The following is a 72,089-nucleotide window of genomic DNA, read 5'->3' as shown; positions in this document are numbered from 1 at the left end:
AGTCCAACATCATATAGACTTTCATCCAGGGTCAGTGTTACCACATGCCCCACATTATCGCATGAGTCCTACGGAGTATGAAGAACTTTGTAGACAAGTTGAGGAATTATTGACTAAAGGTCACATTTGTGAGAGTCTTAGTCCCTATACAGTTCCTGCTCTTCTTGTGCCAAAGAAGAATGGGACATGGCGAATGTGCATTGATAGCCGAGCTATCAACAAAATAACCATCAAGTATAGGTTCCCCATCCCAAGATTGGATGATTTGTTGAACCAACTGACTGGTTCAAAAATATTCTCTAAATTAGATTTGCATAAAAGATATCATCAAATACGAGTTAGATCTAGAGATGAATGAAAAACCGCATTCAAAACTCATGATGGTCTCTATGAATGACTCATGATGCCATTTGAATTATTCAATGCTCCATCTACCTTCATGAGAATCATGAATCAAATTTTTTAACCATACATCGGCAAATTCTTGGTCGTTTATTTTGATGATATTCTCATCTACAGTCGAACTGAGGCTGAACATCTAAAACACTTATGTTTAGTGTTTGATATCCTTAAAGAGGAACAATTTTATGCATCAATCGATAAGTGTGTCTTCTGGGACACTGAAGTTTTGTTTCTTGGTTACGTGGTATCGACATCAGGTATATCTGTTGACCCTTTGAAGGTCGAGTCGATTCGAGATTGGCCTGTGCCAACTTCTATCATTGTCGTTCGCAGTTTCCATGGATTAGCTTTCTTCTATAGTAGGTTTATTCTGCATGTTAGCAGCATAGCCGCTCCATTGATTGATTGTATTAAAGGAAAGACCTTTAAATGGAATCCGGAAGCTCAACAATCTTTTGAGCATTTAAAATCCTATCTTTGTTCGACGTCCATGTTGGTCTTACCCATTTTTGAATTAACATGTGACGCGTCTGGAGTAGGTATAGGTGTTGTTTTGAGTCAGGAAGATAAGCCTGTTGCTTACTTTAGTGAAAAGTTGAATGAAGCTAAATTGAAACATAGCACCTACGATAAGGAATTTTATGCGATCGTAAGAGCATTAATGCATTGTAGGCATTACTTGATTCATCGAGAATTTATCCTCCATACTGACTATGAAGCTCTCAAATACGGCAATGGTCAGCATAAATTGAATGCTCGTAGAGCCAAATGGGTCAAATATCGGCAAGAGTTTACATTCGTTCTGAAGCATAAAGAAGAAAAATATAATGTTGTGGCGGATGCCTTAAGCAGAAAAATCATTCTTCTGTCTACCATAAAATTATTTGTTTGGGGTTTTGAAGAGTTCGCTTCGTTATATGAGTCAGATAGTTATTTTTTGAAAATTGTTAATGAAGTGAATAATCATTCTCATGACAATTTCTCTCTAGTTGATGGGTTTTTATTTAAAGGTAATTTGCTTTGTATCCCAGACTGCTCCCTGAGACAACGTTTAATTTCTAAGATACATAATGAGGGATATTTTGGTCGTGATAAAACTATGTAGTTGGTTTCTTCAACCTACTTTTGGCCCCACATTTGAAAATATGTGAATAAATTTATAGAAAAATGTTATGTGTGTCATATCGCTAAAGGAAATGTCACCAATGCAGGGTTATATTTGTCTTTGTCTATTCCTGAGAAACCTTGGCAAGATATAACCATGGATTTTGTTTTAGGGTTGCCTGACCACTCATGGTCTTGATTTTATTTTTTGTGGTCCTCGATCGATATACAAAAATTGCCCAATTTATTTTGTGTTCAAAAACCATGGATGCATCTCACATTGCAGATTTATTTTTCAAAGAAATTAATAAATTAAATGGCATTCTGAAAACTATCACTTCTGATAGAGATGTTAAATTTGTAGGATATTTTTGGCGACAATTATGGAAAAAGTTAGGAACCAACCTCCAATTTTGCACTATGCATCATCCTCAGACCGACGGTCAAACGGAAGTTGTTAACTAGTCTCTAGGAAACCTATTGTGAGTTTTAATTAATAATAAACCAAAATCATGGTCTCAAATACTTGCACAAGCTGAATTTGCTTTCAATAAGTTTGTGAATCGTTCTACTGGATTTAGCCCTTTTATTGTTCTTTATGGTTTAAATCCATCTTCTCCTGTTGATTTAGCTCATATTCTTGTTGTTGGTCCTGTTTTAAATTATGTTCAAGATCGTGTTTCTTTGCTATAAGATATTCATGAACAGGTACATCTGAAACTTCAAGACAACATAAGTATAAATCAATTTATGACAAGAAGCATCGACAAGTATTGTTTGAAATTGGAGATCTGGTATGGTAACTCTTACTAAAGAACTTTTGCCTCCTGATTTACATGATAAGTTGGTTCCTAAGCGCACTAGTCTTATGCAGTTACTGATGTCATTAATTCTAATGCTTACAGGGTTTAGTTTCCACCTCAATTCAAGACTTTAAACGTGTTCAACGTCAAACACTTGGAGTGGTACCATGGTGATGCCGAGGGCGAGGAGCCGACTTCGAGGACAAAGCCTTTTTAACATGGGGGTGATGATGCAGAGCATCTGGAGGTTTAGAGTTTGGACGCAGAGTTGGATCCCAATCCAACTCTATAGACTCGATCTGGGCATCACTACCCGAGGTGATCCACCCACTTACAAGATGTCTCTTGTCTTAGTGGATCCACAATTTAGTCGATGCTCGCATTGATCCTTCGCTTGATTTCATTACGCTCTTCATGGAATCATATTTTGGATATTTTATCGTCAACCTTTACTTTATGTAATTTTTTTTAGGTGCCAAATTCTACAGATTCGGATAGTTCTAGTGCCCTGTAGAATTGTTTTGCGGCACTAGAGGGTGTATGAGGTAATCAGGGTAGTTTTCTTTTTTTTCCAATTTAGAAACCCAATATCATGAAGGGTTTTCAGAGCAAAAGCTTCATTTGGATCTTGAATCTTATCCAAGATCCAATTCAACCCCAAGCCATAGTTGGCGCCACTTTGGGTTGGACATCAAAAACCCTTCTTTGAATCTAGTTTGACCATAGAAGGTCAAAAGGGCTATTGGGCAAGTGGGTGGCACCTTGGAGAAGCCCACCCCCCTTTTGGAGTGATTGGAGCTGGGGGGGTGGCATCATCATTCCATCCTCCAACAAGGCTTAAGAGCCTCATGGTGGTCGACCATGGGGCTAGAGGTTGTTTTGTTTGAGAAAAAAAAAGAAGCTACAAGTTTTTTGGGGAGAGAAAAAAAAATCGAGTTTGGTTGAATCCCCTTGTTGGTGTGAAGTTCGTCTAGTGGCTGGTTGTGACTGCACTAGCTTGAGGGTGTTGGAGTCTGGAAGGGAGACAATGGTCTGTTGCGCAAGAGCATGAGACAGTGGCTGTTGTCCAGCAACACTCCCTTTTGATCTATCCAAATATTGTGTTTGGTTTTCCTCACTACTCGTTTTTGTTGTTGATTGGTAAGATCATTGTTTTTCAATTGCAAACTGCAAAACAAATTGATTGTTGTCAATGTACTGAGTGTTTATAAGCCTTTTATGATATTGAATGTGATTTCCAGCTATATTTTGATTCTGAGCATAGTGTTTTATCAATTTCATTTTTTGTCAAAAAAATTAGAATCCCAATTCCAGAGTTGTCTAAGACAACTTCAAAAAATCGACTGTATCTGCTAAGATACTGGTCCAATTTTGGTGTTCTTGGAATTCCTGGAAAGCCAAGATACAGACCTTTAACATTGTTGTTGAAGTCGCAGCCTAATTTGGCCGGTAGGGTCCCAAAAATTCCCTGTCAAGCCATCGGTCAGACGGAGTCTATCAGCTCCTATCCCGTCCAGAACACTATGAACAATGTTCCATATTTTGGGGATTTATCATGATTCTCTCCATAAAAAATTGATTTGTTTGATTCTATGGAAATCTAAGACATAACTTTAAAACTTTCATGTTCATCATCATGGATGAATCTTCGACTAAAGATCTCAAAATTATCCATCTTTCTATTGCTGTCAAAAAGTTGGGAATTTAAAATATTTGTTAATATCCTTATTTAGATTTTTTAGTTTCTCAATTTTCTGATATTTCTTGCATGACTTGCGAATCTGAGACTAGAATTAATTAGCTGAAATCCTGTTGAACTGAGTTACTATTGTGAGTTTTCTCTGATTCGTATGTTTGCAAGTCTGAAATTCATGTTGATGTGAATGCATGTTACGAACCCTAGATTACAATTTATAACCAGTATCACATACTGTTTTGAAAGTTCAAAAATCCATAGAGGATTGTAGAAAAGTAAAAAAATTATGTATCATAGCTCGTTGGAAAGGCCTGGATCAAACCTACGATATATCTGTTGGGGGTTTCCACAAACTCTACCATCTAAGAGGTCGAAAACCCCGTCGAACAGACTGCTCATGGATTCTGAAAGTCTGTTGTAGACTTGTCTATCAGCCTCAGTTTCAAGTCTATGGAACATACACCTCGGATTCAAATCTAGTGATTTTGGATTCGTTGGAAAGGTGTGCGAGTCACGCACAAGTTTCGTTTAGACTGCACCTGTCGAAACAGAGCGCATGAGTCTCAAAAACTCTATTTCCCAGAGTCCTGTTTGGACTCACTCCCGTGAAACACTTCCATGCGTATCAAGATGCATTTGGATCTTGGATTGGTGTTTACCAAGTTCACATCACTATATCAATAAATCATCGGTGGCTTACGCTTATGATGGCTCTCACTCTGATAGCTATCAGGTAGCCATTTCCATCTGTCACCTCTTACGGGATTTATGGGGTTAAGTCTAACATGCTAAGTTGACTTAAACTTCTAGTAACTTAACTAAAAGAAGGAACTCTAAGGACTTTACTCAAGTACTCAATTATGCTCTCGTGCATACATTACCAATGCTTTTTGACATACAATTTATATCAAGAACTTATGAATACATGAAATCATTTTAGAATTACGCAAACTCATATGCATTCACAAAAAACTCATATGCATTCATTTTATCTTTCATATATCATAAAACACATTTCTAAAATGCAACTATATCAAATACAAGATACAACTATGTTCTCAAACTTGCATAATTTCATATAAGTAAAGAACATATTATGTATTATTAACTAAACATCCTTATAATATCCCTTAGGATGCAAGTACTGAACTTCTAACCTGTAGTCGAGTTACTTGTTGAGGTATTGGGATTTGTTCAACATATAAAACTTAATTGCTAAACTGACATTTCTCATACTTCATAAAATTACCAAACTACCATTCTCAAGAATGATTTACCGATACTCATTTTTCTGCAGTGTGTGTTTGACTATGGAATCATGACAGTTAGATCCCTCTCTCTGTCTCAAATCCAACACACCAAAATTCATTCAATTTCGAGCTCAGAGCGAAGAGTTATCCCCGTTTTATCGAAGTCGGTAGAATAAGGGAAAAATGATTATTTCACTTCTCAAACGGGTATAGATCCTCCAAATCTTAAACTTCTCACTGACCTAATCCAGCACTAGTCTGGTATAGGTTTAATCTGAACTGAACCTTCTTGATTCAGTTTCGGATTCCTCAACTTGGATTCATATCCAACTCCATTTTACTTCGGATCCCAAACTTAATATAGATTCAGTCTCTGTTTCATATGTTGGATCTAGATCTAGTACGATCGATCTGAACCCTTTTTCACTTCAGGTTTGGTACAAAAATGGAATCAATCTGAACTACATTGGGTTTGGGTCTGAATTAGATCCAAACCTGATCCATTCAGGTTTGATCCTACTGGATTCAAATATGATAATTGGATCTAAACCTGACCCAATCTCGATTTGGTCTAATAGTATCCAAACTTAATCTGGTCTGACTTGGTCCTACTGGATCCAATTTATGTTGGAAAATCCAGACAATCACGGTCTCAGTTTCCCCCCAAACTGCCTATATATATATATATATATATATATATATATATATATATATATATATATATATTGAAACTATGAATGGTCCAAAAATTCACCCAGACCGAGTTGATCTATATATATATATATATATATATATACATATATATATTATATTGAAACTATGAATGGTCCAAAAATTCACCCAGACCGAGTTGATCTGGGTGTGGACTCACTTGATCTGGTCTGGTTGCACCCAGGTCGAGGTCCTTGCTCACTCTATCCGATCAAACCCGAACCGAGTTGGTCCTAAAGCCCAAAAGAACCGAGACAGAGCCACACTCATATATGTATATATATCGTAACAGGTAAGTGCATGATCACTTTTGAATATGACCAAAACGAACTCATGCAAAGCATCCATTGCACACGTAATGGACGCTCCACGTTTGTTTCTGCCGAAGAAGAGCTTTAGCGGCGACAAAAGTCTCCACTAAAGGTCTCAAACGTTTCGCAGCGACTTTTGTCGATGCTAAATGTCTCGTACAAGTCCATCACATGCGCGATGGACGCTCCACACAAGCTCATTTTGGTCATGTTCGAAAGTGATCATGCACCTATTTGTTTTTAATATACATATATATCCTACTTAGAATCACGGTTTGACAATAGAGCTCATTCCTTTGATCAGCATTATTGTAGTGTCGGATTGGCCAAAAATCTTGTAGGGTGGCAATCTATTGGTAGCGGATCAATCTGACATTGAACAACATCAAGGATGGTCACAATCCTCGATCTTTATAGAATATTGGTGAGGAAAAATCTAGCTTTCAAATCTCTGGAAAATATCTGTATATATGCTGTATATAAACATATTAATAAAAATATACATACTATATAAGTAAAAAAAAGTGTTTTTATCGTGTTAATATTGTGGATAAAAACACAATATATTTAAAATTTGGTGATGTGAAAATGTTGCACTTTTAGTATAACTTGCACGTATGCCCAACCACATAAACATGTTTTGGATCAAGCCTTATGGACATTGTTTAGATGTTTTATTTACTCATAAATATGTTTAGATGGTCTAGGTTCAAATCCCAGGGTGCCTAAGCGTGACAACTCCCTTATAAAAAGGGGTAAGTCCATGGAGTTTTACGTTTGTTAGGACAACGGCTGATTTTGGGGTGGTTTCTCCATGTAAATATAAAAAAAAAAAATTTGCTTGATGTGACAAGTAAACAAGATTTTAAAAGCTTTAGAAGTCGACAGTCTACAATCTATTAAAATTTCATGCTTAAAAGAACATAATTTACGCATAAAGCATTTTATCCAATGCGCGAAACTTAATAAAGATGCCATTCTAAACACATATGGACTCAGATTGATTAGATAAAGTTTGCAACCATGACTTTACCAAATGTTCTTGGAGGATAACAACCATGATGAATGGGTAAAATTTGTTTTATTGAAGTTCATTTTTTAATGCATTTTAAAAGGTTAACTACCACAAAAGAAACAATACAAAATCCAACAACATTAATTAAATTTGAAAATTTGTATACAAAGCTATTCTACATATCATAGTTGAGAATCTAAAAAATGTGATTATTCGTTCCAAGGTCAGCCTTGTGATAAACTTTTATAGGGAAGAAGTTGTAATACCTGACCTAGTCAGTTAAGTGGGGTCGAGCTCACCTGGTTTGGCTAGGTCAATAAGGGTGCCTTTCCCTCTCCCACGTAACTGTGTAGAGACAAGACAGAGAGCTTTCGCTCTCTATTTCGCTTCCATCAGACCTGACTCAGCCTGAACAAAAGCCCATATTGAGCTGATCGTCTGTGCAAGACAAGACAGAGAGTCGGGCTCCCTGTCTCAGTCTGATGCATCGGTTGCCTCAGTCTGGATCTTTTCAGACCGAGTCAGGTCAATTATTGACAAGACAGAGAGCATTTGCTTTGTGTCTTAGCGTTATTCTAAATTGACTCGGTCTAGGCTTTTGTTCAAACCAAGTCAAGTCTGAGGGAAGCGAAACAGAGAGTGAAAGCTCTCTGTCCTGGTATGTAAATAAGACCAACTTGGTTCGGGATCACCTAGACCGAGCCTGGTCACAAGAGAGATGGGAAATAAAGCCAAGCTCTTTGTCTCTGGTAGTTATACAGACTGATTTGGTCTGAGTGTAACCCAGACCAAGTTTGGTCAGCAGAACAAACGAGATAGAGCGTGACTCTATCTTGGTTTTGGGCCTTAGGACCAACTCGGTTCGGGTTTTGTTATCATTGCAAAATTTTACTTTTGCAAGTCAAACTAACCTTTGAAAAAGTTTTTGAAAATAACTCGCCTCCGTTTTAAAATGCGGGATAATTTCAAAGAATGGAACTCGCCTGTCGATACAAGGTTCAACCATTTCTGGCACCTTTATCAGGGGTAATTGAACCAAAGATCAATCCGGTGCTTTGCTTTGCTTTGCTCAATTTGTCTAAATTGTGTTCTATTTTCTAAATGCACAAAGAATCAGACATGTGCAATGACTTAGAGAAGTTTTTGATTGAAAAACATGATGTATGCTTCAGAGATTTAAAATATTTAAGAAATCCTTGAAAAAGATAACACTTTGAAAATCGTGTGCCTTGTTGAGAGAATATTTCTGAAGAAAAAGAAGATTGATTTATGAAGAAATCTTGAAGTTTTGAAGAAAATTGATTTCTCAAAATGACTTAGAGAAAGTTGATTTATCTGAATTTAAACTTTGAAAATGAGAATATAACTTGGAAATTTTTGAATTGAGCTTGGGAAATACATGAGAAATACTTGAAAAACCAAAGGGGTTTTTGAGAAAATCGATTTTGAGGAAGATCTAGTAATTTTTAGAAAAATAATTTTATGAGATGGAATTTGGAAAATACATCAAAAGGATGGGTGTGTGGCCCTATAAAATATGTTCATGATACAATCTAAACCTAGATGATGCATGAATGCAATTTGTCAAAGATATTTTCTGAAGAATTTTTGAGAAATCATTGATAAAACAATTTTTTGTGCCTTGTAGAACTTAGATGAAATATATTCTTTACATATCCCTGACTATGGCTACGAATACGTATTAAATATATATTATTTAATTCTAAAAGAAGAAAATATTTAAAAAACTTTGAAATATGCAATGATTTTTTTTTAAAATAGCCTAAGAGTGTAGGTTGTTTGTAGCTTAAAAGAAGATGATAAATCTAGATTTTATTTGTATTCTGACTATGGCCATAAATAAATACTCGATTGAGTTTACCAACTCTCTAGAAACTAGTGCACATGTCATTCGTGTAGACCATGGTGAGTTTGAATATGCATGAATCATCATTCATCACACATTGACATTATTATTAAACTATATGCACATGAAAACCCTAATCTAAACAGAAATTTAAATTCTTATTCCAAATTTATTTATAATTTACATCACTAATTGAATTTAAATAAAAAAAACAAAAATAAATACAACCTTCAATATCTCTACAAAACTAGAAAACTTGTTCGTGAAGATATGTTGGCTTTTTTAGATTCATCCAGTAATATCTAGAAATTACTAGATTTATCTAGATATAGGCCTTTTTTCATGTTTTCCCAAGATAAACATAATAAAATATGATGTAAAATTAAAGAAATAATAAAAATAAATAACTTTAAAGTTCAAAATTTATGGAAAAATGACAAAAATACCCCTAAAAACAAGACTATGGCCTTGAAATCAGGGTTTTCAGAAAATATTTTGGTAAAACTTTAGATTTAGGGTTTAAAAAGACTCAAATCAAAGCCAAATCGAATATGCAATGTCCTAACATGATTCTAAATATGTACAACCCCTAAAAACATAAACTTTTATGAAGAAAAATAAAAATAAAACAAAAAACAAGATTTTGCCAGTGTTTCAGGATCCTACGGGCACCCTGTTTTGCAATATAATCAATTCGAGCATCAAATGAGTTTCAAAATTAATAAAAATCAACACCTGCATTGATGATAACTTTAAAATTAAACTTGAATCATAAAAATTTATTTTTGACATTATTTCAATTCAAAAATTGCACAAAAACCTTAAAATATGCTATTTTTACTCTCGAACACGTACTTATCACAGTTTTAGACCCAAATCGGGAACAAATCACCATGGAAATTCATAAAATTTTATAGAGGAATGCTAGACAAAAAATTAGAGATTCTCCCTCTTACAGATCAGAAAAATCATCTTCGGTTAGGGAGATATTGTTCTGGCAATCTATGCTTAAATTTAACGAATATAAAATATACTAAAACAAGTGCTTCCGGTTTCGGATACAAAGAAAAATAGCAAACTTCATTCAAAAAATCTAAAATTTTATAAGTGAATATCAAATTCTTTTATCCCTGGTGATGGGATATTTTCTTCAAATTGTCAACCTAATTTCAAATTCTTCATCCATTGTTCTCCTTCTATCCTATTTCTCCAAAGTCATTGCCTTCAAGAATTTTTCCATCACTCTGATCATCCTTTTGTCCTAAAGAGAATTTTGGCATTGTGGAATAGTTTAGACCAGATCAGGGAAGAAGACAATGTTGCCTCAATACCCTAGCATTGGCAACGGGCAAGAAATGGATTCGCCATGATCTGCCAGAAAACAGAATCAACAAGTCAATGATGATGTAGATCCACAAATGTACTTGTTATTTTAGAAAATGATGAGTAAGATGATGATAGAGTAAGCAGGGGCCAGTTCCAGCAAGATTCCCACCAAGAAAAAGATTAAGGGCCGTGTTCTGAAAAAGCACCCAAAAATTTCAAAGAAAAGAATTTAGCAGGAGGATATTTCAGAAGAAACTGAGTCAGAAGGCGATACCAATGAAAAGTGTGAAGCTCAGCAAACTTTTCAAAAGATGACTCAGGGGCAAAGGTCAGCCAATCAGTCCAAGGATCACTCTGTTAATGACCCTGACTAGTCACAACTCAGAGACATGCTCAAAATGGTCAAAGATCTGCAAGCCTGCGATAAAGGCAAAAAGGTCTTCACAAGTGAGGATTTCTATGATGGTTTAGACAGGGATGGCAGCCTAGAGAATCTCCCTCACAAATTTGTCAAATTTGATGGGACTGGCAATCCCAAGGCCCACCTGACTATGTTCTTTACGGAATGCAATAGATTCAAGAAAGACAATCGTGCTTTGTTTAGATGTTTTCCTCGCAGTTTGAAGGGCACCGCCACCAAATGGTATTCAGAGCACATCAATCTCATCGAACTGAAGGAATTCGACAAGGTGGTTAATTTTTTTATTGAGCAATTTTTGTTCAACACAGAGGTGCTACCAACCCTAAATCACCTCTATAATCTGAAGCAGAAGGACACTGAAAAGGCCAGAGACTTTATCCACAGATAGAAATCCACTTGCAATCAAATAAAGGATCTGATATCAAAAGGGCATGCGTTGTCGGTCATCCTGAATAATTTCTCCCAACCTTTAAGAGGCCTAATCTCTACTTCCCTGGCACAATCTTTCATTGAATTGATAGAACGAGCTAAATGACTCGAAATGGGGATAGAGAATAGAGTATATAAGAGACTCACACTCTCAAAGAGCAGCTCCGATACAAAGAAGAAGTCATGCGTCACCTTCTCTGTAAATACCACCGGCAACAACAATGGCAAAAGCAAATGGGGTAGTAGAAAAAACCACACCGGCGGATCAGGGAACCTGATTCCTAGCAGAGATGACCACACAGGTCAAAAGGACAGAATCAGCAAATAGAATGACAGTCCTTCCGCGAGCATCCAATTAGAATTAAAATCCCAAGGGAGACCAAAGCATGATGGTTGGGGATATGACCGCGAGTTTACTCCCTTAGAACAACCACTTGAGCAAGTTCTTGAGTATATGATAACCAAGGGGATGGTTAAGCTTTCTAAGATGGCATATCCCCTTGTGACTATAGGAAGTTTAAAAATCAGTTCTGCAAGTTTCATTGGACGATGAGGCACGACACCGAGCATTGTTTTATTTTCAAGAACATCGTTCAAGATTGAATTGAGAAGAATCTTCGTGTTCAGGATGAAGAAGATACCAATCAATCATCCTAACCTAGCTTTTCCTCAATCATTCAAGAAGCTGACAACACCAGTGATTTTCCATTTCTCATCTTGCTTTTGTTATTTTAAAGGGATGATGTAATCCCGTTTATCTTTCCTTGATTTATCATTTTTCCTTCAATGCATCAATAACATTGTCAATTTTTCTCACAAGTTTGATGCCACCTTTTGTTCTCCTTCTCTGCAAAATGTCCTTTCATTAAGAATGACCCCCTTTAGAGTCCCTCCTAAATCAATCAAAAGTCAGTTGCTTTGTCACCTTCAGAGAGCATTCTTCAAACATCAATTATCTTCCTCTTATCCAAAATTTGTTTTCCCTATTACACTGGGGCATTATTTTGAAAATTGTCTTCAAAATGTCCTGTATGCAGACAGGATCACACAAATCTCTCATTTTGCATGCATGTGCACCCATTTACATCATTTTGCATTCATTTGCATGCATTTGCATTCATTTGCATGCATTTGCATTCATTTGCATGCATTCATATGCATCAAACTCACTTCCCTGATCAGGATAAATGGTAAATCCTGAAAATCAGACCACATACAGCTAACCATGATGGTCCATTTAAATACTAAATTAAGAATCTTTCATCAAGAATTTCCCTTTCAAATTCAAACCTCATGTTGTTTCTCTTCAAATTGAGTTTCCCCTTTAGATTAAGGGATAAACCTGAACTTCCCATTTCAGGATAAGGGATGAATCCTGAGACCATTCATAGAAGTAACACAGTTCTCTATAATGGTTCAATCTCATGCTTAAAGCCAAATTTCTACAAACAGACCTCCGGGTCGGCCAATCGTGTCAAACCCTTCAGGTTACAATCTTACCAATATCAGTCATTTTTCCGCCTTCAGGTTACAACTTTACCAATGTCTATCATGTTCAAACCTTCGGGTTACAGCATTATCAATGTCAAATCATTTTCAAGCCTTTGGGTTACAATCCTATCAATATCAGTCATTTTTCAGTCTTCGGGTCACAACTTTATCAATATCAATCATTTTCAACCATCAAATTCAATCTTTCAATCAAATTTTGCTTTTGAGCTGGTTGGTCAACCAAATCCTACTTTCGAGTTGGTCAGTCAAACCAAATCCTACTTTCGAGTTGGTCGGTCAACCAAAATCCTGCTTCTGAGCTGGTCGGTCAACAAATCCTGCTTTCGAGCTGGTCGGTCAACCAAAATCCTGCTTTCGAGCTGGTCGGTCAACCAAATCCTGCTTTTGAGCTGGTCGGTCAAACCAAATCCTGCTTTCGAGTTGGTCGGTCAACAAATCCTGCTTTCAAGCTAGTCGATCAACAAATCCTGCTTTCGAGCTAGTCGGTCAATAAATCCTACTTTCGAGCTGGTCAGTCAATAAATTCTGCTTTAGAGCTGGTCGATCAACAAATCATGCTTTTGAGCTGATCGGTTAACCAAAATCCTGCTTTTGAGCTGGTCGGTCAACAAATCCTGCTTTCGAGCTTGTCGATCAAAAAAATCCTACTTTCGAGCTGGTAAGTCAAAAAAAAATTCTGCTTTCGAGCTCGTAAGTCAAAACAAAAATCCTACTTTCAAGCTGGTAAGTCAAAACAAAAATCCTGCTTTCGAGCTGGTCCGTCAAAATGAAAACCAGTCTACCCACTGGTCAAACTTTAAGGTCCAAACTTTAGCCATGAATTTATCAATCCGACATCAAGCAATCTCTTTCACCAAGGATTTCAAGAACATTTGGTCAATTTGTCGTCAGATACTTGTTGATTTCAAAAACCTTTATTGCACAAAAGAACTATCTTAGAATACCTTCAGCATTACCTCTGAAAAAGCGAAGCTTTTGTGAAGAAGGATTCAAAATTCAAAATTCAAAATCTTTCTCTTGGCCAATCAAAAGGACAAAGAATAAATCCTCGATATGGCCAACAAAAAAATTCAATGTTGTCTCAAAGTCATAAGTGATTGATATTGATCGCAGTCAATGACATATTTTTAAAGACCATTCTTGTAAAGACAAGGCAGTCGAAATATCCTGGGTAAGAAAAAAAAATCCACTCAATTTCATATCTCCTCAATCATTTAAGCTGCAATTAAATATCTACAAAAGAGATCTCTTAATCATCGTCAAGTTGAAGACTGGTGGATGAGTTAGACCCCCGAGGCTAAAGAAGATTTGGATCTCCAAGATGAAGGAGTTTGGGACAGATCCTTCTAAGAAAAGTTCAGATCACCACCAAGTTGAAGGCGAGTGCGATGAACCTCCTGACAAACCCTAAAAGATATTTGATTTCTGCTATCATCAAGAGATTTCTAACCAAAAAGACAATATCATCAGTATAATTTCTAAGAGAAGAAGAATGGTCGGAACATCTCCAAGTTGAAGGAGTTTGTGACGTACCCTTCCAAAAAAAGAAAAAGAAAAGAAAAGTTAGAACATCTCCAAAATGAAGGATGATGCAATTAACTTCTCTAAAAAAAAAAACAAAAGAGCTCCAATTTTGTCTCAAAAAGAGTGCAAAAAGATCATCATGAGAAAAGAATCTCAGGATATCAAACTGCTAAATCTGCCAAGGATCTTCTTTAATTTTGTGAAACTCTATTATCAATATTCTTTCACCAATTGCTTTCATAATGTTAATCTTTTCTTTTTTGTTCATACCAAGGAAATTGATAGCTTCCTTAAAAGAAAGTCAATTGCAAGCAATTTGAATTCAAATCTTGATTTTACAGAGTTAAGCCCGATTGGAGGTAATACTTTAGGTAGAAAAGAGAGAATATTTTCATACCAACGTGCATTATTTTCAATTATTTTGAATCAACAACAATTTTCAACATTTTGACAATATTTTCTAGCTATCCTGACGTGAAGTGAGAGCTTGATGTCTGCTTTGATACATCATGACACCATTTGGGACTTGACAATGGGAGTTTTCAAGATTTCTTTCCTTCTTTGGTATAATCTGAGCACCTGGGCTCTCAGATTCACACACTTTCCTGTGTACCCCACTGTCTCACCATAGACAGTTCCTGTTCAGGGTAAGGGTTAAACTTGAATTTTTCTATGAAAGGTCATCTGTTTTAAAAGTCATTCAGTCTTAGCAATGAGACGCCCAAGATCAATCCATTTTCAAGCTTTAGGGAACCCCATTTCTTCCTTTTGCAAACCCCTCTCGGATTTATTGTGCAAAATTCAAATGTCCTATCATGGTTTCTTCTTTCGAGGATTCCGTTGTTCCTTTCAAGTTAAGGGTTAAGCCTGAACCTCATTTTTTCATGAGGTATCGTCCCTTTCAGGTTAAGGGTTAAGCCTGAACCTCATTTTTCCATGAGGTAACCCTAAAAACATGAACTTCTATAAAAAAAATCAAAAATATCATAAAATTAGGATTTTGCCAGTGTTTCGGGATTCTGTGGGCATCTTGTTTTGCAATATAATCAATTCAAGCATCAAATGAGATCTAAAATCAATAAAAATCAACATCTGCACTCCTTATAACCCTAAAACTAAATTAAAAATATAAAGATCAAATTTTGACATAATTTTAACATGAAAATTGCAAGAAATCCTAAAATATGCCATTTTTACCTGCGGGCACGTACCTGTTTCAGTGTCAGACCCGAATCAGCGACCAAATCACCATGAAAATTCATAAAATTTCACAAAGACATAATAGACAGAAAAACAAAGATTTTTCTATTTATAGATAAGAAAAATCATCTTCGGTTAGAGAAATATTGTTTCGGCAATCCGTACTTGAATTTAACAAATATAAAATCTATCAAAATATATACTTCCGATTTTAAATATGGAGAAAAATAGCAAACCATATCAAAAAATTCAAAAATTTTAGAAATGAATATAAAATATGCAGATAAAGAATTTCTTTTTTTACATATCATTGATCAGATCTCTGGTTAGGGAGATACGATCCACACAAGTTGAATTAGGGTTTTAATAAAGCATAACGAGTTCTAAAAAATTAATCCTACTTTCTAACAGAAGACAAATATCAGACAATGACATAAAAATATAAAAAAATTATAGTAAATAATAGATTTTAATACAAAGCTACTGCAATTTACGGATCATGAATCGGATCCTAGATGACAAAAATATCATATTTGTAACTTCCACCTGAATATCAATAGCGATTTTAAGTAACAGAAATCATGATTCGACTTTGTATTTTTCTAATAGGGTTCCTGAATCCAAAAGCCTCTGATTTTTTTACAAAGACTTACTAACAAATTTGTAAACTAATCGTAAAAAAATCAAAAATTTATAATAAATATTTAAACATAAAATAACATGATTTCTACGGACCTAGAATCAAAACACATGAAAATCTAAGAAAACACTAAAAACTATGATTTAAACATGAAAAAAGATAAAAGAATGCATAAAAAACATAACAAAATTTAATTTAATGCTGAAATATATGAAATAAACTTTAATATGACAAGAAAATAAAAAAAATACAGCGAATCCATGGTTGAAATTGATTTACCCTTTGAAAATATGGATTTGGCCCATTTAACAGATAAGTCGCATATTTCATTGGTTAAGAGCATAAAAAATAGCAATATAAACAATTCTAATGAATTAGAATCCTGAAAAACATCCCCAAACTGATTTAGATCATCTTATTGATTCGTTTTGAGGGTTATTGGATGAGATCCATGGTTAAAAACCATGAAATAAGAGGCGCCCATGGTGAAATCATGATAAAACATAAAAAAAACTAATAAAAATAATGAAATAATATTAAGTAACTCACTTTGAAGCTGCAACTGCAATAAAGGAAGGAGGAGGTGCTGGAGAGGAGAGAGAAGCCCAAAAATTGGGTCAGAAAAAGAGCCTTTAGCTTCTTGAAGTCTCCCTTTTATAGGTTTTCAAAAAGTCACTTAATTAGGGTTAATTAAGAGGTTTTGCTTTTTTCAGGACTCTTTCTAATAAATCCACTAAAGAGCAACAATTTTCCTAGAGGCTTCTAACCTAACCATAACCCTAATTAGCTAACCCTAATTGACTCTTAATTAGACTCTAAAAAAAATCCAAATGTGGCACCACCTATTGTGGGCCCACATTTGATTTTAAAAGTTCTAATTTCAATGTTTTAAAAAGTGAAAATAAAGTTTAGATTTTTAAAATCAATTCGAGCTTTTTCAAAACTCCTAAACTAACTTGAACTAACCTAAATATCCTCAAATGTGGTGCCACCCACTGTGGACCCCATTTGAGTTTTTTTTAAAAACCCTAAATTTTAAAACTTTAAAAACCTAAGTTAAAATCTAAAGTAAAAATAGAAGTTTTAAAACCAAATTTTGACTCACCTAGACTCCTAACCTAATAAGGACACTGACTAAACTTAAGCTAACCCCAACTTCTTTAAATGTGGCTCCACCCAGAGTAGGCCCCACTTGATTTTTCAAAAATAATTTTAAAATTTTAAAATATAGGTTTTCAAGAGAGGTTTAAAATTAGAATGAGAATTAAAAGTTTTTAAAACCAAATAGAATTCTAACTAGATCAGGACTCTACCAGATATGGCACCAACTGGGTGGGACCCACATCACAGTTTTGAAAAGGTTGAAATAAAGATTGGAAATGGTTTTAAAATGGAGTTAAAATCAACTGATGAAATTCAGAGGTTTTGAAAATAGAGTTCTAGGCGGGCTGAAACTCTGGACCGGAGTCCCAAACCAACTAAAACTCTGAGATTTAGGTTTTTGAAAGCCAAATGAAGAGGTTTTTAAATGATTTTCTTAAAACTGATAAAAATAAGTTGGAAAATGCAGTCGGGGTTAGAGTCCTAACTCAACCGAAACTCTGAAATAGAGTCCTGAATCAATTGAAACTCTGTAAAATAAACTAATTTTTGAAAACAAGTGGAGAAAAATGAGAATGACGATAGAAACAATAATCAGGATGGAGTCCTGATCGGATTAGATCTCTGGATCAGAGTCCTGATCGAACTGAAACTCTAGATTTCTGATATTTTTTGAAAGACATATGAAAGAATTTTTGAAAACCAGTGAAAATAGCAATGAGCAGTGAAATCAGAACAGAGTTCTGATCCAACTGGGACTCTGGAGACAGAGTCCTAATTCGACTAGGACTCTTAAAATTTTGAATAAACAAGAAGGTTTTAAAAACTTTTCGCAAAATAGGAAAGAACAAGATGAAAACAAAAATCAGAATTAGAGTCCTAATCCAACTGGGACTCTGGGACAGAGTCTTGGTTCGTCTAAAACTCTTAGAATTTTAAACTTTCTAAGAAAATAAATGAGAGGATTTTGGAAAACAGGTGAAAACAAGGTAGAAATTGAAGTTTGGTTCAGAGTCCCGATCTGACTAGGACTCTGAGGAAGAGTCCTAATTCGACTAGTACTCTGAGAATTTTTGGTTTTCTAGAAAGCAAATGATAAGATTTTAAAAAGAACTTTTGAAAACAAGTGAAAATGAAGTTAGAAAATGAACTTGAGATAGAGTCCTGATTCGATCAGGACTCTGGGATAGAGTCCTGATTCAATCAGAACTTTGGGATAGAATCCCAGAATTTTGAAACCCTGTGATGAAGGTGTAACAATTTTGGTTTCTGAAGAGATAAAAATAGAGATTTTTGAAAGATTCTCTTAAAATTGAAATCAGGGTTAGAGTGCTTATCTAGCTGGGACTCTTTGAATAAAGTCCTGGTTTGACTAAAACCCTGAGTTTTGACTTTTTTTGAAAGATTTGATTGAAAATAGATAAAATAGTGATGAAAGATAGAGTCCTAATCTGACTAAACTCTAACGAAGAGTCCTAATCCGACTGAGACTCTAAAATTTTTGGCCGAAATGAAGGACTTTGACAAATTTTGTCGAAAACAAGAAAAAATAGAGATAAAAAGCAGAGTCCTAGTCTGATTGAAACTCTGTGATAGAGTCCTAGTTCAACTGAAACTCTAGGATTTTGGCTCTTTTGAAAATCATATGAGAATATTTTCGAAAATAGGTGAAGAACAGAAGTAAAGGATGAAATCGGAATATAGTCCTGATTCGATTAGGACTCTGAGAAAGAGTCTTAATTCGACTGAGACTCTAGAATTTTAGCCAAAATGAAGGATTTTGAAAGACTTTCTCAAAAACAAGTAAAATAGTAGTAAAAGGTAGAGTTCTGATTCGAATGGGACTCTGAAAAAAGAGTCCTGATCTAACTAGGACTCTGAATTTTTGGCCAAAATAACAAGAATGGGCAAGAGATATGACTACATCTGGTTTAGAATCAAAATGGAGTTTTGAAAAGATTCAAAAAGATGAAAAGACAGAGACGTGATCCAACTAGAACTCTGAGATTTTTGAAAAATTTTGATAAATAAAAAAATCCAGAAACGACACCACCTAAGTGGGTCTTATCTGAGGATTGAAATCAATTGAAATTGAGTTTAAAATAAATTCAGATTGTTTTTCTGAAGAAAAATGTCTTTGAAATAAGAAATACAAAGCCCTGGGGGTTGGCAAAGGGTAGGATGTCGATTCAGAACCCAGGTTTTTGAAATTAATTTCGAAAGAAAAGTTTTAAAACTCGAATTTGGGTTAAAAGATTTTGAAAACAGGAGTGTTGGATCTCGATAATGAGATGTGATGACATGCAATGCAATGCAATGCAATGAAATGATATGTCAAATTCATGCAGTGATATGCAATGGCACATGAAATGCAAACACTGAATAAGGGTGAAAATTCAATGCATTTACAGATGCTCCTCTTTGCTACTAAGCCGGTTGAAAACCAAGCTTAGTGGCAAAGAAAAACACACCAAATTTGGACTATAAAAATGCCCAAGTTAGAAGAATCAGATTGGGTATGAAAGAATAGGCTTGGATGGTAGTGGTAGATATGGAATGTTGAATAAAGAAGTAGATTCACCTCATCAAGACGAGGCTCAAGCTTAGCCCTTAACCCGGATGGTACGAAAAATACCTCATGGAAGAACAAGATTCATGCTTAACCCTTAATCTGCATGTTTCTAATCATATATTTTGTGGTTATTTGACTTTATTTAATTTCAAAATCCAAAGTTTTACCAAAATATTTTCTAAAAACCTTGATTTCAAGGCCATAGTCGTGTTTTCAGGGGTATTTTTGTCAATTTTATCCAAATTCTGAATTTCAAAGTTATTTATCTTTGTTATTTATTCAATTTTAAATCCTATTTTATTATGTTTACATCAGGGAAAATATGGAAAAGGCTTATATCTAGATAAATCCAAAAATTTCTAGATATTGCTGGATAAATCTAGAAAAAGCCAACATATATTCACTAATAATTTTTTTAATTTTGCAGGGACATTCAAGGTTGTATTTCTACTTTTTATTTTTATTTATTTAAATTCAATTAGTGATGTAAATTATAAATAAATTTGGAATAAAAATTTAAATTCCTGCTTAGATTAGGGTTTGCATGTGCATATAGCTTAATTTTATAGAAGTTCATGTTTTTATGCTTTGTGCATGTTTCTAATCATATAAGAGTGCTTCACACTCGATTTTATGGTTATTTGACTTTATTTGATTTCAAAATCCAAAGATTTACCAAAATATTTTCTGAAAACCCTGATTTCAAGGTCATAGTCTTGTTTTCAGGGGTATTTTTGTCAATTTTACCCAAATTCTGAATTTCAAAGTTATTTATTTTTGTTATTTCTTCAATTTTACATCTTATTTTATTATGTTTACATCATGAAAAATATGGAAAAAGGGCTTATATCTAGATAAATCCAAAAATTTCTAGATATTACTGGATAAATCTAGAAAAAGCCAACATATCTTCACTAACAATTTTTTTAGTTTTGTAGGGACATTCAATGTTGGAATAAAAAGCCAACATATTTTCCTTTATTTAAATTCAATTAGTGATGTAAATTGTAAATAAATTTGGAATAAAAATTAAAATTCCTGCTTAGATTAGGGTTTGCATGTGCATATAGCTTAATTTTATAATAATGTTAATGTGTGATGAATGATGATTCATGCATGTTCAAACTTACCATGGTCTACATGAATGGCATATGCACTAGCTTTTAGGGAGTCGATAAACTCGATCGAGTTTGTATTTATGGTTATAGTCAGAATACGAACGAAATTCAGATTTACCATCTTCTTTTAAGCCACAATCAACCTACACTCTTAGGCTATTTTTAAAATCATTGCATATTTCAAAGTTTTATGAACATTTTCTTCTTCTAGAATCAAATGAAATACATTTAATCCATATATGTGGCCATAGTCAGGGATATGGGGCAAATTTATTTCATTGAAGTTCTATAAGGCACATAAAATCTCCTTTTTCAAGCAATTTTCTCAAAAAAAAATTCAGAAAATATCTTTGACAAATTGTATTCATACATCATTTAGGATTAGAGTGCATCATGAATGTATTTCACAGGGTCACATGCCCATCTTTCTGATGTATTTTCCCAATTCCATCTTAGAAAATCGATTTTCTCAAATTTGCCCTGATTATCCTCAAAATTGATTTTCTCAAAACCCCTTTGGTTTTTCAAAGATCTTTTAAGTATTTCTCAATCCCAATTCACGATTTTCCAAGTTATATTCTCAATTTCAAAGTTCAAATTCAGAGAAATCAACTTTCTCTAAGTCATTTTGAGTTTTATCAGAAATCAATTTTCTTCAAAACTTCAAGATTTCTTCAGAAATCAATCTCCTTTTTCTTCAAAAGTATTCTCTCAACAAGTCTCACGATTTTCAAAGTATCATCTTTTCTAAGAATTCTCTAAGTATTCCAGTTATTCTGAAGCATACATTATGTTTTCAAACCTGCATTTTCAGAAATTCATAGCACATGTTTGATTCTTTGTGCATTTAGGAATAGAACATGATTTAGACAAGTTGAGCAAAGCAAAGCATTAGATTGATCATTGGTTCAATTACCCCTGGTAAGGTGCCAGGAACAGTTGAACCTCGTATCGACAGGCGAGTCCCATCCTTCAGAATTATCCTGCATTTTAAAACGGAGGTGAGTTATTTTCAAAATCTTTTTCAAAGGTCAGTTTGACTTGCAAAAGTAAAATTTTGCAATGATAACACCAGCCATGCTATCGATCAGAAGATCGATGTTTGGGAGCAAATAGTCATCCTTTGGAGTAGCCTTGTTGAGATCACGAAAGTCGATACAAATTCAAACTTTACCATTCTTCTTGGAAACTACCACAATGTTTGCCAACCAATCCAGATAATCTATTGCCCGAATGAATCTTGTTTTGAGCAAATCCTCAAGTCCTTCCTTGACCTGTTCCTTGATTCGAGGATCCATTTTCCTCAACTTCTGCTTAATTGGCTTGACATCTGGTTTTAAAACGAGGCGATGTTCAACTAATCTGGGGTCTAAACCTGGCATGTCCTTGTAAGTCCATGCAAACACTTCTTGGTATTGCTTGAGAAAATCGATGAGTCTTTCTTTCTTTTTTGTGCCCAGACTAGTACTGATCTTGAGAATCCTCGAACTATCCTCTGAACCAATATTGATGTCTTCAGTTGGGTCCTGAACTAGGGGTGATGGCTCATCTTGCTTCTGAATCGCTGAAAATTCTGGTAATTTCTGAAGAGATGAATCAAATTCTGCGAGTTCTTCTTACTGCTTTGTAGTCTAACTGCATTCTGCTCTTGCCTTAACTCGACAGATCACTGCCGGCTTTGGAAAGGCGTTTGGATTGAGGACGAGCTTCTTGATTGATTGGGAAGTCATTCTAAAAGTTGAAGAATAAATTTTATTCAGGAAAATCACCCATCATAAGAGAAATCGCTTTTGCTAAGAAAATAATTGGGAAAAATAAATAAGTGAGCAAAATGATAATAAATTTGCAAAGGCTGATAACAAGAAGTGAGAAGACAGATGGCACCCAGATAGATGAAGAAAACTTGCAACTTCATTGAAAAATTGAATTGATCAGATGACAATGATTAAAATGAAACGAGATATCATCCCTTTTGCGAAGAAAACAAAAGAATAGAAAAGAAAAGACAGCAGATGCTTCTAATGTGCTCCTTTGACAAAGACAATGCTTTTCTGCGATCTCTTGCCAGTGAAACCCAATCCTGCTCTTTGAGGATGATGATCAGGGGTTACTGGCTCTATCCGACCATTTTCATTCTTGCTTAAGCCTCTGAAAAGCTGGTAGTCATGCTTCAGTAACAGTTCAAGTCCCTTTTTGGCCTTCATAAATTATGGCAATAGGGGATGATCCTTGGTAGTCCTGTAATCCAGGCAACCTCCAATCTTGAAGAATTGTGGTCATTTCCATCGAGTCATGGCTACAGTATGCTTCAGTGGTTCTGTCATCTGAAGTAGCCCCAAACTCTCTCCCAGGTTGACTTCATCAATTTTTCTAATGCTAGGGATGTCGGCAGTGAAAGTGGGTTTGGGAATCATAGGCTGTGAAAGTCTTTCCTCTAGAACTTCTCCCAAGACAGTAGTGATCATACTACCTTTAGACCACTTTATACACTGATGCAAGGTAGATGGCACTATATTTGTGTTGTGAATCCATGTTCGTCCCAGCAGCAGATTATACGTTGGTGGCACATTGACCACATGAAAGAGGACTGAATGGACAGAGTAATCGATGAAGATCTTCAAGAAGATCTTTCCTTTTGCTATCTGTCCATGATTGTCAAACCCGTAAATGGTGATCGGATCCAGGGTGTATTCTTCTTCTTTAATGCCCAAAGCTTTAGCTGTCATTTCTGGGCATATATTGAGGTTGATGCCTTCATTAATCAGCACATGAGGAACAATCATTCCTCTGGTTCGAATCACAACATACAGAGCATTGTTGTGAAACGCATGAGGCTTTGGCAGATCCTCATCTGAAAAAGTGATCGGAGCATTAGTCATGGCCTGATTGACGATCTGGGCCATATCTTCAAGAGTAGTGCCTGGCTTGACCTTGATTTTTCGCAATAAATCATCCAAGACTTGCTGATGCTTGGGAGAAACACGTGCCAACTCGAGGATCAGGATATTGGAGAGGGTAGTGATCGGTCTCTGCACTACATCTACCTTTTCTTCTGATGCCTTGCCTTTTTCTGGCACAAATTTGATAAAGCTTTTAGGGAACCATGGCATTCTTCTGGCCACCTCAGGAGATGCCCCAGTAGGCTCCTTCGAGACATTCAGCTTGCTAAAAGCTGAAATGAGGTCCATCTTCTGGGTATTGGACTAGGCCTTATGCAGTACTAATACCTGATGTGAAATATCGATATCACTACTAGGGCGTGGCTGGATACAATCTTGTGGCTGGAAAGGATGGTCAGATATCATTGTGGTTGAGTGCTGAAGAAAAGGTTGATTTAGTATGACCATCTTTTCATCTTCGGAACCTTCTACCAAACGATTCTTGTTAATATAATCCTGAATAATATTCTTTAGAACGAAGCAATTCTCTGTGTCGTGTCCCACTGTCCGGTGGAACTTGCAGAATCTATCCTTTATTTTTCCATGACTAATGGTGGATCGATCACCCTTAGGAGTTTGATCATATCGCTTGTAAGCATATATTCAAGCATTGTTTCGAGTGACTGATCTAGGGAGTAAACTTGCGATTATAACTCCACCGTTCGCGCTTTGGTTTTTCTTGAGGTCTCGACCCTTGCTCAAAAGTTTGTTGAGTTTGTTTATCATGCTGAGGAATTGACCTACCCTTTTACTCATTTTTGCTGGGGTTTGAACCCCCTGATCCATAATTGTGGTCCTTCACACATCCCTTATGATGGTTCTTACTGTTGTTGGTGGAGTAGGTGAAGTGTGTTTTTTTTTTATTCCTGCTGACTGTTGTTCTTGGTGAAGGTGAAGCCCTCATAGAATCCATTTTCCATACTCAACTAGAGCCACTTGACTCGTTCCGTCAGCTCGATGAAAGTCCTTGCTGGAGAGGTGGAAATTAATCCCCTTAAGGGTTGGGAAAAGTTGCTCAGAATTAAGGACAATGCATGCCCTTATGATATTGGATCCCTCTTGTTACAAGCGGATCTCCATCTATGAATAAAATCTCTGGATTTCTCATTTTTTTTCTGCTTGAGACTGCAGAGATGGCTGAGGGTTGGCAGTGCCTCGGCATTGAATAGGAAGCGTTTGATAAACAAATTAACTATTTTATTGAATTCTTCCAGCTCAATGGGGTTAATATGCTCTAATAACCATTTTGCTGTGATACCCTCCAGACTGCGAGGGAAACCAAGGAATAAGGCTCGATTGTTCCTTCTGAACTTGGAGCATTCTTCAAAGAATAGGGCGAGATGTGCTTTTGGGTCTCCTGAACCATCAAACTTGATAATTTTTTTGGGGAGGTTGTCAAGACTATCATCTACATCTAGTCCGTCATAGAAATCTTTGCTCGTAAAGACTTTCTTGCCCTTGTCGCGGGTCTGCAGATCTTTGACCATCTTGACCCCATCTCTCAGTTGTGGTTGGTCAGAATCATTAACAGACTGATCTTTGAATTTGTAGGCTGACCCGTGTCCCTGAGTTGACTTGCGAAATTCCTACTGAATTTCACATTCCTCATCGGTATCACCCACTGATTCTGCTTCGTCAGAAGTGTCCTCATGACGACTCTACCTTTTGGAGATCTTCACATGCTTTTTCACTGTTCGGCCCTTGACCTTTTTCTTATTATGAATTTTTACTGAGTCGCCCTTTGTCTGTTCAGACATCATCTTGTTCATCATTCTCTGAAACAACGAATACATCTGAGGGTCAATGGCATCATTGCCCTATTGGCTTCTGTTTCCGGTAGATTATGGGGAGGCCATTTCTTGTTCAGATGCTGACAAATAACTAATGTGTTGGACTGGTGCGATTTTCCTGCTGAACCTTGTCTGAACCATGTAAGATCGCAAGTGCTCTCTGCAGAAAAAAAATGGCAATTAGTTTTGAAGAACAACTTTGGGATGAAGCAAATAAGGGGGAAAAATATTTTGTGAGGGTTAGGTTGACAATTTGAAGGATATCCCATTACCAAGGAATGGGTCATCACTGGAATCACTATAATTGCGTTGATATTCTTTGTAGAAAGAGATAAACAACTAAAATATGCCTTGTTACCTAGGCGAGGTCGTCAAACCATAATAGAATGAGATTTATTGAAGGAAAATGATTTTATTAATAATAAACTTAGGAAAGAGGGGGCATACAAACAATTTGCCACCACTCATGATAATCAGAAGATACTCGGGGACCAGGAAAAACAGTGAGGGTTACAAAAGAATCTCAACTATGCTTGTCAGAATAGTATGTCCCGGACCACTGAGCAAACTTTAGATCAAACTCTGGCACAATGACTGACAATAATCGAGCTTTAATGCGCTTCTACCTCTGCAAGAACTGCCTAACACATCACTCTGGCTGATAATAAACAAAGAAGAAAGGTCCGAGTAACTTGAATCGCTTGTCATATGCATAAGTGTACCGAGGGAGTGACTCATGACGGTCGAAGCAATCTCACACAATTTCTTCTTCATGAAGATTCTCGATCACGAATCGGTACCGAGCAATGAGCAATAGCTTCTTGTTGTTATATCTGAATGAGCTGGCTCGAGTTGGTACATGCCGAAAGAACGAAGACTATAAGGCATAGAGGCATCCTTCGACTAAGACTGAATCTTTAAGCACGAAGAGGGTTAAGCTGCGGTATAAGAAGGCAAGTGCGGCCATAGCGATTGAGAGGCGGCTGGTCTGCTGACTTCCTCATCTTCGTAGGAGTTGTACTATTCTGATATCAACGTAGTTCTGTCCGTTCTGAAAGAAGGCTAGTCCTACTGTGCATAAGATCATTGCATATTGCATCCTTTCTCGCGCTGCTCGGGATAGGGAGTCGACTGCTTTAAATGCTCCATATTGTTGGTACAACTTAAACAGATCGACATACTAGATCTCATATGTCTCTATCAATGGCCAAGATCTGCATCCAGTCATACGAGCTAAGGCATCTCGAGGGTCCAGTCCTTTGACATTGATCAAAAACTGCTACTCTATCGGATCATTGGGTTGACCAGCTGGCTCAGGTAGACCCATAATGTATGAGAACTCGTCCAATAGCATATTCATCTCTCCCCACGGGAACCAAAAGGTATAGGTACGGGGATTCCATCATTCTGCTAATGCTTGAATCAAACTGTCATTGATGATATGTTCCCCCATTGCTGATGTTAGTTTCAATCTGCAGTCACTCAGATGGTCTGGGATCATACGAGAGAAGTTCTTGAGCCAGGAATAGCACCATCGAGGAATGAAAGGTCTGGTGTTTAGAGTTCGATAATCAGGGAGACCTTGTTGCACCTCATAAGAGATATGACCCTCAGGAAAAACTGAATCAAGCTGACTGGATGCCATCAGGATAGACTGAAAAATAAAGAAGAATTAAGGACAAGGCTTGAGAAAAACCACACGGTTTTTTTAAAAAAATTGAAGGCAGGATAAAGGCAAGGCTAGAACTTTAAGATCCAGAGGAAAAGAAGGATGGAAATCACCTAGAGTTTTAAAGGAAATAGAGGTTTTGGAAAAATCGTCCAGGGTTTGGAAAATAAGAAGGGAGAAATGTTTGGTGATAGGGGATTTTGAAATTCATCCTGTATTTTTGGAAAAATTTTGGAAAAATATGAGAAAATAAAGAAAATAAATAAAGTATATTTAATCACATCCTGCACAAACAAGTAGGCACATACAACATTCTCTAAAAGCTGACTCTAGATGCACAAGTTTTGAAATAGCTATAGGACCCTAATCCTAACTCTAAGGCTCAGATCATCTGTATCTAATCATGTTATGCCGATATACTTGAGTCGAGGCTCGATGTACGTGGAATAAAATCAATTTCTCTAGTTCTAGGTTCATGTTTTTCAACATCCTTGAGCACCTGTCGATATACTTTGGACTATGGCCCTTGGTACATGGCAGGGGGGTTTAACCCAAATAGGTGGCCCAGTTGTGAGGCTTTGTCCCAAACTATGGTTCTAGAAGAAAGCCCAGCAACGTGGTGAGCAGGTAAAAGTAGGTGGGGTTATTTTTTTAAATATGATCAACATGCAAGAAAATAGACTCTAATGACCTAAAGAAGTAGAATTTTGAAAAGTTTATGAGAAACAAATATTGGTTTCAATTAGATCCTAGATTGAGGAGGATTGTATTTGACCTAAGTCTACGTGAGCATGAATAATGCCTCCTCAATTGGTCCTACCAAACCATGCTTCAGTCTACATGTGATCCATGTCAGCTGGGTCTGATTCTAGGCTCCTAGGTTCACATGAAATAGAGTTGACATTATAGAACACGATTTTGACAAATCGAATAGAGAAAAGCACAAGAGTGATCAGACGATGACAAGTCCTATCTCGGTCGCCAAACCTATTATCATTGCAAAATTTTACTTTTACAAGTCAAACTGACATTTGAAAAAGTTTTTGAAAATAACTCACCTCTGTTTTAAAATGCGGGATAATTTTGAAGAATGGGACTCGCCTGTCGGTACGAGGTTCAACCGTTCCTAGCACCTTTACCAGAGGTAATTGAACCAATGATCAATCTGGTGCTTTGTTTTGCTCAATTTGTCTAAATCGTGTTCTATTTCCTAAATGCATAAAGAATCAGGCATGTGCTATGACTTAGAGAAGTTTTTTATTGAAAAACATGATGTATGCTTCAGAGATTTAAAATACTTAATAAATCCTTGGAAACGATAACACTTTGAAAATCATGAGCCTTGTTGAGAGAATATTTTTTAAGAAAAAGAAGATTGATTTATGAAGAATTCTTGAAGTTTTAAAGAAAATTGATTTCTCAAAATGACTTAGATAAAGTTGATTTCTCTTAATTTAAACTTTGAAAATGAGAATATAACTTGGAAAATTATAAATTAAGCTTGGGAAATCCTTGAAAAACCAAAGGGTTTTTTTAGAAAATCGATTTTGAGGAAGATCTAGTAATTTTGGGAAAATCAATTTTATGAGATGAAATTTGGAAAATACATCAAAAGGATGGGTGTGTGGCCCTGTAAAATATGTTCATGATACAATCTAAACCTAGATGATGCATTATTGCAATTTTTCAAAGATATTTTCTGAAGAAATTTTGAGAAATCATTGATAAAACAATTTTTTGTGCCTTGTAGAACTTAGATGAAATATATTCTTTACATATCCCTGACTATGGCCACGAATACGTATTAAATATATCTTATTTAATTTTAAAAGGAGAAAATATTTAAAAAACTTTGAAATATGCAATGGTTTTTTTTAAAATAGCCTAAGAGTGTAGGTTGTTTGTGGCTTAAAAGAAGATAATAAATCTGGATTTCATTCGTATTCTGACTATGGTCATAAATACAAACTTGATCGACTTTACCAACTCCCTAGAAGCTAGTGCACATACCATTCGTGTAGACCATGGTGAGTTTGAATATGCATAAATCATCATTCATCACACATTGACATTATTATTAAACTATATGCATATGCAAACCCTAATTTAAGTAGAAATTTAAATTCTTATTCCAAATTTATTTACAATTTACACCACTAATTGAATTTAAAAAAAGAAAAATAATAATAAGTACAACCTTGAATATCTCTACAAAACTAAAAAACTTGTTAGTGAAGATATGTTGGCTTTTCTAGATTCATCTAGTAATATCTGAAAATTACTATATCTAGATATAAGCCTTTTTCCATATTTTCCTAAGATAAACATAATAAAATATGATGTAAAATTAAAGAATTAATAAAAATAAATAACCTTAAAATTCCGAATTTAGGAAAATTTGATAAAAATACCCCTGAAAACAAGACTATGGCCTTGAAACCAGGGTTTTCAGAAAATATTTTGGTAAAACTTTGAATTTAGGGTTTAAAAAAACTCAAATCAAAGCTAAATCGAATATGCAATGTCCTAGCATGATTTTAAATATGTACAAACCATAAAAACATAAACTTTTATGAAAAAATTTAAAAATAACATAAAAAACATGATTTTGTCAGTGTTTCGAGATCTTGTGGGCACCTTGTTTTGCAATATAATCAATTCAAGAATCAAATGAGTTTCAAAATTAATAAAAATCAACACCTTCATTGCTGATAACACTAAAATTAAACTTGAAAAATAAAAATTTATTTTTAACATTATTTCAATTTAAAATTTGCACAAAAACCTTAAAATATGCTATTTTTACCTGCGGGCACGTACCTATTACAGTGTCAGACCTGAATCAAGGGTCAAATCACTATAGAAATTCATAATCTTTTACAGAAGAATACTAGACAAAAAAATAGAGATTCTTTTATTTACAGATAAAAAAAATCATCTTCGGATAGGGAGATATTGTTTCGGCAATCTATGCTTGAATTTAACGAATATAAAATATACTAAAATAGGTGCTTCTAGTTTCGGGTATAGAAAAAAATAGCAAACTTTATTTAAAAAAATTGAAATTTTATAAGTGAATGGAAGACACTCAGACAAAGATTTTTCTATTTACGGATCATCAATCGGATCTTCGGTTAGGGAGATACAATTGACACAAGTCAACCTAGGGTTTAGAGAAAAAATAACGAGTTTTGAGAAGTTGATCCTACCTTCTGATAGAGGAAAAATAGCAGACAGAGACATAAAATTATGAGAAAAATAGAGAAACTAATAAACATCAATACAAAGTTGTTTCAGTTTACGAATTGCAAATTGGATCTTGGATGACAGAAATATTTCATCTACAAGTTATACTTGAATCTCAAAAGCGATTTTAAGGTACAGGAATCATGGTTCGACTTTGTATTTTTCTAACAGAGTTTTCAAACCCAAAACCCTCTGATTTTTTACAAGGATTTACTAACAAATTTGTGGGCCAACCATAAAAAAAATAGAATTTGTTAAAGGATATTTAAGCACGAACTAGCATGATTTCTACAGACCTAGAATCAAACACACGAACATCCAATAAAATACTAAAAAAACTAATCTAAACATGAAAATTAATAAAAAAATACATAAACAACATAACAAAATTTGATTTAATGCTAGAATATATAAAATAAACACTAATATGATAGGAAAATTAAAAAAAAAAATACAAGGAATCCATGGTTGCATTTGATTTGCCCTTTGAAAAGATGGATTTAGCCCATTTAATGGACAAATTGCATCTTTCATTGGTTAAGAACATAAAAAATGTATTTATAAATGATTCTAACAGATTAAAATCTTGAAAAACACCATTGAACAGTGTTAGATCATCTTCTTGGCTTTATTTTAGGGTTCTTGATGATGAACCATGCTCAAATTCATGAACTAGGGGGCACCCATGGTGGAATCCATGGTAAAACATAAAAAAAAATAATAAAGCATGAGAGATAATATCAAATGTTTACCTTGGATGGATGCAGCTGCTAAGGAGGAAGGAGAGGGTGCTGGGAGGAGAGAGAATCTCCAAAAAAGTGGATGAGAGAGGAATAGGGGTCGACCCCCCTATGGGCCTCTATTTATGGAAATTTTTAAGTCCTAATTAGGAAGAATTCTAATTATTTTAGAACTCTCAAAAGATAGGTCAAAGAGGGGGGGACTTCTATGGGAGATTACTATCCTACCCCTAGCCCTAACTACCTAATATGAGTCCTAATAAAACCCTAAAAGGTCCAAATGTGGTGCCACCTAATGTGGGCCCACATTGGATTTTTAAAACTTCAACTTACAACTTTTAAAAACCAATGATTAAAAACCTAAATAAAATGTATTTTCAAAATTGATTTTGACTCTTTTAAACCCCTAATTTAACTAGGACACTAACTAACTCTAGTCTAACCCTGACTTCTGCAAATGTGGCATCACCCCAAGTGGGCCCCATTTGATTTTTCAAAAACGATTTTAAACTTAAAAATGAGGAATTTTTCAAAAGAGGTTTAAAAGTAGAATTGAAATTGAAAGTTTTGAAATGACATAGAGTCCTGACTAGGTCAGAACTCCTCTAGATATGGTGCCAACTGAGTGGGCCCCACATCAGGGTTTTGAAAATTTTGAAATAAAGACTGAAAATGGCTTTGAAAAGGGGTTAAAATCAATAGATGGACTGGAAAGGTTTTGAAAATGGAGTTCTAAGCGAACTAAAACTCTGAACCAAAGTCCCGAACCAATTAGGACTCTGAGATTCAGGTTTTTAAAATCCAAATAAAAGAGTTTTCGAAATATTTTATCAGAACTGGTGAAAATATGTCAGAAAATACATTCAGGGTTAGAGTCCTAACTCAACCGAAACTCTGAAATAGAGTCCTGAATCAACCGAAACTCTGCAAAATGGACCAATTTTGGAAAAACAAGTGGAGAAAATAAAAATAGAAGTAAAAACAAGATTTAGAATAGAATCTTAACTGGATTAGGACTCTGAGACAGAGTCCTGATCGGACTGAAATTCTAGCTTTTTGACATTTTTGAAAAACACATGAAGGATTTCTCGAAAACCAGTGAAAATGGCAATAAGCAATGAAATCAGAACGGAGTTCTGATCCAACTGGGTCTTTGAGGACAGAGTCCTAATTTGATTAGGACTCTAAAATTTTGGGTTTTCTCAGAAAACAAACGAAAGGATTTTGAAAAATAGGTAAAAATAAGGTGAAAATTAAAGTCAGGTTCAAAGTCCTGATCTAACTAGGACTCTAAGGAAGAGTTCTAATTCGATTAGAACTCTAAGAAATTTTGGTTTTCTAGAAAGCAAATGATGAGATTTTTAAAAGAAATTTAAAAAACAAGTGGAAATGAAGTGAGAAAATGAACTTAGGATAGAGTCCTGATTCGATCAGGACTCCAAGATAGAGTCCCAGAATTTTGAAATTCTGTGATAGAAGTGTAACAACTTTGGTTTCTAAAGAGATAAATGAAGAGATTTTTGAAAGATTTCCTCCAAATTTAAATCAGGGTCAGAGTCCTGATTCAACTGGGACTCTTTGAATAAAGTCCTGGTTCAACTAAAACTCTGAATTTTTGACTTATTTTCAAAAGATTTTGAAAGATTTGGTTAAAAACAAGTGAAATATCAGCAAAAGATAAAGTTCTAATCCGACTGAAACTCTAAAGAAAAGTTCTGATCCAGCTATAACTCTAGACTTTTGACCAGAATGAAGGATTTTGATAAAATTTTATTGAAAACAGGTGAAAATAGTGATAAAAAGCAGAATCCTAGTCCGACTGAAACTCCATGATAGAGTCTTAATCCCACTGAGACTCTAAGATTTTGGCTCTTTTAAAAATCAGGTGAGAAGGTTTTCAAAAACAAGTGAAGAACAAGAGTAAAGGATGAAATTGAGATAGAGTCCTGATTCAATTAGGACTCTGAGAAAGAGTTCTAATTCGACTGAGACTCTAAGATTTTAGCCAAAATAGAAGATTTTGAAAGGTTTTCTCAAAAATAAGTAAAAATAGAAGTAAAAAGCAGAGTCCTGATCCAACCAGAAATCTGGAAAAAAAGTCTTGATCCAACTAGGACTCTGAGATTTTGGCCAAAATGAAAAGAATGGGCAAGAGATATGACTACATCTGATTTAAAATCAAAATAGAGTTTTAAAAAGGTTTAAAAAGATGAAAAGACAGAGTTCTTATCCAACTAAGACTGGAATTTTTGAGAAATTTGATAAATTAAAGAATTCAGAAGTGACACCACCTAGTTGGGCCTCATTTGAGGATTAAAATCAGTTAAATTTGGCTTTAAAACAAATCCAAATTATTTTTCTGAAGAAAATAAGATCCTGGGGGTTAACAAATGGAAAATATTGATGCAAAAACCCAGATTTATGAAATTGATCTTGAAAGAAAAGTTTTAAAACTCGAATCTGGATTTAATATTTTAAAAACAGGAGTACTGGATCTCGACAATGACATGTAATGACATGCAATGCAATGAAGTGATATGCCAAATGCATGCAGTGATGTGCAATGGCACATGAAATGTAAGCCCTAGATGAGGGACTTGAAATCCTGAACTCTCGAGGGAGATAAAGAATTTAGAGATTCACATCTGAGGATGAGAACTGACAATTGAAATTGAGCCAAAATAAGGATTAAATCTTGATTGTAGGATGAAGTGTTGAATTTTTTTGTCAAATTTGGGCTATGAATAGCTCTGACTCAAATTTCGACCAGCTGGTTCCCTAAAGACTGCAGAGAGTGGGTCCCAGTGGCAGAGGGTAGGTATTTGTGAATGAGGGTGAAAATTTGGGGTGTTTATAGGTTTGATCGAATCGAGTTAGAAAGGACACCGGCTTAGGTGTGACTCAGACTGGATCAGGTGAGTTCACACCCAGACCAACTCGGTCTCAATGAGTTTCGGATCATTTTCAAGTTTAAGTAATAATATATATATATATATATATATATATATATATATATATATATATATATATATATATATATATATATATATATACATTTATGTTTAGTGTTATGAAGAAAACTGAGACAATGATTGTCTCAATTTCCTACCATAAGCGAGATCCAATAGGACCAAGTCAGATTGGACTCGGTTTGGATCCCATTGGACCAAATCAAGACAGAATCAAGTTTGGATCGAATTATCATATTTGGATCTAATAGGACCAAACCCAAATGGGGCAGGTTTTGATCTTGTTTGGACCCAAACCTAGACTAAATCAGTCTACTTTCATTTTGTGCCAACCTAGAGTGAACCGGGTTTGGATTGGTTATATCAGATTTGGATCCATTATATAAAATAGAGACTGGATCGGTTTAGGATCCACAATAGAATAGATTGAATTTGGATCCAAGTCGAGGAATTTGAACCTAAATTGGGAAGGTTTAGTTTGGATTTAACCTAGACCAGACTAGTTCTTGGTTAGGTTCAGTGAGAAGTTTAGATTTGGGGAATCCAGATCCATTCGAGAAGTAAAATAACCATTTTGCTCTTGTTCTACCTATTCGGTAATTTGGGCATAACTCTCCACTCGGAACTCAAAACTAGATGAAGTTTGGTGTGTTGGATATATGATTTAGAGAGGAATCTAACTATCCTATTTTTATGGTCAAATACACTACCCAAAAAAATGAGTATCGGTAGACCATTCTTGGGAAGGATAGTTTGGTAATTTTACCAAATATGAGAAATGTCTGTTTAAAAATTAAATGAATCTTTATGTACTGAACATATCTTAATACCGTAATGAGTGAGTCGACTGTAGGTTAAAAGTTCAGTGCTTGCATTTGAGGTAAGGGATATTATATACATGTTTAGTTAATAATACATAGCATGTTTGTTACTTGTATAAGTTAGCTTACATGAAATTTATGGTTGAGAACATTGTTGTATCTTGTATTTGATAAAATTGTATTCTAAAAATGTATTTTATGCTATATAAGAGAGAAAATAAATGCATATAAGTTTGCAGTAATGTCAATAATGATTTCATGTATCTATCAGTTCTCATTATAATTTGCATATTAAAGATATGTGTATTTTTTACAAAGACACATTACAAAGAATGTGGAACTACATGCATGAGAACAAAATTGAGTATTTGAGTAAAAATTCATTGAATCCGTTCTTTCAGTTAGTTTACTAAAAATTTAGGTCAACTTATCTTGCTAGACTTAACCCCATAAATTTTGGAAGGAGCTATAGATGGAAAGAGCTACCTGATGGTCATCAGAGTGAGAGTCGCCATAAGCGTGGGTCACCGGTAATTTATTGTTGTAGTGCCATTACATCTTATTTATGCTTTGATCTTTTGGTGAATATCAAAACCGTAGGAAGAACTCGAGAAACTTAGTTAAGTTACAGAGAAAATAATGAACTTAAGAAAGAAATGAGTTGCTTAATGCATCATAGGGATTATGTTTCACACAACAATTGGGGTGCTAGGCAGACCAGGATGTAGCATGAACCACAAACCTTTGAAAGTATGTATAACTCTCTAGTTTGACTCTCTGGCTAGCTATCGACGAGTCCTTTTTTACTATAGTGCCTCATGACTCTCGTGAAATCACAAAGATTGGTTAATAGTTTAACCAACATTATAGGATTAAGGTATTCTATACGGGTTGCTACTCTGACAATAAGCTATTACTGGTATAGCCAATTTAGTACAATAGTTAGCATCGAGTGGTTGCTAGCTTATGAGTTTTGAGAAGATTAATGGAGGAATTAAAAACAAACAAACATGTGTGTTATATGTTATAAAAACTAAACTAGTATTAGGGCCTTAGTACAACTGTAGGTTCTAAGTGATCGATCGACGTTGATCGAAGTAGTCGTTCCAGAAAGTGTCCATAGGCAGCTATTTAGAGATGAGATTTCCTTTTCTATTCTTGTTTTATTGAACTCATTATAAGTATGAATGATGTCGCTTGAGAGGGTTTGGGATTATGAAACTATGATGGTATTTTAAGAAAAAAATTATGTTATGGTTCTATTGGTGTGATTTTTTAAAAATGAATTTTAAAACAATATTTTTAATAAAAATTAAGTAAAAACCAGATACCAAATAATAAAAACTGGCTTGCATGAGTGGTGGAGTCTGGGTCGATCTCAGGGAACGAGAAATACTTTGTATTTAAGCACACAATTAAAGTACGCTTTGTTGTTTTAAAAAATAAAAGATTAATTAACTAAATAAACAAGAGAGTGCTTCCCCTGCAGAGGGCTTAAACAAATAAATAAATGGTTTTATTACAAACCCAAATGAATTAAATAAATGAAATTCTAATATAAAATTAAGAGAAAAGTCTTCAGTACTTGAGTCTTTAGTCCTTTGTGTCCCTTTATGTGTAGTTCCTATTTTCTTTTGCTCTCTGAAGGCTCCCTAAGGGCACTTTTGAGGGCATGAAGGGACCTCAGAGGGCACTTTAGGGGCTCGAAATAGGGCTTCACCACACGTCCAAACGCTTCCCTGCAAAACAAAAATCACAAAACACCAAGCAAAAAAAGAAATTTATGAGAAAATCAAATGTAAATATGAGAAAAAAATCACAAAAACATGAATATGACTAACATGAACTAACAACGAACCACTAATAACAACTAACACTAAAAGACAAAATAGCAAAACAACCTAACTAACAATCAAGAATTAATTTCTAACAAACTAATAGCAACTAATCAAGAAATATAAAAAGAATGACTAACCAAATTTCAAGAATTAACAATTAACAGACTAACTACATAATAAAAATGATAACAAACTACAAACTATTTGGTGTATGGTAATTAAAAAAAAAACTAACTTACATGAAAAAAATCTAAAGCAATAGAATAGAGATTTAACTAATGTTATCTAATTAATAAACTAAAGGAAAAAAAATCGATTAACTTTTACTTAACTAATCTAAACTATGCAATAAAAAAGTCTAATATGAACTAAAATTACATGAATTAAACAAAACTAAGTTAACTAACTAAACCTAGACATTATCTACAGTAGAACACGTTTTAAGAAAGTAATCTACACTAATTTAATAAAATCGATGGTTGGAATATAAAATAAATTGGCTAAACCACTTGAATTGATTAAAAACATAAATTCTGGAAATAACACGACTATTGTTTAATCTAACTAATGGATGGAAACTTTCTGGAATTAAAAGACTAATTGATAATAAAAAATAAATAAAATCTAATCTAAGCTATTCTAAAAAATGGCTATTGGATAAAGAAAGGCATATCGGCTAAAAAAACTTTATTTAATTGATCTAAAAAGCATCGAATAAAAAATGTGAAGCAGCTATTTTAAACTAGATCTAACCTAAAACTAATTAAGAACTAATCAAGAAACAAGAAAAAAAATATGAAACCTATTTCAAAACTAACGATCTACCTAAATCAAGACTATTTTATGCTTAAATCAAGAAAATGACTAAATAAAAACAAAGTATATATATATATATATATATATATATATATATATATATATATATATATATATATATATATATATATATATATATATATATTATTCTTCAGATGCAAGAAATCTAAACTAACTAGATTAAACCATATGAATATGCAAAATATGCAAGAATCAACTAAAACTACATGCAATGCTATGATTTATGCTATGTAAAACTAAAATTATGATGAAATGGGGGAGAAGAAGCAAACTTGACGGCTTACCTCTAATGAATTGGATGAGAAGAGAAGATGGTTGATCCCAGCTGAATGCACGCCTCCCCGATGAAAAGAATGGTTGCCGACAATGAGAAGGGTTCGAAGCAAGAAGACAAAAAAGAGAAGAAGAGAGAGGGAGAAATCAGCAAGGAGAGAGAAAGGGAGAAGGGGGTATGTTTTTCAATGCTGAAAAAATGCTCTTAATATGCAAACATACTATTTGTACTAATGTAATTAGGTTAAAACAAGTTTTTCAAAACAAGTCCAAAGAATTTTTAATAATTTTTAAAAAGGGCTTTGCTTAGAAAAACTTGTTTCTCAAAAATTAGAATTCCTAAACTAACTAATGTTAACTAATTACAACTTAATCTAACTAAACTACAATTAAGAAAATCCTAAACTAATAAACACTAAAAATGCAGGTCCAAATCAGAAAATACGATTTTTCTAAAAAAATTAATTTCGAAGCAAATTCTCGAAAGCAATGATAAAGATGAGTTTTTAATGAGATTTTATCATGGATCATGCATAAATAAAGATGAATAAAATACATGATCATCTACTATGCTCACTTTAAATTCTTTTCTTTGAGAAGTAATACCTACGAACTCAGACTCAAGAGGTTTTGAATCAGGGATTTACAAGAGCATTCTCAAGTGAGAATCATGGTCACAACTTGCACTTTCTCATGTTTTATTGAACTTGAAAAAGTGTTGTGATTATGATTTGCAATTATAAGGATCCAAAAAATCCAAGAATCACAAGGCACCACAAACGTGTTGGCCCCTAATAGGCAAGCTGGTGGATGACCACATAGGATTCAAACCTGAGACACTCCATTATGATAGTGTGACTTAACCATGGAGCTACCTCCTTCTATGTTGCACTATTTTGCTGGTGTGTTCCTAGTGACACGAATGGACATGGAAACAGACACTTATGGGCAATATTTTAATAATTTTAATGTTCTAAATATTATTTCAATAAAAATATATTTATAATGTTACAAAAATAAAAAAAAACAGCTTTTATTGATTAAAATTTAACAAAAATTAGTATCCTCCAGTCCTCTTTTCCAAAAAAAAATAAACTTTTGAGTGGAATCCGCAATTCTGCATCATGCATCCTCGTGATCACATGTCTTCATGACATAGATCTCCTTATACCCTACATGATATTTTCGATCATGTAGATTTTAGTATCACCTGCGTCATCATTAACAGAGTTACTGATGTCATTTGAAAACGACTGGTTGTCTTTTTTCAAAAACAAGGTTATTTTTAGTCACTTAGGTCCAAAATCAGACCCCGGTAGCCAGGGGTGGCTCAAGAGAAGTTGCGACCCTAGGCATATTTCATAGTAGGCTTATATTTATCTTCTTCTTTTTTCATTGAAAGCCTTCAGGCACATGCATGTGCCATGTTTCGTTGGAGGTGCTCAGCTTGTGAAATATAAGTGTTATATATTTTTTTCATTTGAGGCCCTAGGCGGTGGCCTCAAATATCAAAGAGGCCAGCCCGCCCTGCAGGTAGCTTGTGGCAGTAGAGCCAGGCATGTGTCCATTTGGGTCTTTTGCCTTGAGTAAACAACATTAGGAGAGATGCTTTTTATGAAAGGTGACCAATATGTTATTGGTAGTGGTAGTGGTAGTGGGAGTGGGGTGGGGGGTGGGGATCCCAAAGCAAAAGGGTGGCAACTTTCCTTGGGCTTCTACTGCATGTTCCATGAATGGCAAGGAAAAGGCTGATGTTTTCCCACATCTCCCTCAGGCTTTAGCCAATTCTACTTTTATTTACACTGCACTTACTTTCTCTCTCTCTCTCTCTTTCTTTCTACGTCCATGCACATGCACACCTGCACGCAGACAAGCATGCAGGCAAGCACCGATAAACCATGACGCTTGCTGCATGCTTTTTGTTCCCCCAAATATTCCCTTTGCCAATTTCTTACTCACAGCTCATCATTCCCGATTCCAGTTTGCCACATCTTTTATTAATATACTTTTGGGCTTTCCCTTACTCTTTCTTTTTCTCTCTCCCCCCCGCCCCCCTTTGTTTTTTCTTTTCTTGTCCGTACGTTGCCAGTTGGGAGAAAGCTTGTGGTCAACACGTTTCTGCTCTCCCCCACCCTTTTTTTGTTAAATTTAATGTGTTCATATGGTGCTGGGTCCATATGGTGATGGGTCCAGAACCAACCATCTTTGTCACTTGTTTTGGGGTTGTAATATTGTTAGTATTTGTGTGTACCCCCACCTACATGCTTCGTGCTAGGAGTGTCAATATCAGGTATGACCCGAGCCCGACAGTGTCAGATGCTATAGGTCCAGGGTTTGCTTACAAAGAATGAGGTCCGATGATTAAATGGGTCGAGTATGGTTGATGAAATTTTATGCCAAACCTGTGTCTGGCTCTTGTTAGGATTAAGATCCACAAATTTCTAATGTAAAATACTTTAAAAAAATTCTTTTACTGGTTTTGGATAGAGTCTAGTTTATGTAATTGTTATTGGATTTGGGTATGATTTTTTTATGAAAATTGGTGAGACCCAAATCCAGATCCGATACCAGCATCACTTAGTCAGATACGGATTTAGATTCACCTATTTTAACAGGGGTCCGACCTGTTGATACCCCTACTCCATCCAGCACCCGTCTTTATATTGCAATTCACAGGTAAGATTCAGCACTAGGCCAATGATATTTCCAACGGGGGCTCCACTTGTCTGGTAGGAACAGCTAGTTTACGTCACCTTGTCTTGGGACTTTGCAGGTTCAAAACCCAATGGTATAGTTGTATAACTGGCAGGGGTCTGCCTAACCCCAGCTTACCTTTAAAAAAAATGATATTATCTCTCTCTCTCTCTCTCTCTATATATATATATATATATATATATATATATATATATATATATATATATATATATATATATATATATATATATATATTGTTGACTACACATATCCTCTTTCTCTCTCTAGGTTGTTGGCTACACATCCTCTTGTTGTCTAGGGTTGTAAAAAGGAAAACATCTGGTTTGGACCCAAGTGAGTTCTGGTCCTGGTTGAGCCTTTCATTGGGCGTTAACCAGGTATGCTCATGTCTACCAGGGTGGTATCCCATGCCGTAAGCGGGGTCCTGTGCCAAGCTGAAAGCCCAGGTTCGAATCCCTCTGCCACATGGGACTTAAGAAATATCTGGTAGAGGTCTGCCTAACCCCAGCTTGCCTTAAAAAAAAAAAGTATGCCCATGTCAGACTGAAATATGTCCCTTTATAGATGCTATAAAATGCAATAAAGAAAAATGCATTGGGTTGCAAACTGCACATGCTGATGAGTGACAAATACAAACATCTGAGACCCCATACTCACTTGAAGTGGATGAAGCCTATTTTTACCAATATTTTACTATATATCCAAGATAATAAATGCCTAGTTCTTACAATTTAAAATATGGGGATACAGTAGAACAGTTGAAATTTAAAATATGGGCATTTGCAGCATCCACAACTAAAATGTTGGTTGTGGCAGAGGAGAAATAGTATGTCTAATTGTAAAAAGGAAATAAATTGAGAAGTAACTTTTCTAGGAACATGACTTGTTTTTCCTTTTAAAATCAAGCCATAATAATGTGCATCACATGTAGGTCAATTTACACTTTTTCTCAAAATGTTCTGCATTTTTTCCTCAATTTCCAGATTACCCTGCAACTTTGTATAGGTAACGGTATTTTATTATTTTAGTTGGTTGCTTGAATTCTTAATTGAGATGGCATTTGATAGTTGCTACTTTTTTTTTTCTCCCCAGGGGTGAAATTAAACGACTAGTTTGAGATGATTCGGGCATGCTGTACATAATTCTACACCAACACCTAGGGATGCTAAACTACCCGAGCTAGCCCGGTCCTGACCCATTTAAACTTCGCTCGAGCTCAAGTCAGACAAGCTCGATAAGCCTGATTAAGCTTGGCTCATATAGTTATATAAAAAAATATATATTTTATATATGTATATACTTTGTTCATAATATAGTTACAAAAAGATGTCTTATTTTAATGGATAAGTCATTGGTCATCTTTGAAAGTGATATGGGTTCAAATGCCACTGTTTCTTTTTCTTTCAAAAAGTATTTTACACTAATTTTAAAAACCTTTTTAAATTAAAATTATTCAGCTTGAGCCGAGCCGTGCTTGAGCCAGTCCTAGGCAAAGGTTGTTCAAGCTCGGCTCAAGCCCATCTTCAACAACTAGGTTTTCTAGCTGAGCCAAGCCAGCCCAAGCTAGGCTCGAACCTGGCTCGTGTGCATTCCTATCAACACCTACAAACCCCAAAGGGATTAGCTACGTTGGAGCAGGCCTCAGTTGTTAGACAGTCAGTCAAGATTCTATTCTCGCGAGTGCTACCGCTAGCACAAGCCAAAACGTGCATGTGCCCTGAAGGTAAGGTTAGTCAGCCTTAGGGTTTTTCTGCCCCTGTTGAGAGAGAAAGATATAAGGAAATTAGGAAAATGGTTAATCAATAACAATTAGTTTAGGGGTGATAAGTTTGATGACAGAGAAGGAAAGCACATGTAGGTTTGGATAATGACGGTGGTTATGAAAGGTTGGAACTGAAGTTGGGTTCACACAAAACACGGATAAAGATAAAATGGCGATTTACATTGCTAATGTGAAACACAGACACAAGGAGAGTGACAGATGTCTTGCCTGATAAAAAAAGCTGATTGGTAGCCAGGGTTAATCCAGTCAAGTACATGGGGGCGTTTGAATGACTTGCAGATTCAAGGACAAGTGGAGCAAGGTGCGAGCCCCACTCGTTGATCCGTCTCGCTCTCAAATGAGATGTGGTGGTGTGATCGGACCGAACACCTTATAAGTGTTGAGCACTTTGTAGTCTAAAAAGCTGGAGAGGGTTCAGACTACATATAAGATCTGTGGGATTCAAGTGCTCCTTAATGGACTCCCCGAGGGTGAAAGATCTGTGGGATTCAAGTGCTCCTTAAAGGACTCCCTGAGGGTGAAGGTAAGCCCACAGAGTTTTAAGCTGCCAAGACCGTGACAGTAAATACGGCAGAAAGTAAAAGAGAAACAGTAAGTCAGAATTTAACGTGGTTCCGGCTATGGAAGCCTACACGAGACAATCTGCACACCCTTATATTCTCATATATTCATCTCATATAGTTACACCATATATACATGTTGGCATGCCAAAGAGATAAACAACAGACGGTTATCGAAATCAAGAGGACTTGTCAGAATCAAGGAGATCGGATACAACCGAAAAGTAAAGTTGGTAAGAATACCAAACGATATGGATCATCAAGATCTTTCACAGAAAAGGAGATAAACACCGAAATAAAAATGTGGGTGCCGATATCAACATTGTTGTTCGGAAATAGAGAGCAAACAATATTTAGAGGAGGCAATTCACTACAAGAAAAACGTCAATTAGCGACGAAAATAATCCATCGTAATTTTGTGATGGATTAGCGAGAGAAAATGAGTCATCCCTATAATTTGATTTAGTTGCGGGATTTGCGACGAAACAATTCTGTTGCTAAGTAGCGACAAAATTACATCCATCGCAAACTATGTCGCAACTTAGCGACAGAATAGCAATGATTTTTTTTCCGTTGCTACTCCGTCACTGATTAGCTACGGTGTTTGCGACGGAATGTTTCTGTCGCGAATCCATTGCTAAGTATCGTCGATATTGACGACGAAATTGTTCTGTCGCGAATCCATCGCTAATTTTCGATGTAAAACGCCCATATAGGACACAAAATTAGCTCCTCTCTCTCTCTCTCTCTCTCTCTCTCTCTCTCTCTCTCTCTCTCTCTCTCTCACACACACACACACACATGTGATGCTCGCCCCGGCCATCTACCTCTCTCCGGCAACCACCCCGGCTACCTACCGCCCTCCGACGACCGCCCCACCCACCTCCTCCTCCCTGTGTCTGGCAGACACCCCGACGACCCCTAGAACCCCCCCCCCCCCCCCCCCTCATCTCTGTGCCTCCTCTTGTTTCTTCAGTGGCCACCGGCGACTAGAGCCGCCAAAGATTGCACCGACGATCTCACTGTCGCCATCCCTCTCTGACCTCGCTCTCCAGGAGGCTTCCTTGGCCGACAACCTCTTTTCCTCGATGACACCTCCCCCTTTGGCTCAGGTAACCCCCGACTCCCCTCTCTCTTTTTGTTGCATCGCGGTCGTTTCATTTTTTGCCAGGGAGGGGCTGAGCCTCCCTATCTTACGGGATGTGAGGGAGGGGCCCAACCCCCTCCCTATGCTTTTTTGTCGGGGAGGGGCCGAGCCCCCTCCCTGTCTTACGGGTTGCCCTAGAGGGGCTCGACCCCTCCCCTTTTTTTGTCAGGGAAGGGCCAAGCCCCCTCCCTATTTTTTTCGCCAAGGAGGGGCCGAGCCCCTTCCCTGTCTCCCTGTGTTACAGGATGCGAGGGAGTGGCTGAGCCCCCTCCCTGTCTCCCTGACTTACGGGATGCGAGGGAGTGGCTCGGCTCCCTCTCCTATTTTTTTTAACCAGAGAGGGGCCGAGCTCCCTCCCTGTTTTTTTTTCGCCAGGGAGGGGTCGAGCCCCCTTCCTGTCTCCCTGTCTTACGAAATGCGAGGGAGTGGCTCGGCCCCCTCCCGTGTTTTTTTTTTTTTTGCCAGGGAGGAGCCAAGCCCCCTCTCTGTTATTTTTTTGCCAAGGAGGGGTTGTGCCCCCTCCCTGACTCCCTGTCTTACGGGATGAGAGGGAGTGGCCGAGCCCCCTTCCTTTTTTTTTGTCAGGGAGGGGCCGAGCCCCCTCTTTGTCTTACGGGATGCGAGTGAGGGATTTTGACCCCTCTTTATTTTCTTTTTCGCCAAAGAGAGGTCGAGTCTCCTCTCTATATTGTTTTATATATTTGTGCTTTACAGGTACGTTGTTGAGCTAATTGTGTGATGCTTAATGCTAAGCATCGCATGCGGCTAAAAACGGAATGCAAAAAGAAATAAGAAAAAAATGCAAAGGCAAAAATAATTCAAATCGAGTAAATACCTGTAGTGAGTAAGTGATGCAAGCGCATCATATGTTATTTAATTTCTTGGATGCAACATTTTTTTGTTCACACACTCACTTAGTTATGGATATCTAAGACTGTTTTGATGGAGTTTGGAGATCATGTTGAGCATGATTTTAATGTATAAAAATAGAAGTATTCTTATTTTTAGAGTACGGATTCCATGCTAGGCATGGTAGTAGTTTGCGGGATATTGGAGTGTGTTTGTTGCAAGTACATATTTGACATTGTTTTGATATGAATGATTTGAATGTATTGCAATGTTTAATGTATCTATATCCATGCTTGAATGAAGTTATTTTCCATTTGATTATACCTTCCATATGAAATTATATCATAAAAATATGCTTCAAATGAATGTATCATTTTATGGAATGTGATTTCATATTACTAAATATCCTTGTGATGTATATAAATATGATGTGATGGTGTTACACACAAAAATATTGAATTATCAATGCATGCATAATAGTTCATGGAATTTCATTTTATGTTAAGCATGTTTATAGTATAGAGGGAAAGAAAATTTATGCATTAATTGAAACAAAAAATTGCTCACAAACAATCACCAAACAAGAATTAATAGATAAATTAGATATTTGTTTCATCATAGTATTATTAAAATTCTCTTTTAACTGGTGATGATAATATTTGTAACATTATAGAACAAAATGACTGTAAACCGTGAATGAATGTACCGTAGGATAGTTGATAATAAGGTGTTGCATGAATATATAGATGGTGTTGACAGTTTTATTGAATTTACAACGGCAAGTGTCAGTACAGTGGATCCCAATGGTCGGATCAGATGCCCCTGCACGATGTGTAAGAACAATCGATTTGTAGAACTCATGGCGTTAGACATCACCTATACAAGAAGAGTTTTGTTAGTGGTTATCAGAATTGGATGCTTCATGGTGAAGAATTTTAGAATAATTTTGACGCAAGGGTGGATGTGGTGCACAATAATACATATGTGGATTTGATATTTAATGTCGTAGAACCAAAAATGAGTTCTACTATGGGACATAGTGATGCACCAACTGGGGTAGAGGAAGAAGCAACAAACAATGCAGCTAGTAGATTTTATGACTTACTTAGAGATGCTGATAAGCCACTGTAGAATGGTTACGAGAGTCACACTATCTTGTCTGCAGTTCTTCAACTACTGAATTCGAAGTCATAGTATAATTTGAGTCAATCATGTTTTGAACGTATGAGCGCTATTGTGAATAGTATGTTGCCCAAAGATGAGAAATTGTTAGAAAATCTCTACCGTGCAAAGGTTATGGTCAACGCTTTAGGTATGTGGTATCAAAAGATAGATGCTTATCCAAATCATTACATGTTGTATTTCAAAGATCAAGAAAATAACAGATCATGTCTGTCATGTGGGCATCCTTGGTTCAAGCCAAAGACAAGGAGAAATGGTAGCACGAGGTCAAAAGAAGTGTCATACAAGTCACTTCGCTACTTTTCTCTCACCCCTAGATTGCAACGACTGTATATGTCTTCGAGAATAGCTAAACAAATGATATGGCATGCAAATAAAGTTCGACGTGATAAAGACAAAATCACACATCCTATTGATGTGGAAGCTTGGAAGCACTTTGATTGTACTCATCAGAACTTTGCAATAGAAGTGAAAAATGTTAGGCTAGGTTTATGTACAGATGGATTTAATCCATTTGGGAGTATATTAATCTCATACTCGTGTTGGCCGGTATTTGTCACCCCATACAACCTTCCTCCAAGCTTGTATATGAAGTATCAAAAATTTTTCTTGTCTATATTGATCCTTGGTCTAACTTTTCTGGGCCAAAATATTGATGTATATTTAAGGCCATTGATTGATGAACTAAAAATATTGTGGGATGACGGTGTTCTCATGTACGATGCCCACAAAAAATAAAACTTTAATATGAAGGTTGTTGTTCTATGGACAATCAGTGACTTTCATGCATATGATATGTTATCTGGTTGGAGCACACATGGGAGGTTGGCATGTCCGTACTGCATGGAGGATACAAAATCATTTCTCATCTATGTACTTTGAACCTCATGTTCCAACACATTACACATGCTCACCTCGTAATGATGATGGAGAATAATTTACTATAGCTGATAAATTGTCGATATTTCAACCACTTGGGCATACATTTGCAGTTTTCGGTAAGACTCTTGAGAAGATCAAGAGCAAGATGCAGCATAAATCTATATCCTTTTTAATTGCTCAGCATTCGACCCATACATCGAGTAAGTATACTTAATATGTAACACTAAGTTCTATACGTGGGTACATGGTTCGGTAATATAAGTATTTGTTAAGTGCAGATGATTTGATCTGCAGTTGCGAAGAAAACTTTTACATCTCACTGATGCAGAAGTACAGAAAGAATGTGAAAATAAGTTTGTGGCATGGTTGAAAGAGTTGGTAAGGACGATGACATACATTTTTTATGTGTAAACAAAATAAGTTACTTAATTGGTCATGATCACAATCATTGTTTATGCTTGTAGGTCCGCCGTGGTGGTGTTAAAGATCAAGGAATATGTGATTTACAAAATGGGTGCAATATTACAACAGGTACATCATAAATGGTTATCAATTCTATACAAAAGACTACGGTGTCAACAAGTCAACAATGAATAGTGGTGTGTGCATCAAGGGTAGCAGCTATGGTGAAAATGAACATGACTACTATGGTGTTATAGAATAAATAATGGAGTTGACTTACTTAGGCACAAATAATAGTGTAACTTTATTCAAGTGTCATTGGTTTGATCCCACAACAACAAGAGTCGACAAAGCCTCAACCATTATGGAGGTGAATCATAAATCAAGGTTTGGAACATATGAACCATTCATATTAGTCTCGCAAGCTCAATAAGTTTACTATACTTCATATCCGAGTACAAGGAAGTTAGATAGAAATGAATGGTGGGCAGTTTGTAAAGTGAAGTCTAAACTATACCTCGAGTATGATCAGTGAAAGGAAGACAAGTTAACTAAAGAGAGTGATTACTATCAATCAGATGATATGTATGACTTCTCTTATGGTCACGATGTCACACATGGTCTGCATGTCACATATCCATTATCCGATGACACATGTATGGAAGAAAGTGATCCAAATGATATACCAATTGGATGGGCACCCAATGTAGAAGAAGACATAGATGACGCAGAGGAGGAGGAGGAAGAAGAATAATCTAAAAGTCAAACTAGTGATAAAGAAGCATACTCAATCTAGTGAAATACATGTTTGAGTGCTATGAATGATTTGAATGTATTGTCATGTTTGATGAGGTAGTAGTTAGCGAAATATTGGAGTGTGTTTGTTGCAGGTGCATGTTTGACATTGATATGCTATGAATGATTTAAATGTATTGTCATGTTTGAAGTGATTGTATTCATGCATTCATGAAGTTATTTATTATTTGAATATATATCCATGAAATTACATATCAAGTAACTGATCTAAATAACATTTTTATTTGTTAGAATATGGTTCGTGAAGGTCACAGTGGTCGAGGACCAAGTGGAGGTCGTGGGACATCATTAGGTAAATGTCTTTGTGTTATATTTAAATATAGGCATTCATTATGTTTTTGCTTATATGTTGATATAAATATTGTTACTTGTTAATCGTCTTTATAGAATGCCAGCTCAGTGATAGGCAGATTCAACATTTGTCTTCATGCAATGCTTTGATAGGTATATCATTTAAATAATTGTATACTTGATTAGTTTAAATATGCATTATGTGAATTTCTAACTCATTGTTCTGTAGGTGATGTTTCGCCTACACATGACACACCTACACCAGCAACTCATACACATCACAAGACAACGTCGGATACAGGGTCTTCTCAGTGTGATACATAATGACTCATTCAAATAGTGTATATCGATAGTCGACAGTAAGTATTTCATTGTCACTTGTCCAATATTTAGCTTATAAATAATGTATATCGACAGTCTATTGTTAATGTGTATCAATTCATGTGCAGTGCGAGGTTCGAGTAGCAAGAAGTAATACGAGAAATTAGGAAGTCACTACTGCAACATCTTTCAGAATCGATCATGCAATAGAAAGAGTACCCGACGGAGGTGTTGGACAGATTAATGTCCTCATTTATGGTATGCAATCATTTATCATAACTAATGTGTTTCATATTTAATTTTTTGTTATACTCATGTGTGCTAACTTTCTGAAAGTATTTGTAGGCTTCTCATCGCTTCACGACTGTGAACGAGGAGAAAGACGCAAGAGTAGTGTGGCAGAAGGTGGCTGTCAATCGATTTGTCGACATGTTGCACAATATGAAAACTGCAGCAAAAAAAATAGCTGGTGGGATAGATTATCAACTACAGTGGAAAGACCATGGCCTTCTACTATCAAGAGAGATTATTGGGAGGGCATGTGTGACAAGTGGGCGAGCAATGAATTTTGAAACCGCTCAACAAAGGCTGCACAAAACTGAGCGAAGATGCCCGATGTTAATCTATAAACAGGTGGATCTAAGACTTTGGGGAGCCACCAAAAGCAAATGGTAACTCATCAATATATATATATATATATATATATATATATATATATATATATATATATATATATATATATATATATATATATATATATATATATATATATTGTCAATTTTGTAAGCATTTCTGCATACTTATTAGTTGATTTTTTTATCATTTAACATTGCAGAAAGCAGAAAAAAAAGACATTGTGCCTTACAATGATGTATTTGGTGAAACACATAAATGTAAGAGCATAGGAGATTTTGTATCAGAGAAGGCGAGAGCAACATCGGTATGTAATTATTGAATTAATAAATATTGTAATATACAAGTTACTATCAATTATGTTATCATAAATATTATAATTTTTAATTATTAATTAATATTCTAATTATTACTTTGTAGGAGTCATACGAGCAGCAAATGGCAAAGCGATATGGCGATGACTCCACTCAGCATCCGCCTTTTGATCTTGCAACATAGGTGACTGCAACCGGTGAACCCAAAGAGGGTCATGTGTTTGGGTTTGGGAGTAACATAAATACCACAGTAGTCGTTGCCTCCTGCAGCCATGGCTCTCAGAGTTCTCCCACCAGCATCAACTCCCAACGTCCGATTGACCCTGCTATGTCTTGAGATGGTGTCTGTCAGCGTCTTGAGGATAAAATGTAGTACTTTTTAAATGAAGTCATTCCCAACATTGTCCATAATGAGTTGTGCAACTTTTTTCGGGACAGGAAAATTTCGTCTGCAATCAACATGAGCTCTGGTGCCCGTCAGGTATAAAGATTCATGTCATTTGTTTCATGTCATTAGATTTCAAGCTAGTATATGCATGATTGAATACATATATGCATGATTTCTTCACTATGAATTTTTTTGATACCTTTAGAACACATATATGCATGATTGATTCACTATACAATTTTTATGACACCCTTATAACACATATACGCATGATCAAATCACTATGAAAGTTTTTTTACAACATTACAACACATATATGCATGATTTCATCACTATAAAACTATTTTAGTGTCTTATAACACATATATGCATGATTGAATCACTATAAAAGTTTTTTGACAACCTTAGAACACATACAAGCATGCTTTCATCACTATGATAACCTTAGAACACATACAAGCATGCTTTCATCACTATGACAACCTTAGAACACATATGAGCCTGATATTAGCATATATGAAAGTTTTTTACTACCTTATAACACATATATGCATGATTGAATGACTATAAAATTTTTTGACAGCCTTAGAACATGATACGCATGATTGAATCACATATAAAGTTTTTTGACTGCCTTAGAACACATATGAGCATGATTGAATCACTGTGAAAGTTTTTTGACTGCCTTGTAACACATATGAGCATAATATTAGCATATATGAAAGTTTTTTTACTGCCTTATAACACATATATGCATGATTGAATCAATATAAAAGTTTTTTGACAACCTTAGAACACATATATGCATGATTGAATCAATATGAAAGTTTTTTGACAACCTTAGAACACATATATGCATGATTGAATCACTATGAAAGTTTTTTGACAACCTTAGAATACATACAAGCATGCTTTCATCACTATGAAATTGTTTTAATGCCTTAGAACACACACACACTACAAGAAAATCGTGGATTAGTGATGGACTATATCCATCGCTTATCCGTCGCTAAGCCATCGCTAAACTGTTTAGCGATGGATTAGCGATAAATTAGCGATGGATAGAGGCTGTCACAAATTTTTGCTCGCTAATTAGCGAAAAAACTTATTCGTCGTTAATTCCATCGCTAATTTGCGACAGCTTAGCGACGGACATTATCCGTCGCTAATCTGTCACTAAATTTAAAAAAAAAATGATCTTTGACGGGCGGTATTCCGGCAGCAATAAGCCAGACTTATATCGTGCCCGACAGGCATTGCACAGAACGATTGCTCTACCTCGTCGCCGAACTTGTATCGTCCTCCGTGAACTGGTGCTCTCTGGCGTCGCCATCCTCCGTGAACCGACGTCGTCGTCCTCCGTGAACCGGCGTCACCGTCCTCCGTAAACTGTCACCGGTGCTCTCCGGCGTCACCGTCCTCCGTGAATCGGCGTCGTCATCCTCCGTAAACCGGCATGCTCTCCGGCGTCACCGTCCTTCGTGAACCGGCATCGTCATCCTCCGTGAACCGGCATCGCCGTCCTCCGTGAATTGGCGTCGTCATCCTCTGTGAACCGGCGTCGCCGTCCTCCAGCGATCACTCTGCATCATCGTCGTCCACCATGAACTGACTTGCACAACGATCACTCTGCATCATCGAAGTCGGTTTAAATCGAGCGTGGTTGATTTAAATTTTGAACGGGGAGAGAGGGAAAATTTCACGCTCGGTTTAAATCGAAATTTAGCGAGAGAATTTTTCCATCGCTAATTAGCGACGGATCAGCGACAGAAAAATTCCTTCACTAAATCCCTCGCTAAAATGTTTTCTTGTATTAAGAATTGGCGACGAAAAAAATGTTGTCGTTAATCCTTCACTAATTAGCAATGAAACAACTATCATCGCTAATCCATCGCTATTTAGCGACGGATTCTTGAAGAAAGTTTTCTCTAGCTAATCTGACGCAAATTTGCGATGGAAAAAATCCGTCTCAAATTTTCGTCGCTAATTAACAATTTTCTTGTAGTGACATATGCATGATTGAATTACTATAAAAAAAAAATTTAGAACACATATATGCATGATTGAATCAATATAAAAGTTTTTTGACTGCCTTAGAACACATATGAGCATGATTGAATCACTATGAAAGTTTTTTGACAATATTAGAACACATATAAGCATGATTTCATTACTATGGAAGTTTTTTTACTGCCTTGTAACACATATATGCATGATTATGATACATAACACATTTATTTGATAGCCTTATAAACCATATATGCATGCGTGAATCACTGTGACATTCTTTGACAACCTTAGAACACATATCTTCATGATTGAATCACTATAATTTTTTTTTCAGTCTTAGAACACATATCAGAATTCTGTTAATGTCCTTCAGTTTATTGCTAGTATATGTGTCATTCAGCCATTTACTTTGTTGCATTAAATTAGGCGCATTGCATATAATTTATTTCATTATATATTGTTTATAAATACTAACATTTTGGTTCTCTTGTAGGATGTTGGAGATGATCAGCGTAGAGGAGCTGATGGAGGCATGAAGGGAGGGGCAGATCAAGAAAATGAAGAAGATGATGCCCAAAATCTTGGTGAGGATTAGATTCATGTGTTTAATTTTTTTGACGTACTTGTAACTAATTATAACTTAGTAAGAACTGTATTTGGTCGTTAAAGTTGTTTAACTTAAAACTTGTGTTAAATTTGTTTCACCTGTATATGTATTTTTTATGTGTACTTTGTTTTTTATAAGCAAGTTATATGAATTGTATAACGAGATTTTTTTTTCTCGAGTTTCAAAATAATTCAAAAAAAAATAATTTTTTTTTTAAATTAACAACAGATATTATTCATCGCTACTCCATCACCAATTTAAATTAGTCGATGGTTTACGACGGAATTTAAGTCATCGCTAATATCCGTCGCCAAATTGGAAACGAGTACATATTCTTCGTTACAGATTAGCGACAAATTAGCGGCAGATTAAATTATGTTGCATAACCAAATCAGTTTCTATTTAGCGACAAATTTGCAACGAACATGATATGTCGCTAAGTTGCGATGGATTGGCGACAGAAAAATTCTGTAGCAGTTTAGCAACTATAGGGTTATGCGACGAACGCTATCTGTCGCTAAGCCATCACTAAACATGTTAGCGACAGATTTTGTGACGGATTAGCGATGGATAGAGTCTGTCGCTAATATGCATTTTTCTTGTAGTGGTTCTTGTGTCATCAAAATCTGACTTCGAAGGTTCTCAAAGTTTGGACCAAGACTGGCTAGAAATTGGAAAACTTTTTATTGCTCTCTAAGCTTTTAAAGAGTCACTGGATTGGCCACCGTGGGTTTGTATGAATCAAGTTCATCCCACATGCCATGAATTTTACCCAGATACTCGTTTACAGATTGTCGATCTCTTGAGATAGCTGATACATGCGAGCAACATTGTATTGTTGCCCATATAGATCCTTTGCGGTTCTTCAAATTTCTTCGATCGTGTTCAAAAAAAGGAAGCACTCAGTGATCTTTTACTCCATGGAGTTCAAGAGCCAAGACATCACAAGATCATTGCTGGATTGCCATTCATCAAACTTGGCGCCAGTGGCTTCAGGTTGTAGCCGTTTTTTAGTGATAAATTCGGATTTTTCCTTGCCACGGCTGATTTTGACCAGGACAAATAATTTTGACCGTTTAGAAGAATAGAAGTAATTTTTTTATTCGGACTTGCCTGATCTTGGACGAGAATATGCTGGTTATCATTGTTGCGAAGTGGTGATGGTGGAGCATTGCCACCATTGTTGTTGTCTGCCATGACGATCGGGCTCAAAGGAGAGGCTATACCGACAATGAAAAAGTGACAGCAAACCCAACTTAAAGCTCTTATACCATGTTGAAAGTAAAAGTGAAACAATAAGACAGAATTTAACGTGGTTCGGCTATGGAAGTCTACGTCCACGAGACAACCCGCGCATGTTGACATGCAAGATGGTTACACCATATATACATGTTGACATGCCAAAGAGATAACAACAGAATGTTATCGAAAACAAGAGGACTTGTCAGAATCAAGGAGATCGGATACAACCAAAAAGTAAAGTTGGTAAGAATACCAAACGATATGGATCATCAGGATCTTTTAACATATGCGGGTGCCGATATCAACAGATACTATACTCAACACTTTCTTCTTGGTAGCGGTTTCTCTGTGTAAATAAAAAAAATGCTTCTTAATGGTGTTTGAATGCAACGAACCCCATTCTTTTAATATTTACACGAAGAAACCACCCCCAAAATCAGAGACCTACCTACTTTGGCTCTGCCTGCCGGGTCGTTGTCTTGGCATCTTAATACTCTGCGAGCTTACCCTTGCCTCCAAGGAATCGTCATGGCTTGTGCAACGAGTAATGCTCATGGAATTTGAACTTAGACCCCACCATGCCAAACTCCTTTGGGGTGCAACAGACCTCACTTGGATATCCACACGGCACAACTTTGTTCTTATGGATGAAAAGCTCAGCAGTAAGCACCAATTTTAGGGGGATAGATCAGCTGCAATCACATTGCACAAACAAATGTAATACTTTTTCTCGACTGGGGCAACGGTAGGGCCCCACAATCGTTCCTCGGCGTTCTGACACGTTTTGTGGGGCCCAGCAACACATGTCGTGCAAAGAAGGGGGTCCCACATCTATGTTTAGTTACATGGACCCCATCCCTTGCTACATTTTTTGTGAATGCTGCAGTGGACCCTTCCTATACCGAGATGTGTGGATGTGATTGAGTAATGAAAAGATTAGCTTGCACGATCACGTTTCAATGGTCCATCTGTAGATGAGGCTGAGATCACCGTACATTTCTCCAAATGGAGGGATTTGATTGCAGAACAAAGTGCGCAGCACCGCCATGCATGTCCACTCATCTCAGGATGGACGATTCAGTGTTGCTGTTTAGATCAAGTTGCATATCATGTAACACCAAATGTTGTCAATATGGGATCGAGCCTTGAATCATTTTGAGAACGATTTAGTTCAACTGACGGATTCGGAGGTGAATTGAATTGAATTGGCCAACTTTCAACCAGAGAATGAAACGTGTCATAAAACACACGAAAAATGCTAAATGGACAAAGATTCAATCCCAAATGGCAAACTAATTGAGCCAGTATGGCAGGCAGAGCCAATACGGCTAGGTCTCTAATCCTGGGGTGGTTTTTTCTTGCAAATATAAAAAAAAATGCCAAACTAATTAAACAAAACAAAATCAAGCTACCCCAAGTGGGGAGGCCTTGACTGCTAGACGGGCTGTCAAGGTTCAATTCTCGTGGACGTCACCCCTCTCCGCAAGCCAACAGGTAGTATAGGCCCTAGGGTTAAGGGTCCTAGCCTCGGAGTTTTATGCTGCTGTCACGATGACTGTAGGTATGGCAGGCTGAGCCAGTGCGACCAGGTCATCGGGTGCAGTTTCTTCGAGTTATAAATCCAAAAAAATAAAACCAAGCCCCAAAAATGAAATAACATGCACGACAGCAACAAATTACCATACTTAATATCAATTGACCCAAAAAACAAACAAATAATAGAAGAGGTTTGTGAGTTTCTTCTATTTTTTTACCTGGCCAAAAGAAACCTAAAACCCTACAAATCGTTTGAGGGTTTGATTTGCAGCTTGTGAAAGAGAAGAACATTTGTACTGATCTACAGTACATAGAGGTGGGATTTGTGGTTGTAAACGTTGCTTGAGAATGCATTTGACATGATCCGCTCTCCAAAGACACCCACATTTTGGATGGTTAATGATTGCTTGTGAATTATTATTATTATTATTATTATTATTATTATTATCTCAATAGAAACTCAAATGGGACTTGCATTTGGTCACAATAATGGACATTGGCAAAACATGAGAAATTTACCAAAGGGTCTCCGCTTGTCTGGTAGGAGCAGCTACTTGTGTTGGGACGTTGCAGGTTCAAAACCCAATGGTATAGTTGTATAACTGGCAGGGGTCTGCTTAACCCCATCTTGCCTTTCAAAAAACATGAGAAATGTGACCAATTGATTTTTTCTCTAGACAATTTTACAATTTTGTTGTCTGAAAATTAGGTGCCTTAGCTAAACCACTTGTCTAAATTATGGCATAAGTTGTAGCATAAAAAAAAATCAGGCACCATGAATTTGACCAAGGTGCTAGAATTTTCAGACGACAAAAGAGCAAAGCTGTCAAGAAAAAGTAAGCCATGTTTGTCATATTTTCTAGTTCATGGCTAGGTATGGTATTGTGCAAAAAAATTGCTGCCATTTTCGTCATTGTTTGTTATTTTTTAAAACCCTCAGGCTCATTTACAAAATCTGAAAAGTTGAGCAGGTTTCTATATTTAAATCAAAATTATTTGTGCAAATTAATTTTTTATTGAGCTTAAAAAAACCGATCAAATGATAAACAATTCATGTCATCTCCGTACTCTGAAGTGCTCCATGTTTCTCTTTTTCTATTGACTATTAAAGCCTGTGGCCTACTCTTTTCTTAATGCCAAAAAGCAGCTAGTCAATGTGGGGCTTTTATCTCTAGATTCTACTTATGGTCACCATATGTCACTGATCCAGCAAATGGATAAAAAATGGACGGTGCGGATGGCATCGTCTCATGTTGAAGGGTAGGTTGGCGGGCACCACAACAAAAGAAAATAAAAGAGTTGGAGGGCGAATGACAGCCTTGTGGCTTGAAGGAAGTCCGCCCGCGAGTTCCCGACAACCTGGACATCAAATTTCACGCTCTGCATGGACGTGGGGGGCTGTAGGACCCACCCTTCTGACAGCGCGTGCTAACCGGCTCCTTAATGGGCCTGGCCCACTGTGGGTCCCGGGCCGGGCCTCCAGCCCTGCACGTTAGTTTTCTCCCTTTTTATTTGTTTATTTATTGTTCTGCGACCTGGTAGTCTGGCATCAGCCATCATCATCATTCCCCCTCTCTCTCTATATATAACTAATGATTCTCTCTTTCTAAAACACATGTTAAAGAATCCAACCAATGTCTCTGTCTAAAAACCATGTACACTTTCAAACACGGGCTCTTTCTCTCTCTAAACACAAAAACATAGTTTAAAGAAACAAACCCCTCTGACCTAGTCATTCTCTCTTTCTACTATAGCATCCAACCTCTTTCTCTCTCTAAAAATCATGTACACTTCGAATGAGCACGGGTTCTTACTCCCTCTAAACACAAAACAAAAGCTGAAAGAACCCGGAAACTCATCCCATAATTTGAAATAGGATGGGTTTCATCATACATTCAATCCTAGCCATCCAGCCGAACCATTTAGCCATTGATTGGATGGCTAAGATTGAATGTATGAAGGATTCCATCCTATTTCAAATGATGGGATCAGTGTTCAAAAAAACCCCTCCGACCTAGTCAATCTCTCTCGAAAGACATGTTTATAGAATCCAACCTCCTCTCTCTAAAAACCATGTACACTTTGAAAAACGGGTTCTTTCTCTATCTAAACACAAAACCATAGCTTAAAGAAACACCCCTCTCTCTAACAGTCATTCTCTCTTTCTAAACATATGTTTATAGAATCCATCCACTTTCTCTCTCTAAGATCCATGTACACTTTGAAACACGGGCTCTTTCTCTCTAAACACAATCATAGCTCTCTCTCTCTCTCTCGTATATTCATATTTTCTTATCACCATTCACGACGTTGTATGGAAAGGACATGATGGTTGTGATCCCTCCTTCCTAGGGCCCCTAATTCCTTGGTCGGTGAGTACACGCCCTTTACATTTCTATGAAAAGAGCCCATAAAAATAATAAATGGTCTATCGTTGGATTTGCTTCATTGGGGGTTGCTTAGCATTACATTTGAACATCTGACCCCATCATAGTATCTTTTTCTAGGGGCATGTGTGCAGCACAAACGAAGGATTCAATCTTTTTAAATTGGCTATTATGTTTTGTGTATTTCTAGGAATACTGGCAGAGTGACCATACTTAAATTCTAAGTGTAGGTTCCAGCCAATGATGGGTTGTCAATATAAATTCAGAGGGCTTGCTCCCCATGATCGATCGTGCAATGCATGCATGTATGCAGCTCATGCATCGTGCTTCACCTACAGCAAGTTGTGTTTCTAGCTCTAATTAATTCCCCAATATCACCATCTAGAGAGAGAGAAAGGTCAGCATATGATATGGGTAAATGAATTATCTCGTGCTGCCTAGATGAGAGAGAGAGAGAGAAGGTCAGCATATGATATGGGTAAAAGAATTATCTCGTGTTGCCTAGATGAGAGAGAGAGGTCAGCATATGATATGGGTAAAAGAATTATCTCGTGTTGTCTAGATGAGAGAGGCAGAGAGAGAAGGTCAGCGTATGATATGGGTAAAAGAATTATCTCGTGTTGCCTAGACGAGAGAGAGAGAGGGATATGGGTAGGCCAGCAGATGGTATGCGTAAAAGAATTGTCATCGAGAGTCCAAACAAGACTTTCTTTGGTCTATTGCGGTGGGTAATCCAAGATGTCTTTTCGAGATTATTAAAACAAAACTTACAAAATCTTTATCTGCATGAAACACACACTCGTCGTGCTGTTTTTGATGGGAAAGATCTGTTAATTATTATCATAATCTTTTTTTGACGAGGTCACGACCCCAATTAGGGCATTAACTTCCACCCTTTTGCTCTAGTGGTCTTCGTGTGTGTGCTCATGCCAAACACGTGTGGCCCCATATGCGTACACACGTTATCTTATATGTGCAGGGGGCACAAATCTAACTAGCTGATGGTGAAAAAGCCAATGCCTAACCTAGAAATCCATTAGTGGGTATTCACTTATCTGGCATTTTGAACTATGATGTGCTGATGGTATGATGACGACAATAGACAATGGTGGATAAAGTGGATCTCTTTTCCTTCAAGTATAGTGGTGGTGGTGGACCGGTGGTGGGGACGAAGGGAGGGATAGAGGGTCCACTTTCTCTTAATGCATACAATTCGAAAGGTCCCCCCCACCACACACATACACACAATGAAAATGGGTTCCCTTGTAACGAAGCTAAAGATACCTCCACCAACCAATCTGTACGCACTACGCCTGCTCGATCTGTCATTGGTCATGAATTAAGCAAGAGTTTGCATGCTTTACGTCTCTCTCTCCCTCTCTCTCTCTCTCTCTCTCTCTCCACATGCTTTTTGAATTGACGCCACCCCCCTAATATTCAGGCCAAGGACAGAGAAAAAGACCCCGAATTCAAGGGTTCGGCACTGATATTGAAAGCGTGAAGTCAATACCATCATGGTTATTCAGACTCTTATCAACTGATTCTATTGTCCTTGATCTATACCTGAAGATTTTCTTTTTCTTTTTTTTGAGAAAAAAAGAAGAAATTCTGTGAGAAATTTTCATGATGACATATCCTTATTTCTCTTAACATAGGGCAGACAGCCAAGGCAGGGTTTGTTTGAACAAGAGTAGTTAGCACGTTCTTTAGGGTTGTACTAACAGTATTGAATAACAATTTTCATTTTTAATGAACCTAGAAAGGCTGTTCTTCTTACGGTATATATATATATATATATATATATAGAGAGAGAGAGAGAGAGACCAAAGAGGATCAACATTAATACTCATGAAGATCAACAAAATGTTGAACCCATGAACCAAACAAAATAGAAAACAAAACTAAAATATAGAAAAAACAAAAGAAAAAGAAAAAGAAACTACAGACAGCTAGCAACAAACAACAAGGCCAGCTCAACCAGGATCCGCTGGATTAGAAGAAACCACCATTGAGTGAACGTTGTTTAGATGAAAGGAGAGATCTCTAAGATGCATACGTAAAATCGCATATACGTCAACCAGGATTTTATGGACAAGATGATTAAGGATGACCAGAATTTGACGAAAAGTAGCATCATTGTGAGTCATCCAAACAAACCACCAAGTAGTAAGCAACCATGTCTTCCAGATCAGTCTCCAGGAGCAGATCAAGTGCAAAAGACTCCTCTTTGACAATTATGTTCGGAGATCTCCACGTCCTATTAAATAGAGCCACAAAGATTGGGCAGGACCAAAATAAATGAAAAGTAGTTTCTTCAGCAGCTTGACACAACACACACCAACTTGGAAACTGAAATCCCAACTTCTTTAAATAACTATGAGTCTGAACCCTATCATGCAAAATTAACCAAGCCAAGACCCGAGATCTTGGAGAAGGGCCCTTATCCCATAACGCACACTAAGGAAACCAATCTGCCCCTGGAGAAGCAACGATCTATACACTTTGTGGGTGTGGAACGCACCATTTGGTGCAAGCGCCCATTGCAACCACTGATCATAATTTCCAGCATCCCCAGTTTGATCTCTGAAGGACGATAAGGCTCTCAGCCACATGCTTCGCAAGTGCGAGATCGCCAACCCCTGGGTTTCATGGCGAAAGTGAGATGAATCAGGAATACCATATTTAGCATGAAGCAAGCGAGCACATGGAGAGCCTGGTTGATGGGCCATCCAACATTGCTTGGCCACAAGAGCAATATTCCTCTATCTTGGAGCAAAAACACCTAAGTCAGTCATACGCTTAGGTAACACCACCGTTCGCCAACCAACCAAATGGTGCTTACTCTTAAGTTGATACCCAGACCAAAGAAATCCGCCATTAAATGACAAATTTGCTTCTCCACGCCTACAAGCATCACGAACATTGACATGAAGAATTCAAGGATAGAAGAAAGAACATGTCTGATTAAAGTCAGACGGCCAACAATAGAAAGATAAGATGTCTGCCACAAAAAAAACTTGCTTTTCACTTTTTGAATAGTTAGAGCCCAAGCAACGGAAGAGAGGCGCTTCACTTGTAACGGCAGACCCAAATACGTCATCAGCAACTCAGAGATTGCACAATTAAAAATTTGTTGACCCACTGCAAGCATAGAAGACTGAACATTGAACATAGTAAGAGAGCATTTGCTATCATTTAGGGAAAGCCCAGAAAGAGAAAGAAAGAACTGTAGAATAAGCTTGAATCTAAGCATTTGTTGTACGTTTGCTCACCCAAAAATAATCATATCATCAGCATGTGAGAGGGAGAGAGAGAGAGAGTGAAAAGAGGGGGGGAGGGGGGGGGGGGGTAAACATGAACGCTGCTGCCATGAGTTAGGGAACGTGTAGGATAAGGATGTTGATTGTGAGGGGCAAAGGTAGAAAGATATGGGTCGTCACCACTGCCACCGGTTGCTTTACTTAAGGGCAGGCCTTAGGGATCCAATTCGATGGTGTGTGCTCTGTTGGTTGAAAGTTAATATATATATATATATATATATATATATATATATATATATATCAGAAAGCCAGCGAGATTTTTGTGTTTTACGGGAAAGGCCTTTCAACCAACGGACGTTTCTCAACGCCTTTTTCTTCTTACTGTTTTGTCACAAATAATAACACCTTTTCTTGCTTCTATCTCTGTTATCATTGAAAAAAAGAGACGTTTTTTTTAGAGAGAGAGCATTTTCTCTTTCGATGAGCAGGAGAGAAAGCTTTTATGGGGTCAAAATAAAGCAAATTCGAGTGATTGGTCAGCTTTTCAGGGAAGAAAACTGAAAAGAGCCCCATTCCCACACAAACACAAATGTTATAGGGTCAAATATTTTGTACTACTGAAGATAGGAAACTATTGAGCAGAAATTCTCCTTTTTTATATATTTTTGAATTTTCAAAATCACATCCCACAAATATGATTTACATAGTTTGTTTGGTAGAAAATGAGCTTAGAATCATGCAATTATAACCATGAAGCATGTTTTAGCCTTAAATCCCAAAGACAACCCAATCTATGATCCTTTAGTGAACAAAACGTGTTGAATGCATCTATGCAGTTAGATTTAGTCGGTACAGCTTGCAGTTTTCGTGTGTATATATATATATATATATATATATATATATATATATATATATATATATATATATAGAGAGAGAGAGAGAGAGAGAGAGAGAGAGAGAGAGAGAGAGAGGATTGGATGAATTCATTTGACATTGAGCAAGTGGGCTTATTCTTTGAATTGTTAAATAGAAAACCTAATTAAAATTCATATGATGAAAGCAGGTTGATGTGTGAGAAGAGAGGAATGCCTTAAGTTCCTCGCAAAGACCATGGTTTTTTTTACTTTGTATTGCTGTCATATTCCAAGGATACTTCAGCGGATGAAATGGCGCATATGAAAGGCTTCTGTGAGCCAGGTTTTCTTTTTTTTATATATATATAAAAGTAGGCAATTCCTTAGATACTTTGGTATTCCTTTTAGTGCAAGGTTGGTGGTAAAGAATTTAAAAGAAAGAATACATGCACTGGTGATGCTTGCATGACAATTCAATGAAACTCATGTTAGCCTAGAGAGAGAGAGAGGTAAATGTAGTCTCATGTACAAAAGGGAATTAAGAAAAGGAAGCGATAGAACAGTGTGCAGGAGAGATAATTGTAACGAGTTTGACATTTTCCTTCTCTCTCTCTCTCTAACATATGCATCTTTCATTACGTTCTCAGGGGGTGGGGTGCACATGGTTTTCTGCTCCATACTTTCGCCCTCGAATTTTCATGCTGGAGGCACGAGGTCAGTGCAATTACCCTTCTATCCTCATGCTTCGAAACCCACCACCAAAGCACCATTGACGCATGTTGTGGTTACGGTGTATTATGTAGTTACATTATCTTGGATCACTTTGCTCGTTTACTTGTCCAAGCAGTTATTCTCGTCATTTAAAAGTTTACATATAGACACGACCTAATTATATGCTTATCGAGCTTGGTGACATGGGGTAGTACGCCATACATAATTTTAATGCTTATAATAAAATAAAAAGAAAAGGTGGCTGATATATCTTCTTTGTCAACCGTTCAGCTGGATATATAAGTGTATTGGATAATGCATAAAGCTAATACTATTCTTATGGAGTCATATTTTGAAAAGAAATATTATTCCCAATCTAGTTTTGGGGGTCAGCTTGAGCAAATTATAACTCATTGACCTACTTGACTATTCTAGGCAGCACCCCAATTGCGAATTTCCTCTCTAAGCATTGGCAAGCAATTCCTTACAAAACTTAACCCGATTAATGCATGATACCAACCGTTGGACAACTAAGAATTAAAATATACCTGTATCAGATATTTTAAAACCATCATAATTTTATGCGTGCACAATGACAAAGAGCTCGCATTACATAAATTTTGAAGTGCTACAATTCCAATTTCATAATAAATTATGATGTTGTGCTTACGCATTATACAACTTGTCCATAGCTATATACCACAACTTTGTAACTACTCATAAAGTCTATTTCTTTAACACGTACCAATAGAAATGAATTGAGGAACATGACTCACAGTACCATGCCTTCCCCAACTGGATTGTACTGGTAGGGGTCTGCCTAAACCCAGCTTAATTATTCAAAAAAAAAATCTCACAATACCTACCTATATAGATGAGGGCATGAACATCTCATCTTGCCTGTGATCGATCCACTGATCGATATGAAGTATCTGGTAGGCTAATTGAGCCTATGAACTATTTTAAGGACCTCTAGTATGTTCAAAGACTAGTAAAACAAGTTGTTAATTATGTGTTTGATGCATGAGTAAAAGAGGTGCACGAGTTTTTTTTTGTTTATGACGAAGAAAAACATTTATCAGAACCGGTCACTTAATGAGACCGCCTTCCTGTAAGATACAACTCCGAGTTGAGGACACAACCACCCAGCCTCAGGTGCCCCAACCATGGGCTTGAGTATCTTGTTAAGTACTCACTTCCGATCACTGGATCTTCTACTCTCATGTAGATGTGACACAGCCTGATGTTGTTGATGATGATATCAAGAACCCAACCCCGAACCAAAGTTTATTATGATAAGAACACAGATGAATGTGTGATTTTTAAAAGAAAAGGACATTTTAGTAAATTCAATTACACAGAGGGTTAGGTTCTCTCTTTATCTCTCTCAATACGCAAAAGCCTCCAAAGTCCAAACCAGAGGAATGATGGAAAGCGAAATCACAGAGCCTGCTCTTTGTTGCTATCGAAGGAGCCAACCATGAAACACTCCCTCGCATCTTCTTCTCACCCTTCTTCGAGACGCAGCAATGGAATCCACCGACCACCTTTCTTCCATTGACTCGCCTCCGGCCATCCATGGCCATAGCAGTCCTTTATGATCCTCAAGAGCCGAAATACAACCAAGATTACCAACACCACCAAGAAAAAATCCCATCAAAACAAGAAGAAGAACAAGAAGAAAAACAGTCTCTCTTTTGCCTGTGGAGATGACCATGGTTCCATCCCCACGCGCACCTCTCCAACTCGAGGAGCTCTCTCGCCAAGTTGGTGCGAGCCTTCCCTTGAAAACCGCTCAGAATTATGCTCACGATCTCTCCCTCTTCAACAGCCACCACACCAATTGCGTAGCCTCTGATCTGACCGTCGATCACATGGAAGCCGAGCAGGACTCCCTCTCGACAAGCAGAAACAACGAGCCGGGCTCTTGCTCCAGACCCTTCGCCCACGAAGAGAATTGGCTCCAGTTGGGTTTGGGCCAGGATAAGCGAGGTGGGCTCGTGCCGCCGCAAGAAACCGAGCCGGCCCACCTCAACTTGGTCGAGCTCGATCTCCTCTCGGCCAAGCCCACCGAGCCTACCCCCCTTCACATCCCCGGCTTCCCGGTGCACCCACCACCCTTCTTCTTGCACCCCCATGCCGTCAACGGGATCGCCGGATTCAGGTTTCAGCAACAGGACTGTCTCTGGAACTTCCGACAGATGCCGCGTTCTTCCAGCCCATGGAACGTGTCGTGTTCGCCGGTGGCGGCTGTGGCTGCGAAGCCGAGTCTGAGCTCGAGCCTGATGAAGATTGTGGACTCCCCACCTCGGCCAAATTCTGGCCTTTGGTTCGTTCTTCAGGCCGAACAGAACCAGTGGGTGCAATCAGCTTTGTTCAATCCTTCTTTCCCTGTATTTCCTATGAAATGAAAGCTTTTGTATTGTTAACATTTTGCTTTACTTGATTCCAGAATAAAGAAGTTGGCCTTGCCTCAAGTACAGAAGAGCTACCTCAGAATTAAGTATGGTTCTTGTTTGGTTTATTGTGATTTACTGTGATTTTTGTTTTGTTTTTTTGGGATTTGCTACCATAAAAAAAAAAGTATATCTGTAGACGGTGGTTATCATTGTAATGGTTCTTCAAAAAGAGAGAAATTCTCTTTCGGGGTATAGTAATGTCAGTCTTTCTAAACATTAATATATATGTTGATATATTTCTCCTGCTTTTCAGAGATGGGAAGATGACCATCCTTTTGATCATGAAGTACTTGGCTAACAAGCTTCGATTGAATAGAGAATCAGAGGTATTTACAGTTTCCACTATTGGTTCAGGAGTTTTTCCTTCTTTGAGCATGTTGGTAGAGCACTTTAGCATGAAATAACATAGTTCCAGTTTATTTATAGTGTGGTTTAACATGAAATAGGAGTTGTTATTAAACAAAAAGAAATGCTGTGAATAACTTTTTGGCATAAAGAGTATGCAATTGAAGTTAATACGTGAAAACTAGATGAAAAACTCCAAAAAACAAAGAAAAGTAGATGAAAAAGTGAATTGCAGTTTGATATAACATAACATAAGATAAATGCAGGGTTCGTTGAATTGCTTGATATCATTCAGGAACCCTTAATGAAGGTTTTAATTAAGATGGATTAATGGCAAACAACAGTAGAAGGGTTTAATATTGTATTGATGTTGAGTTCTTTTTTTTTCTTGGTTCTTTTGCATCATGATCCGCCGGACGAGATTTTTTAACTTGCCGGAAAAGACAAGGCGAGTTGACCGATTAGAGTTCAAAATATTTCTTTCAAAAAAAAAAAGTTCAAAATAATGATGAGACATCTCACCGGTACTTAAGAACCAAGTCATCTGTATTCTGTAGCTAATGTTTTGGTCACAGAATAACTTATGATTAGGACAGACTACAGTTTCATACAGTTTCATAAGTTGGCCTTAGATCATTCTCAAAGTCTCAAGGGTGCTTGGTTTCACCTGCTTTGTCATTGTCAATGATCAAATTTTTGAGTGAGTGGTTTGTGTGTCAAATAAGTAAAACATGCCTTGTTTGTATTGTATTAACTAAAGAAGGGGATCTGCTATTCACTATGTTTTTCCTGTTTACAGACATAATCAGGTGGGGAGTTTGAACAGTATGGTAGTTACCCATCTTTTTCTTTTTCATTTTCTTTTTCTTTTCCTTTCCTTTTTTGTTTATCTATTTTCTCTTAGTCTTCTTTCATATTTAAAGATTAGATAAAATCATGTTGAATAAAAAATATATATATCACGTCCTTAAGGACTCTATTCTAATAATAAACAGCACTAGTTTCCATGCTGATTGCTGTGCCATGCACAGTGCAACCGGAGAACCACCAAAGTTGGGCATCTTCAAGGATAGATATATTTTGCATCCACAATGAGAAGGCAACAAATACAAGAAAACTAACATATATATATATATATATAGATAGAGAGAGAGAGAGAGATCAACATTCAATGCTTGGGCTTTTTCCTGATTCTATTCTAAAGATGAGAATGGTCACAAATCTTGTTATCGGGATCTTCTAGGCCAAGGAAATCTCGCAAATGAATTAAAAAAGTCTTTTTTTTACGGGAAAATATCATTATATTCAAATTTTATGACTATAAAAGAAAATATATAAAAAAATGAGAAAAATATTAAAATATAATACCAAGATAAAATATCATGTTAATAACAAGATAATATCAAAGATAAAATGCAATATTTTCAAAATAGGTGATTTTTTAAAATATTACACATTTTTGGATTATATCGGTTTTTGAAAATCTCGTGATAAAACCTGCAAGATTTACCATTGTAGGGTATAGATCCCAATAATCATCACCAATATGGTTCAAGGTTAACTATGGTATTCCTTAATGTGAACCTCTAGAAGCAAGTTATCTCTTTACGGAACTTATTTGAGGTTTAAAAACATAGCATTTCTGGACCAAAACACCCTTTCTTTGCCGACCTTCTAAGGCAACTTGAGAAGAATATTACATATCAAAATGGAACTTATATTCTTTTATCATGTTGGAATTTGCTTTTCTTTGTTCCTAATCCCTTAGGACTGGTTCGCTGTTAGAGGTAATTAAACTAAATAGAAATCGAGAAAAAATAGAGTAGCGTTTAGTATGTGTCATTTTGCTCCACCAGTTTTTTTTTTTTTCCTAATAACAAAGAACCCTCACTTAATGGGTCACCCTGTAAAGTAAATCCCAGATAGGCTCACTGACACCCAAGCACTTACAGAACCCACCAGTTACAGGCACTCACACACAGTAGAAGCCATTTTTGCTCCACCAGTTGTTAGACTCCTAATCTTTATAATTGTTCATATTGAAATAGTTTATTATATAAAAATTGATTACAAGAATATGCAGTTTTGATGGTTGGTATCTAGAATATTTAGTATATATAACACGGCCCTTTAGTGAAAATTGGATCCTTATATGAAGCTGCTGATTTTGTTCACTCTAACAAAATTTGTCATCAGATAATTCAAATGTATCAAAATTACTTAATTTCATGTCTTTTTTTTTAGGGTTCTCAACATTAGATTCTTGAGTCTACGTTTTCCTCCTTGTCTTCCCTCGCACACACAAAAATCAGGCTGACTTTGCCCACAATGGTTTCGCTCGCTCATCTGGTAGGGTCGATTTATAAACGTCACCAAGTTGGCAGGATGTCACGAGTTCAAAACCAATTGGAGGCATCCCCAACTGCAAGGTTTAAGCTGGGTGTACTCCTCTATGTGTAGGGGGGACCTCATGCGTTTTACCAATCAGAGGTCAGCCATTGTCCGACTGCCATGATAGGATTTTCAATTGCCCTAGCAATAAAAAGTCGAACTTTACCAATATTTGGTTGACAAGAGCTCACATATTGCATAATGTTTCCTTTGAGTCTGACACAAATGTATCCCATTCAACAAGTTATTTGGTACCGATTAGAGATTAGGAATTTCTAACATTTTGATTTGGCAGGTTAAGTAGTTTCTTGAACAATGGCTAAGTGAACCTTTGACTTGGAAATTTGATAAAGTCAAATAGAAAGGGGCTGACATAGTTTGCAAGTTTTTCTTTCCTTAGCTATCTCCTTCACGTTTGTTACTATCATTTTCTTCATACTCAAGATGTTCTCCTTGCTTATTAATTTGTCAAGCTGGTTTGCTGACCTCTATAAAACCACATTTCGTATCCTTTCTTCACGGCATTCATTCTACCTAAATTCTTTGTTGGAAAGCCTGAGATATCTTGATTAAGATTTCGTCTTCACATGTTTATTCTATCAATTCCCACCAACACAACCGTTATTTTCTTTCTTTTAAAAAAAAAGTAGCACTCCCCATGTTTGAGTATGCAAACAAAAAAGTTTAAAAGCGCATAATTGTGGATGAGAAAAAAAAACTTGTTTTTATGAATTGGTTTGTGGTGTGAAATTGAATTTGTTCCATCTAGATGGATTCTTCTGCCATCATATTGTTAATATTTTCATATTGCTAGTAGGTTTATGAGACTTCTCACCATTAGGCATTTCCACGGTCACAAATATCGGCTATTTTTTGAAGATCTCATCATTTTCTTATGATATTTTAAAAAACAGATATAATCTTGAAAATGTAATATTTAAAAAAAAATTATGACCTTTTTTTAGAACATCGCGTATTTGGGTATCACTTTTTTCACGCTATTATCACAAGTTTTATATTTTAACTTTCTTCTTTGGAGAGCTTGGAACACTCCCCTGGGACGCCGAAGTGATAGCGGGCTTGGGCAGAAGGTGCTGACCACTTCGTCTCAGGTTTGACTTTCACTGAGTATGCAGGTGCCTTTCACTGGTGGGCTCCGTAAGGACTTGGGCATCCGTGACCCACCAGGAGATTTTTCTGCATAGGCAGGGAACTTCATTATAAAAAAAAAGTCTTTTTATATCTGTATATATATATATATATAATTTTTATATATTTTAAAATTTATATACACTGGTATTTTCTTTGAGAATTTTTTTATTTAACGCGAGATTTTCCTTTCTCAAGAAAATCCTGATAATGAGATTTGTGATTGTTGGTAATTCCCTTATTTAGGATCAACTGTGTTGCATACTTCAAATGCAAGGGGTAGTTGGAATTTCAATAGTTGGTGCAAACGCTGGCAATTTGGAGCAAAATTTTGGCACCTTTTGGTTCTGACTGTTGGAATAAATATGTACCATCTTCCTCTTGTTCCATGCCATGCTCTCTCCAATCATCAACGTCTTGTGTAGGTAAAAAATATATTGTCAAAAACTACAAAAGATTCCCATCCAAAACTGACAAATTAAGATCACACGTAATTTTCGGTATTGCATGCATCATGGTTCTTGGTAAACTATCAAAATCTCTTAATGAAAAAAGCAAATTTGTCAATGCAGAAGAAAAAAAAATAGAAAAAATAATATAAATGCATTACTAGAAGCAACCATGGTACGTAGTCTTGTATGATGTGTGGTCGGGCCTTGAGACGTCTCTGACCTAACAATGTTGGGCTAGATAACACTCAATTCTGTTCTTAAAATTATAACTCAAAGTGTGATTGTCAATGCATGTACATCAAACGTGTGCTCTCCTTTTTCAACTCTTTCTTTTGCATGACTAGGATAGTTACAGTCTTATAGAATATTCTTCCAACTCTTTTGCCTAACACAACCTAATCTTTTTCTTTTTTTCTAAGTTCAACCAACGTAGGGCCTTACCCTTAAAATGAATATTTTAGACTCCCCTTGATTCCTCAAGCTGCACTTTGGTATATTATATTATATTGGTATCTAGAGAGAGAGAGAAAAGGATGCACTCTCCTACAAGGATGATATTGATTGATAATATAATGAAAAGTTGGTGAAAGGAATGCATGAGGAATAATGGAACTGATTTAATTATACCAAGTTGGAGGGATGCACCCGTCAGCAGTTTGTTTTTGGGAGTATTCAAAGGGGATTATTTTAGGTTGGTGAATGAAGGTGATTGAAGGGACAGAACAAGGGAGGAAGTTATGAGCATTGGTTGAAGAGGATGGCCGGGAAATAAGGGGAATAAAGGCAGAGTGCCCTGTGGGGAGGGAATATTGACTAAAGTAGGGTCCTAACCAAAGATAATGTTAAACAAGAGTTGCAGGGAGAAGAAATATGAGAGAGAAGAACGTGAAGTAGACGTGCATGACATTGTTTCTTACGCTAGGAAGTTGGACGCCTCTCTCTCTCTCTCTTCTTTTACTTGTTATCTAAGGAAAGAGAAAGAGAATTAAAAAATACAAAAAGAACAAAAACATAGCCGGTTACCTCGCCTTGGTTCAACCGTTCAAGGATACACCAAACTCCTCAATTTCTTTTTCACTTGTTTTTTTTTAAGAAGATATCCTCCAAACCCTAACATTTCTCTCCGTCTTACTTTTTTTTCATTTAAATGATACATACAAGGGGCCTGGGGTTTTAAACGTAAGAAGTTCACCACTATCTCTTATGAAGGCTCAACTAGGGCACGGTTTACTTTATCACCTTTTTTTCTTACACGATTTTTTGCACTCGACTCATTAGTCCTACCTTTAGTGCTGCTTTTCGTTGACTTGAGTCAAAAGTTCATCGTTGAAGGTGGAGGCAACACCGTTGATCTCCTATCCATATATACTTATGGGCAATGAATCTGATTCATGGTCCTAAACACGAGCCTCTTCCTGATTAGAGAGAGAGAGAGATTGGTGTGAAGGTGTACGTCAAGACGTGAGGGAAAAGTGACACTTGTTGGTTGTTGGTTGAGAATGGCAAAGAGCAACTACAAATATAATGCAAAAGTGACAAAAGTATGATGAAAAAAGAATGCCAAAAGAAAGAAATAAAACAACGTTTCAAAGCAGGATCTAAAGAGATTATCATTCGGGGAACATTTGGTTGTTTCTCTCGATATATATGAGAAATAAAAACCTACAAAATACAAAACCTATTAAATGAAACACTATAGTGGAAAAAACATGTTTTTTTCAAAATTTGTACCACATAGATGTGTTTAGCACAATTAATTTACTAGAAATTGACACTTGGATCATGCATTTTAGATGAAAAAATATTATTTAAATTTATGAAAATTGTAGGCTGTTGATTTTAAAAACCTTATAAAAGCTTTTCATGCATGCTAATCGAATGTTTCAAGAAGTAATTTCTATCAAAACAAGTATATAAATCATATCTATATCTATAAGGTCAGAATTTAAAAAACACTAAAAAATCATGAAAATCCAATAATATGTTTCGTTAAGTAGGTTTTGTATTAGTTAGGCTTCCATTTCTTACACAAAGAGAGAGAGAACTGCTGGACCTCATTTAAAAGGCTAATAGGTTGCGCACATTCATGTCTCATCATTAGACTAGACAGTGGAGAAGGCACGCAGGCAGACGTACATATATACTGACATGTACGTTGCCGATTTTCATCCCTAGCCCGCCCTTCCACCACTGCACTCTCTTTGCTAAAAACGAACGGGGCTCCTTACATGCAGAGATTCCCATCATTAAAGCATAGCAGTAGGCCTCACTAGTCGGCT

This window comes from Nuphar pumila, chromosome 4, assembly GCF_984573655.1.
Source record: "Nuphar pumila chromosome 4, dmNupPumi1.hap1.1, whole genome shotgun sequence".
Classification (NCBI taxonomy): Eukaryota; Viridiplantae; Streptophyta; class Magnoliopsida; order Nymphaeales; family Nymphaeaceae; genus Nuphar; species Nuphar pumila.
Note: the sequence above shows the minus strand (reverse complement) of the source record.